Consider the following 72,089-nt stretch of genomic DNA (forward strand, 5'->3'; position numbering starts at 1 on the left):
GCATTCATAATCTACTCTAGACTTTGAATCTGCCCAAAACATATTCACAGCATATCCATCTTCGTCCACTTGCATTGCACTAAAGAAACCATGTTCATTGCTTGATTTATTCTGTAAGTAGCGAACCAAACAACATATTTCTCTGTTCTTCATGTTATCTGTCTTCTTCCTTCTCAAGTGGTTTCTTAGATCCAAAGGAGTGAATGGCACATTTTCGCGACCACCATCTATGCGGGTAAACAAATTGTATGTCTTCCTTGGTGCAATGCCAGCGCTATCGGCTATTTCAGCCATTGCAGCATGCGCTACAGTTACTTTACGATGTGACCTTAGCATAGCAGTCATAAATGATGCAGATAAATCATGATTATGATCACTGATTAAAGTACGCACGACAAATTTCTCATTCAGATGTCTTCTCAAAACCAATCTCGCCTGACATCCACATCTTGATTCTGGCATGCTCCTTGTTGGATTTCCCATTGATTTCTTCCAACCTTGCTTGGAACAGACATATGTCTTTCTAACCAAGACACCCAGTGCATTTTTTACCAAGAAAACCTTCTCACACTGAAGCCAACTTTTAAGGCATAATCATTGTAAAATTTATATGCATCTTCCTCGTTATTAAACTGCATTCCTTCTACAGGAAGATAGTCACGTGTAATTCCATGTACATTCCCAGTTCCTACTGTATGAAAATCTACCTCATTATTGAATTGCATTTCTTCTCCTGAAACATTCAAGTCAAGTGTACTTCCGTGTACATTCCCGGGGCCTACACTTTTATTATGTGCACTGTCATCAAAATCTACCTCATTATTGAATTGTATTTCTTCTCCTGAAACATTCAAGTCAAGTGTACTTCCGTGTACATTCCCGGGGCCTACACTTTTATTATGTGCACAGTCATCAAAATCTACCTCATTATTGAATTGCATTTCTTCTCCTGGAACATTCAAGTCAAGTGTACTTCCGTGTACATTCTCGGGGCCTACACTTTTATTATGTGCACTGTCATGGTAGTCTAACTCATTATTGAATTGCATTTCTTCCGCTGGAACATTCAAGTCAAGAGTGGGTCTAATGCCTGCACCCTTCTTTTCATGTGAATTGTTAGTGCAGATGTTCAATACTTCAGTTGCGTCATAAGTATAGATATTCAATTCTCTAGATCTTTCGATGGATTCAGCTACATCGTCTTTATTACAACCTGATGATAAGCTCAACAATGTTTTAAGCAATATATCAATTTGTGTTTTGCAGCAAAATAGCAAACAAATCGAAATTAACTAACAAAACGGGAGTCTGTTACTAATACAGCGGTTTGAGATACAATGCATACGATGAATGAATGTAGGATACCTGATGGGGTAGAGGCCCTTCCTAGCATCTGCAAACAAGCATTCTTGTCAATAGGTCCCAACGTCTTACAAATATCGATAAGTTTCCAACCTTCGTAAGAACAAGATCTACCTGCAATAACCAGACAATGCCTTAATGGCACATAAGACGACATGCCTTCTTCATCGATCGCATGATGAGATGAAAAGCTACTCACGCTGCCTTAATCGCACTAGTTGGAATGTTTGTGCATCATTGCTTTCTTCGATAATGCCTAACAACAACGTCAAATAAAATAAGACAGTGGAATGTTTTGTAAGCAATATATCAATTTGGGTTAGCAAGCGGCATAGCTTTACTACGATTTAATCAGGATGCATATAACAACGGATACCACTAGGGTTAAGCAAGTCAAAGCAACGATTTAATGCATGACAGTATCAAATCAAGTGCAGTTTGATGTTTGCTTATACTGAGCATCGACTTATCGCTTACCATGCCAATAAAATACACATGTCGTACATGTGTGTTGACGATAACGATCTCATAATATCCACGAGGCTCTAAAGTGAGTTCAATAGAAGTCGCTGAGACAGCAGCGATATGCATGCGAAAATCGCCCCGCCATTCGTGTAACGATGTGTTTCTGCATCCACATGTTTTCAAAGTCTGTGTACAAATATCTTACAAATACATATTACATGAAATATAATATCTTACACAAACGATATGTATGCATAGCGATTTGTAAGATATTGAAAATCGATGCGGCAGTTCAGCATAATAACTTACAAATCGACGATACAAAACCATACTATCTAAAAGGCTGATAAATATATCGCACAATAAATTACAAATCCATAAGGAAGAACTTGAGCATAATAGCAAACAAATCGATATTAACTAACAAAAATGTATCTCACAAAAACAGGAGTCTGTTACTAATACAGCGGTTTGAGATACAATGCATACGATGAATGAATGTAGGATACCTGATGGGGTAGAGGCCCTTCCTAGCATCTGCAAACAAGCATTCTTGTCAATAGGTCCCAGCGTCTTACAAATATCGATAAGTTTCCAACCTTCGTAAGAACAAGATCTACCTGCAATAACCAGACAATGCCTTAATGGCACATAAGACGACATGCCTTCTTCATCGATCGCATGATGAGATGAAAAGCTACTCACGCTGCCTTAATGGCACTGGAAGGAATGTTTGTGAATCTTTGCTTTCTACCATGATGCCTAACGACAGCAAAAATGAAGAGAAGACACTGGAATGTTTTGTAACGCAAGGCAGGCACGAGAAGGCGACAGTGTGTTGTACAACAGGATAAAAAACAAGGCGAAAAGCTAGACTGGAGACGAAGGCAAAGTTTTGGTTGATAATGGGAGCAACTGTTATAGCAGATGGTGCAGGGGTTTAATGAATAGGGAACATCTCCACTTTAAATGGTTAACATCAAACTTTCTGGATGGAGGACTTTTTTGTCTTTTTATCGACCGGTCGTTTCACAACTTTTGAATGGAGGATATTTTTGTCATTTCCTCGAACCGTCATTTCAGGGCAGGAAAAGCAAGTAAGGGTGATTCAGTCTTTGCAACTGCACCAGAGTCCGATGCAAAGTTATGTCAACATACACGGGAATACGAGCCCCATGTGCATGAATATGTGGCGCTCATTCGATCCCCCGAACACAGACATGGGATTCAGTGAATCATCGGGGGCGAACATACACCACCCTCTCCACTTCTATTGTAACCTGGTGTTGCCTTTGCGTGAGGGAAAAGTAATACCTTCAAAAGGACTCTGGTTTTTCAATTACATTCTTTTCTTTTCTGTTTTTTTTTTTAAGAAGTTGGGGACCCTACCAGTTTATTTGGCTAAGGAGTAGATTCTTTTGATAGCAAGAACTAGAGTCAATAGAATATGAGAACTAGAAATATGGGCATTTCCAACACGTTTTTTGCAAATCCAACCATGTGGATGTGCTTGGCATGGTGAATTTGCTAGGAATCAACCATTGAATTTGTATTTTCGATGAAAAAAATGTGAATTTTGAACGCTTGAATATTTATGAAGATTATGAGCCATCGATTTTAAAGCCTTAAAAAATCTGGTTTATGCATCAAAATAGGATGATTCAAGAGCGAGTTCTTATAAAACCAAACATGTGGATCACATCTGTACTATTAGATTTAAGAGAAAAAATAAAAAAATCATGAAAACCACTGTTCACACATTGGTTCTCATATTTTAGTGACTTGCAAGAACTAGTCCACCCGCAACAAAACTTAAAAACTGATGAAAGAAGGAAGGTGGTTTCCCAAGCGCTCAGGATTCTCTATGTAGATACGCTCAGGATTCTCTATGTAGATATGGTTTATCTCATACTTATCTTTATTGTTAAGATTGCCTTAGATTGGCAAATTGTCATGTTGATCATGAAAGAGGTTTCCTAATGTAATTAGGAAACGCTCATGTATTTAAAGTGAGGTGTAAGCAGATGTAATGTAGAGAAAAAGAGAGAGAGAGAGAGAGAGAGAGAGAGAAATAATATAGTTGGTGCTGCCTTTTGTGGATGTAGGTCATATCGATCGAACCACGTTACATTGTGTGTTAATATGCTGATGGTCACAAATCACTATAGTTATGGCAATTGCATCGTGTAAATCATCACACGATGTGTGCATCGTACCTGGTAAATCATCACATCAAGTTGTGACTTAGAAATCGCACCATCGCAAAGCACTGCCACTTGCAAATCGTAATAGGCTGTTGCTCATCGTTTTTTATTTTTAACATGGTATCAAAGCATAGGTTCAAGATCAGACTGGACCAGTTGCTACAGTAGCTGATTTTTTTGTGCCATTTCCACCTGTGTGTCAGCTTTCTCATTCTTCATGGCCGACGCTCAGGGAACATCGGGTGGGATGACTACAACCAGCAGCTCATCTGTGAAGGTTGTGGTTCAAGAGCAAAATCCTACCTTGAAAATCACCACTGTCTCTCTTAATGGCCAGAACTATCTAAGTTGGTCGAAAGCTGCAAGTATTTTTCTTAGCGGTAAGTCGAAACTTGGATATGTCACTGGCTACTGTTGAACCAAGCCAGCTCGATAAGGGCTTGAACCGAGTTAGGCTTGGTTTGAGCTCACTGATCATGCATACATTTGGCATTTTATTCATCTTTATTTATGCATGATCCGTGTTAAAATTGTTTTAAAAACCTATTTTTATCGTGAGTTTTGAGAAACTGCATTGAAATCGAATTTATCAAAAAATCACGTATTTCAAAGCTTGCCCTATATTTTTTAGTATTTTATTTAATTTAAGAATTTTTAATTAGTGTTTTAATTAGTTTAGAAGAGTTCAAGTAGAAGTCCTAGTGAGTTTAGGAAGTTTGGTTTTATGAAACACATTTTTTAAAAGACCCTTTTTGGAAATTATTGAGAAATTATCGGACTTGTTTTGAAAAAAGTGTTTTAACCTAATACTACATTATAAATATTCATGTTGAGAAGGGAAACACGTTTTTCCTACCTTGGAAAACATGATCCCCTCCATCTTGCCTCCCTCTTCTCTCTCTCCCTTGATTTCTCTCTCTGAAAGTCGATTTCTCCTTCTCCCTTCCTCTCCTCTTCTTCTTCTTCTCCCTCCTTTTCATCAAGCTTTGGATCCTCTCTTCATCGGTAGCCTCTTCTTCTTCTTCAGGATCGTGTGCACGTAGGGATGGCAGTGGACCGGAGGAAAGCGGGGCCCCGCCCCACCTCGCCCTGTTTGGACCGGGGATGGAGGGTACGAAACGGGGATGGAGGCAGGGACGAAGGTTAAAATCCATCCCCGTCCGGGGGTGGAGGCAGGGATGGACTGGCACGTTCCCCCGCCCCGCCCCATCCCCGCCCCGGCCCGCCCCCGGCCCATTCTCGTCCCGGCCCTGCCCCGCCCCATCCCCGTCCCGGCCCCACCCCATCCCCGCCCCCAACCCTTTATATTTTTCTACATGTTTACTAACCCTAACTCCCTTCCCTAATTTCCTAACCCTGGAGCCGCCGAGCCGGGTCGTCGCCTCTTCCCCTTCCCCATCCGCATTATCATTGGAGTCGGGCCGTCGCCGACCACCGTTTGCCGACACGATCTCTCCCTCCTTCCATCTCTGCCGCTGCCTTGTGCCACTGCCATGAGCCTCCTCTGTGGTGCCATCTCCTCCCTCTTTTCTTTAACCTTTCCCCGTCTGTAGCCTTGCATCGTCGGAGCAGCGTCGTCGCCGACCCCTCTCCTCACCGTCTTCCTGTTTCTTTGCTTTGCTTCTCTTAGTCTTGTGATATCGTTTCGTTCTCCATGCATTTTTTTTATTTTTGAAGAGTCGTTTGATGTGGATTTTCTGCTGGTATCGGTGTGACGGGGACGGGTACGGGGACGGGGCAGGGACGGGGACGGGGACGGAGCGGGGACAGGGACGGGGCGGGGGTGGGGATTAGAATGTTGAGACGGGGCGGGGGTGGAGCTCCAAAGTCTCCCCCGTCACGGGGGTGGACCGGGGATGAAGGTTACATTTTAGAGACGGGGCGGGGGTGGAGACCTTGTCCCCCGCCCCGCCCCGGTCCACTGCCATCCCTATGTGCACGCAACTGGAATCACCACCCTCTTCTTCTCAACCCCTCCATCGGAAGCAAATCACGGTTTGTTTGTTTCTCTATCTTTTTCAGTGTAGATTTAGGTTTTTCATTGCATTAAGCATCACATAGTATATATTTTCAGTAGATCATAACCTCTGCATATTCATTTAGGTTATTTCGTGTTTGCATTTGAAAATAAACAAAAAAATATATGTTGATTTAATAGTTTATCCATTTTTTATCTCAGCATTGAAAAATAGTGAGTTAGGTAGATTGTAGTTTTTCTATAGATTTTATATTTTGTCCACTTGAATCTTGATTAGTTTAGATTGAGTTTAGAAAAGCTGCAGCACAAGTTTTTATATTTGGTGTGGTCCATTTTTTTTTATCAAGTGAATCATTTTTTTTAGCCGATTAGTTTTCCTTGCTTTTTCTCGTTTTTCTGAAAGTCTGTTTTGACATTAAGTAGAGCATATTTGTTGTGTTAAAGTTGAGTCTGAGTTAGTTGACGTTTTATTGAAGACCTCCTTCTCTTGTTTGTTAGTTAGATTTCTTATTAGAAAAAAAAACTTGATTATAAAAAAATGGGTTAACCGATTTCCTTTGAGATATGGCATTACTGTTTTCTTAACATAGTTTTTATTATGATTGTTTTAATTAGATTTAGTCTTTAGTATGTCCAGCATCATTTAATTCTCATCTAGGGTGTCGTGAATAGGTTAGAAGTAATATTAACTCTTCTTTTAGAAGTTGTAGTGTGAAACATTGTTTATATTGGGTGATCCAAAGTCAAACACGATCAGCGTCATTCTTTAGCATAGGTTAACGTTTAGCTGCAGGTTGAATTTAGCGTTTTAGTGTGATAGTTGTTATGCATGTGACTATTCATTAGTTTTTGTTTAAGTCATATTGTTAAAGCCAAGTTCTTGTTGAACGGTTACAGCCGAACCGTGTGGTCTTGTGTCTCGTTATAGTGTTTTAGATCAGGTAGAGTAGGTTAAGGATCATAGTATCTCAGATATTTTAGTAATTAGTTGTAATTGATTTGAGTCAGCCAATTAGTATTAGCCGATTGTTGTGCTTAGTTCTTAGTAATAATTCTTTTTGTTTTGTTTAATTAGATGCCATGTTTAGTTGATTGTGTTCTTGCTCATTTAATTTAATTGATTAGTTAGTTTCTTGATTTCTTGTATTAGGCATTAGTTTGTTACATTAATTCTTGAATTCTAGTTAGTTAAATCTGTTTTGCTATTTTGTCTTTTAGTGTTAGGTTGTTAGATTAGTTTGTTCATAGTTCAGTTCATGTTTAGTTTAGTTAGTTAATGCAAATCTTGGTTTTGCTGAATATTTTTAGTCATTAGCTATTAATTTCTTGTTTAGTTTTGTTGTGCTGCTTTGTTTTTGTGTTTTTATGTTGCAAGGAAGTGTTGGAAAGTGTGGTAGAGCCCTTTTCGTGCCCTAAAAGTACCCTCTGAGGTCCCTTCAGACTCTCAAAAGTGCCCTCAGGAAGCCCTCAGAAAAGCAAAAGTTCAAGAAAATATACATTACCTCAAGAAGGGACAAGAAGACTCGAAGCACTGAAGCCTTTGCTTTTATTTTTAGATTAGGTTTTTATTTTTAATTCAACTCAATTATTGGGCCTGTAATAAAACTGTTTATTATTATTTTGTTTAAGTCCTCTGCATTGGGCAGTACTCTCTTAGTTATTTTAATTAATTAAGTGATTTTTATTTTCAAGGCAATAAAGAGTAGTTTAGCTTGTGTGTTTGAATACAAGTATTTTTCGTTCCCTGAGATCGACCTAGATTCCAGCACTCGTGCGAGTTGGTTTTTATATTTTTGGTGTCTAGCTTTCACTTGATTTTCATATAAAATATTGTTTTAAAAAGCATTTTCATAAAACACACACCACTCACCAATAAGGCTCAGCTAAGGGGGCTTAACCCTAACCTAGCTAAGCTCAGCTGAACTGAGCTGATAAAGCAAACTTCCTAAAGGAAAAGCTCGACTCAGCTGGGGCTCAATCGAGTCGGGCTCGTTTGGGCTCGAGCCAAGTCTCAAAGAAAGAGGGGTAGGTGTGCTGGAGGGCTCGACTGAGTCAAGCCCGGTCCAGCAAAACTCGATGGCTGGACTCGACTAGACTAGGCTCGACTGAGTCGAGCCTGATCCAGCAAAACTTGGTGGCTGGACTGGGCTTGAGTGAGTCGAGCCCGATCCAACAATGGTCGACGGCTGGACTGGGCTCAACTGAGTCATGCCTGGTCCAACAAAGGTCGGGTTACCTCGAGTCTCAAGTAGCTAGACTGATGTCGTGCTCGGTCTAGTAGAGATTTGAGTCACCCTGGATCTCGATGGGTCAGCCTACTGCGCATGAGGCGCAATGGGGGGCAGCGCTGGATGCCGAAAGCATAAGAACGGAGGAAGAATAGGAGGCGGGGTTGGAGCCCTGTCGTAGTGGGTGTCGGACAACACAGAAGAGGGGCAGAGGAGAGTGGTGGTGCTCTGCCTCCACTTGCTGAAACAGAAGGAGAAGAGGGTCTCAGGCACCCTCTCTCCCAACGAACCAGAGCCACTGCATCTGGTGGCTCTTGTTCCCCGACGAGTTCAGTAGAGGAACCATAAGGGAGGCAGAAGCAGGTGGGGTTGGCGGAGGCAGACCAGGGAAGGGGGAGGGTGCAACGGGCAGAGCCACCATCGTCAGTGGCTCTGATCCTCCGACTGAACCATGGAGGAGAAGAAGATGGTGGCAGAGGGCGGCGGAGGCACCTAGAACCCGGGTGGCCTCCGGCCAGCCCCCCTTCGGCTAGCAATAGCACCATGAAATTGAAGAAGAAGAAGAAGAAAAGGTGGAGATGTTGGCGATTTATGTAAAACAAACACAGAAAGTGTACCTGTATTTGCCATAGAGCGTGTGCAGGGTATTCGGCATTCTCCTTAGTCGATCAACACCCACGATGAGCCCAGGCCTAAGATCGACGGTGAGCAGGACCCTGAACCCAATTGAAGCTTAATGTGGGCTAGGCTAAGGCTATGCAATGTCACTAATCATCTATTGCAGTCAGCTAACCCAATATATAGTGGAGGAGGGAGAGGGAATACAGTGAATGTGGACATCCACATTCATGTAACCTCTTCTCTAATGGCATTAAATGCCCTACACTATCATGTCCATTAGCCCACTACCTTCTTTTAATGTCAAACCGGGTCACCCAATGGGTTGGACCCGATTCATATGTCCAACATTCTCCCACTTGACCCATTGACACTAAAAGTGCACTAAATCGAGGTTTATACTGTTATCTCGATTTAATTCTTGATGTGGGTTCACATGCTACTCGTTATCACAAGGATGAATCAAATGAGTCATGGAGATGAACACTCCTTTATGAAATGTCATATTCCTATGTACTACACTACAATTCACCTTCAATGCTTAAGCATGTAGAAATTATCTTTATGAATAGGTTGGTCTCTTACATGTTCTATTAGTCCTTTAATATTGTTATTCTGCTATTCTCTTTAACCCATATGAGAGATCCTTTATGCAAAATAAAAAATTTACAAAGCCAAAGAGAATCAATTACATATACACAAAATGTGATCACAAAATATATTGTCATACATCAGAAGGAATCAAAAAGATTCATCCCCCTTACATGTTGGGAATACAATCATGGTGCTAGCCTTTTAGTAAGGGGGTCTGTAGTCATTTCCTTCATCCCAATTGTATCAATACATACTATATGATTCTTTGTCCTTTCTTTAACAACAAAATATTTTAACTCTATGTGTCAACACGATGTTGAGCTCTTGTTATTTGAAAAGGATATGACTGCTTCATTATCACAAAAGATCTTTAGTGGTCTCTCAATAGAGTCCACAATATCAAGACCTATAATGAAGTTTATTATCCAAATAGCATGTGATGAAGTCTCGTATAGAGCAATAAATTTTGCCTTCATGGTATAAGCCGTAGTGGTAGACTGTTTTTCACTTCTTCATGAGACAACACCACCCGCTAGTAGGAAAATGTATCCAGTAGTGGATTTTCTACTGTCAATACACCTTCCTAAGTCCGCATCAGAGTATCCAACGACCTCTAGGTGGTCAGCTTTCCTGTAGGTCAACATATAGTCTTTTGTTCCTTGTAAATAGTGCATGACCTTCTTTGCTGCCTTCCAGTGCGCAATGCTTAGATTTGACTAATATCTATCAAGTATTCCCACAGCAAATGTTATATCAGGTCGAGTGCAGGTCTGCGCGTACTGCAAACTCTCAATTGTCGAAGCATATGGAATAGCATCCATCTGAGTCTTCGCAATATCATCTTGAGGACAGTCTTTTAAGCTCAATTTATCCCCTTTCACTATAGGTGCCGAACCAAGAGAACAATTCTCTATCCCATATGTAACCTCACCCATGTCCTTCATATCGAAATGAGAGGAAAGAAAAATTTTTATTTCATGTAATAGACTCAAATCATTAGTTGCAAGAAGAATATCGTCAACATATAAAACCAAAATTATGAACTTACTCCCACTAGTCTTAATGTAAATACACTACTCAATAATGTTTTTTGTGAATCCAAAGTTCATAATTACCTTATTGAACTTCTTATACCACTGGCGGGAGGCCTGTTTAAGTCCATAAATTGACTTATTCAATTTGCAAACTAAGTTATTTGAGTCATCTATACTGAAACCAGGAGGTTGTTACATGTATACCTCATCATCCAAATCCTCATTCAGGAAGGCAGTTTTCGCATTCATCTGATATAGCTCTAAATCAAAATGAGCTATAAGGGTCATAATTATCCTCAACGATTCCTTAGTTGAGGCAGAAGAAAAAGTCTTATTATAATCAATACCCTTTATCTGTGTGAAACCTTTTGCAACAATCCTAGCCTTGTACCTCTCCACATGACCTTTAGAGTCTGTTTTGGTCTTATAGACCCATTTACAACCAATAGGTCTAATTTCATCAGGTCAAGGAACAAGATTCCTTACTTGGTTCTTTACCATAGAGTCAAGCACTTTTTTCATGGCATTGATCCAATGTGTTGATCTTTCACTTTCAATGTCTTCTGCAAATATGAAGGAATCTTCATCGATGTCTATGCAATCATTCGACTCTTGTAAATACACCACATAGTCTGAACGGATAGCAGATTTCTTAATTCTGGTGGACTTTCATATAGGTGCTATAAGTGGTTCAAAATGAGCCAATGTATCATATTGTTGTTGTATATTCTCATCAACAACCGGATCTAGTTGGGATTGATATTTATTGGCTGAACTTTTTCTTATATTATCCGAAGAGACAATGATAAGAAAAATTGGGTCTTTATCCTTAGCAGGTGTGAAACCTGAATCCTGTATTTTCTCATAATCAATATTTTGAGATGCATTTATCCCAACAGAACCATTTTCAAGAAATATTGTTTTATCTGTTTTCATTATCTGTGGTGTATGAGATGGACAATAAAACCTAAAGCCATTTGATCTTTCTGGATAACCAATGAAGAAATCACTAGTTGTCCTAGAATCAAAAGCTTTTATATGTGAGTTATACAATTTAGCTTCTGTCGGACATCCCCATATGTGCATATATGACAAAGAAGATTTTCTACCGGTCCATAACTCGTAAGGAGTCTTTTGAATAGCCTTCGTAGAAACCTTATTCAAAATATGCATTGTTGTCCTAGGAGCTTTACTCCACAAGGTCAAAGGAAGGTTTGAGTGATTCAACATCGCTCAAACCATTTCTTTAAGTGTACGATTTTTTCTTTCAGCTACATCATTCTGGTAAGCACTATCAGGCATAGTATACTGAGGTACAATGCCTTCCTCTTTTTGAAATTGTGCTAATGGCCCTTCCTTTTGTCCCATCTCAGTGAAACGACCATAATATTTGCTACATCTATCAGACCTGACAACCTTAATAACTTTATCGGTTTGTTTCTCTACTTCTTTCTTGACGTCCTTAAAAACCTGAAAGATTTCTGATTTTTCAAATAATAAATAGAGATATATATATCGTGAGTAATCGTCTATAAATGTGACAAAATACTTTTCACCCGTATAACACGGTAAAAAAGGGCCGCATACATCCATATGCACTATTTCTAACTTTTCATTATTGTATTTGTTATCTTTCTTATACATGTTAGACTGCTTAGCATTTATACAGTCAACACATAGCTCTATATTCATAAAATCAAGGGATCTAAGGATTCCCTCTTTCATGAGTCTTTGGACTCTCTCTTTCGAGATATATCCTAACCTCTGATGCCAAAGCAAATAGGATTGACCATCCTTTAGGCCATGTTTATTGTCAATCATTGTGTTCTCAATGGAGTGAGATTCTCAAATTTAGAATTTGGTTCTCAATCGATACAAACTGTCACACATATATGCAAAACCTATATTCATTAAATTTTTCATAATAATAAGTTTATAATTTTCAAATTGAAATACAAAGCCAAACTTATCAAGTTTTGAAATTGAAATCAGGTTCCGACTATAGAATGGAATATAGAATGTATACACTAAATCCAATATGAATCACGACTCCAACACAATTCTGCAGGTCCCAACATTCTTGACATGCAAACGCATCCTATTTCCAGAAAAGATGTTTTTTTCATGCTTTGTTGGTTCCCTCTTGTTCAAAACTGCCTGCAAAGAGTTGTCAATGTGTATCGTGGCACCAGAATAAATGCACCAACTATGCAATGAAATATGAATTAAATTGCACTCATGAGAAACGAATGACTTATTACCTTTATTTTTGAGTTGTTTCTTATACTTCAAACAGTCCACCTTCTTATGTCCATTTCTTTTGCAGAAGAAACACTTTATAAAAGAGTCTCCTGACTGGGATTTAGCTTTTGCCTAAGAGTTTGAACTCTCCTCAGTGGCTTTCTTCTGATTCTTCTTCTTGAAGGAGTTTTTCTTTGACCATGACCTCTGTTTATTCTTATGAGAGGTCATATGTGCACTTGGCACCCTCTCACCCTTCAATCTCTCATCTTCTTTGACATACTTGGCCAAGAGGTCATTAAAAGACCACTCATCATTATGTGTGTTGTAGAAGATTTTGAAGGGTCCATACTCAGTAGGTAATGAGGTTAAGATCAGATGGACCAAGAAGGAGTCAGAGATGGTGAACTTCATGTCATTCAATTGAGTTGTAATATTTCTCATTTCCAAAATGTGATGTCGGATGTGATTGTCACCAACATATTTCATAGACACGAATTTGGATATAAGTGTACTGGCCGTTGCCTTATTAGAAGTGATGAATTGAGCCTTAATGGCTCCCAAAAATTCCTTCATTGTCTTGTAGTGAGGAATGACACCTCGAATATTCTTAGCCACCCAAGATTGTAAAAGAAGTAGTCTAAGTCTATTCGAGTGCTCCCACTTCTTAGAGGCAGCCTTCTGATCGGTTGTACTCTGCTCTGTAAGAGCAGGAGGTTCGTCAATTCTAAGGGCCAGATCTAAATTCATATAGCCCAAAGTGAATAACATGATTTTTTTACAATAAAAAAAATTAGATCCATCTAAAAGGAGGATATTACTAGAACCGTCGACAAAGAAGGAACCTGATACAACAAGGAACAAAAATAGAAAGATATTACTATTATTGCTCAGACGAGACTCGTGTTGAAAAGGTAAAAATGAGACCCTTTATTTTCATCTTTTCTGAGACAAGCATAGTTGAGCCATTATCGTTCCACTTTGGTGAAAACAACAATATTCATAATTGCTCTGTCTCTTCAATTCTTAAGGAATTGACTTCAGTTGGCGAAACTAGCAAATCATGTAACCATAGGCAATTCAGCACTGTACCTTTGGGTACGAACATGTTTCATGGGCTGGAATACACATCTACTATCACACCATGTGTAATTTTGGAACACAACGACCTATATCTTTGGGTAGAATCGATGTTTCATAAATTCACACACAGTCATAATAACGAATCTTAATATGGTCCAAAGAATCCTTAATCAACATGACTCAGATCACTTTGGTGATTACATGAATCGGTCAATCAAGATCTTTTACCGAAAACCTATTTGTATTATTGCGCACACCCATGCACTCATTTTAATGCATGTATATTCATGACATAATACAAGTTCATGCTTCAACTAATATACATAAACTAACTCTCATGAATTTAGTCATAATTCATACTTAAAACCATCATGCACAACTTAACCAACACAAAACACAAGAATTAACATGCATAAGTCATGCATTATTTAGAATCAACACTTTATAAAAGCATGAAAAATGACAAAAACATGCTCATATAGGTAAAACACGGGGTTCTCAAGTAGGAACCGGTCTGAAAACACCTCGAACCGGTCTGAAACAACTCTGAACCCGTCCTGTAAAGGGCCAAATCAGTTTCTAATCCGGTTCGGGCCAAATAGTGCTTGGATCCTGCAGTAGCATGGATCCAATCTGGTCCAAATAGGACCCAGTCCGAACTGGACCTGGGTCTGACTCGGTCTGAAAAATGACCCAGTTGTACCCAATCCAAAATAGAACTGGGTCTGACCTGGTCCAAAAAAAGACTCGGGATGTACCCAATTCGAAAAGGACCCAGGTCTGACCCAGTCCAACAAAAAGACTCGGGTTGCACTCGGTCTGAAATGGACCTAGGTTTGACCCATGCCAAACTATACCCGGGGACGACCCGGTTCGAAATGGACTCGGATCAGACCCGAAATGGACTCAGGTGTTTTCGAATCTGACCCAGAACCATTATGGGTCTGGGTCTGATCCAATGGAAACAACAAACCCAATCCACCCGAAATGGGTTTGTATCGGGCATGTCACCGGGTTGAAACGCCAGACCTAGATCCGATTATCACTATTAAAATGAAACAGAAACCCAAGGGTTTCTGTTTGCATTTTTCTGAGAAACCAAAAGGGTTTCTCCTCTTCGTCGCCCCACGATGACCCACGTCGTTGTACAACAATCGACGCCGGTGACAAGCCGACGACGGTCACCTCCCTCAGCGACGTTCCTTTGATGACAACCCTGGTACCGGCAAATCCAGATGGCGACGGCAGCCGGTGCATCAGAGGAGCTCTAACGCCCCCAGTGACACCCCAACGACGTCGGCAAAGTCGTCGACAACCGACGGTCACCCCTGCTGACATATCGCCCCACGGCGATCAGCTCGATTCACCGGCGATGGCAGACTTCACTGCAGCCCCACGACTAAAAAAAAAGAAAGGGGTTTTTTTTAATCCCCGGATTCCATGCATCGCAGACAGATGCCCCCCCCCCCCCCCCCCGTCTGCGTCAACCCCAGTGATGGCAAACCCGGGTGCAGCCTGATGACTAAAGGTAATCTTTGATTTTTTTAAAACTGATATGTCGTCGGGATGTTCGGTGCCTTATGGTGACCATCGTCGCCTCCAGTTGACTGTCGCCCCACGGTGACTTCGTCGCCGTCATTCACCGACGACGAAGAACCCCTTTGCCCAACGACAGAAGTAAACATAGAAGAGGAGGTTCGGCCGGGTCATTCTGGCGACTGGAGAAAAAACAGGGAAGGGTTTCGCCACACGTCGACGGCAATCCCGTGATTGAGAGAAACAACTCCCCCCCCCCCCCCCCCCCCCTTTGTCAAATCCATGATAGATCCCAGCGACAACAAAAACCCCTGCAGACCGACGGCCACAGGGGCAAAAAGATGATCCACTTTTTTTGTGGATGTGATGCCGGGAAACATTGTCTCCCCATGGCTACAATCGTTTGACCATCATCGACCTGCGACTTAAGTCACCCCATGATGACAGTCACAGTCGACTGTCGGCGCAACTGAATTCAGAAAATGCTGAAAAGGCCCTACGCGTGCAGGGTATTCAGCATTCTCTTCAACCGATCGACGCCCATGATGAGCCGAGGCCTAAGATCAGCGATGAGCAGGACCCTGAACCCAATTGAAGTTTAACGTGGGCTAGGCTAAGGCTATGCAATGTCACTCATCATCCATTGCAGCCAGCCAACCCAATATATAGTGGAGGAGGGAGAGGGAATACAGTTAGTGTGGACATCCACATTCACGTAACCGCCTCTCTAATGGCATTAACTGCCCTCCACTATCATTCCCATTAGCCCACTACCTTTTTTTAATGTCAAACCTGGTCATCCAATAGGTTGGACCCGATCCATATGTCCAACAAGGGAGGGCCTCACCTTGGCGGTGGTTGTGGGTCAGCTTCATTGTGGAGGGGTGGCAGCATACGGAGAGAGAGAGAGAGAGAGAGGACTGAAAGAGTGGTGAGGAGACGGAGAGTCAATTTTTGAAAATCGACAGAGAGAGGGAGAGGGTTTTATAACCCCCTCACGATGGTGGTGGAGGTGTTTGGGTTTGGGTTGGATCCGATTGGATCTAACCCCAAACCCAAAACACTAAAAGAGTGTTGGGAGGGGGTTTTGGGTTGTTGGATTGGTTTGGTTTCATTTAGACCCAACTCAATCCACTACCTAATATATATTTACTAACAATATAATAGATTTTGTTGGATTGGGGGTCCATTTGGACCCAACTCAATCCACTAATATATTTAAAGTGGTTGTATTAGGTTTTGAATTTGGGTTGGGTCCATTTGGATCCAAATCAATTCATGTAATATATATATATATATATATATATATATATATATATATATATATATATATATATAATATGTTGTGTGGTTTGGATTTTAAATCCAAATCCAATCTGAACCATATTCTCAAGTCTAAATCCAAGACATATGGATTTGGATTGAGATTGGATTGGGTCCATTTTGGATCCAGATCCAACTTTAATGTGTTTAAAATATTGTGGTATTTAGGTTTTGTCGGGTTGGGTCCGAATGAAACCAATCCCTATGTTATATTAAAATAAGTCCTACCTTAGGTCTTATTTGGATCTTTTTTCCAAATAGATATTCTTCCTTAAATATCTTACGGATATAGAGAGAGAGATAGAGAGAGCTGAACATATTCGGCCCTATTTCTCGTTCTGCCCCATAGATTTTAAGTGCTTTATGATAGATCTAAACTATTAGATGTGTTTAGCATGCTCGAATTCTTGGATCATGTTTTTTCAATAAAAAATATATTTTTATGAGCTTGAAAAAACTGATACCTTCATAGCCATCGATTTTGGCTCACTGGAAAAACCTGTAGGAGTCGGTTCTCATTATACAAAACCTATAGTTCACATCTACGGTATTAGATGTGAAAAAAAAATAATTAAAACTATTATTTTTGCAGGGGCCTAACAAGACCAACAAAAAATGGGGCCTAAGGAAGTAAGGAACACACACACACACACACATATATATATATATATATATATATATATATATATATATATATATATATATATATATATATATATATATATTAGTTTGTTTGTTTTTAAAGTTGGTTTCTCTATTTAGATCTGATTCTAAACCCATTTAGTACAACCATTTGGATCCCTCTTGGACCCAACTTGTTTTGAGATTGGATCCATCTAATAGATCCAACCTAAGTCTTTAAGGTTTTGAGAAGTTTGGATCTCTTCCGAGATCTAACTCGAAAGTATTTTAAACTTGGATTGGGTCCAGTGAATGGATTTGAGTTCTTCTTACAGTGTTTGACAATTTTGGATCACTCTCTGGAATCAAACTCATTCAACTAGCAGATCCAGTGGATCCTAAGCATCTCAATTGCATATTTCAAACTGGGTTTCATGGGGGTCGATCCTCTTGGATCCTCCATCGAGATCCAAATCCAAAGATGTTTTAAAAAGCTCGCAACTATTAAATAATTTGATAGAAAATCCAAATATCTTATCAATATTTAAGTGTTGATAAATTACTCATAAAAATAATAGGATAATCCTTATTATTTTATGAAAAAATCAGAAAATTTGCCAACTTTACAGTGTTCACGAGGATAATCATTGTTCTAGTACAAAGCAACTTGGGCTATACCTACATCAATGACAAAGAAATTGAATATGTATCAAATATGATGCCACTGCTTGCAATAGCAACCTTCATGGATACAATCCAACCTGTGCTTACCAGGTAAGTTCAAACATCAATAAGCTTTTAAACACTCTTGTATTATATACCAATTTCCTTATAAATGATTAATACACCACAATAATCAACAATATTCTTTGAACTATGTCACACAGATGCTCCAGTTTGACTCCTGTTTTGTATCCCCTTCTATAAAAGTCATATCAAAAACTTTATAAAAATGGTTGTAGCCCACAGTGTTGTGAGAGGCGTACGCCTCAGAGGCGAGGCGAGGCGCACGCTCAAGGTTATGAGGCGTTGTTGTGATGCGCAAATTGCCCCTCATCAACCTTCAGAATCCCCTCCTTCATCCCCAAGTCTTCCTCCGCCCGATTCGTCGGTTGTGCTAACCCCAAGTGTCAGTGGATCCACCGCCACGTGATGGCCAACTGCTCCTCCGCCGCTCCCTGTCCCCCATACATCCTCCTGTCCAGCTTCGGCATCACCGGCGGAGGCCTCCTCCTCTCTAATACGCTGTCGCTGCCGGGGAAGCTCCTGATGGCGAACTTCGCCGTTGGCTGCTCAATCTTCTCCGACCACCGGACGATCGACATAGCTGGTTTCGGACGCGCCCCCCCCCCCTTGCTTCCGTACCAGCTGGGCACGTGGTTCTTCTCCTACTGCCTTCCCTCCCACCGCTTCTCTTTTGTACCAGTTGTGAGAGGCGTATGCCTCAGAGGCGAAGCGCAGGCTCAACGCCTCGCTTCGCCTCATCGCATTTAACAACCTTGGTAGCCCAGTATCTACAGTCCTATCCAGTGACTGTAGACACCCAAAATTTTCTCAAAATGCCCAAAACCCTGAAGTCTTGTCCAAAAATGGCATATTGTGTCTTTCTTCTGTCTAGACCGTCATTTCCTCACCTTTTGGTCATGTCTCACCATCTTGGGCTTGTCTCGAAAAGCGACATACTTGCCGCCATCCGGCACCTTTGCTTTCTTATATTCGAGACCCGGACCCCCATCTGACCTATCTTTCTTGTCCAGTTAGGCCCCGACCCATCCTCCTTGTCCAATCAAGCTCCAGCCTGACCTCCTTGTTTAGTCAAGTCATGGACGGTGGCCCAGCCATCATCCATCCCCTTGCTCTCCGTCATTCGAGCCCAGAATGACGGGTACCCCTCCGCCCCATCCTCTTTTCCCCTTTGACTGGGCCCTGGATGGTGGACACCCCCGCAATCCCACCCTCTCTTCTCTTTTAGCTTAGCCTAGACAACGGATACCCCCGCTGTCCCATCCTCTTTTCCCCCTTAGCTAGACCTTGGAAGTGGGTTCCCCCGCCATCTATCCCTCTCTCTCTCTCCATTTTGGATCCGAGCGGTGGCCCATTCAACCGCCTGGCTCCTTCCCTATCTCCATTTGAGACCCGAACGGTGGGGTTGCCGCAGTCTGGCCCGTCTTCTTGGTTCGGTTTAGCCCAGGGATGGCGACACCTATCACCGTCTCATCTTGGGATGGTTGTTTGTTTTGTGGTCCCAGTCTGGGACGGTCTAACAGCTTTGCTATCCTGTCCCATTTGGCTTATCCTCATCTTATCAATTCTAACATCTCATCTTTCTACGCGATTTTCAGGAGGGGATCACTCTTTTAGATGAGTCTTATTCTCGTTTAGGATAGATTCTGATTCTTTTGGATTGGATCTGAACCAAAAAAAACAATCATGATTTGTATCTCATTCAAAAACCTGTAAATAAGGAGTTCTCCTTAAAATCAAAAAAACTCGTACTTAAGTGTTGGCCCTACAAAACAAGCATACTCAAGCCCTACCTACACACTATCCTGATGCCATTGAGGAACCCTCAAACCTACGTGAAGGTGCTGATAGATACCTGAGTTTGAAAAAAGTATCTTCCATATCCTTATTTCCTTTATTTCAATTTCATTTAATCTTTTAATTGATGCTTATAAATATTTTTTTATATTTGTTTGCATACTCCAAAGTTTTCAAAGAGAACACTTGTTTTTAAGCTCATATTTTTTCCTTCCAATCTCCTACTTTTAGTTTTTCCATTTTTTGTGTTGTTTTTTTTAATAATATATGCTTCAAATTTCTTTATTTTTAGTTCGCAGTTGCAAAGGGTAACAAGGTATGTTGGATATTTATGATTTTAGACAGAAAGAATATAAAAAATTATAAAGTTTTTAAGGAATTGGGTAAAATTAGCCATACAGTTCAGTCATTTTTAGAATTTTGATGTCTTCCCATGAGATTCTCCCATCATCATAGCGTGCATCCACTGCAGGTCACCCAACCTGTTGTAATCCCTGCTGAATTGTAGGATCTTGCTTGGATCTGAAATTGGTTTCGGATCTATTGCTTAAAAATTGTATCTGTATTTGATCAAGCATGACCCCTTATAGCACGTTTGGCATTTTCCTGTGCTATCTTTCTCTGCCCGAACATATATTAAGTACCTCCCCAGTGTTTCACAAGAAAGAACTATGGAGATATTTATGATTTTGGACATAGGAAGAATATTGAAAATTGTAGAATTTTTAAGGAATCAGGTCAAATTAGTAGTCATTTTTTGAATTTTAATGTCTTTCCGTGAGATTTCCCCATTATCATAGTGTGGATCAACTGCAGGTCAGGGTTGGGTCACACCCAACCTGTTGTAACGCCTGCTACATTGTAAGATCTTGCTTGGATCTGAAATTGGTTTAGGACCTATTGCTAAAAAATCGCATCTGTATTTGATCAAGCATGACCCCTTATAGCACGTTTGGCATTTTCCAGTGCTATCTTGCTCTGCCCCGAACATATATTAAATCAAGTACCTCCCGAGTGTCTCACAAGAAAGAACCATGTAGATACCTAAGTATGCTCTAGCCATGTTGACAGGTTATACAATGCTAACATACACTTCAAGCGGGCACATGTTATGAGTCTTTGTGACTTTGGCATATACACGCGCCATGAATTACATGTAGGATTCCGCATCAAATCCCAGCCTAGAAAGGCCAAGACCTTGGATGGACCTTCTACTCCTTGCACTCAACCAACCGTCCCTCACTGAACTCACAAGCAACAATGTCGACTCCGAGTTGCCGCTGCAGCTTCTTCACCACAAACACCTCTGGCTCCTCGCACACAGTCACCACGTTACCCTTCCGGCCAAGACGCCCAGTCCGTCCAGCCCGATGCGCATAATGAACAGCATCTGTTGGTAGATCCAAATTCACCACAAGGTCACATTCAGGCACATCCAGTCCCCTCGCACATAGCTCATTTGTCACCAAAACTCTCAGGTTGCCATTTTTAAAATCTTTCAGTATTGTTGATCTTGCCAGCTTTCCTAGGTCACCATGCAGTTCTGCTGCCTTTACCCCACGAGCCTCCAGCTTGAAGACGGCATCCCTCAACTGCTTCGTGTTGTTCATGAAGCAGATGACAGCCTTTGCGTCGAGCGCATGGATGCATCTCCTCATGGTGTCCACCTTGTGCTGACCTTTTGTCACAGAGTAATAGTGCTTCAGTGAAGGTGGCAGGCTCTCCACTGCCTTTACCTGGGCGCCAGAGCTTGTGGTCTGGATGCCAGATGCACACTCTGCCTCCAGAGAGACAATGCTGTTCGCACGAACTAGAAGTGGGTCCCGAGCCCAGCTCCTTGCAGCTCGTAGAACTGAAAATGGAATTGTTGCCGATACCATCACTGTCTGCCGCTCCTTGCTTGCTTCACTGATGCTCTTCCTCTTGCCGACATGCTCCAAGATGCGGTGCATGTCCTCCCGAAAGTTGAAGGACAGGAGCTGATCTACCTCATCCAGGACAAGGAAACGACATTCATGTGTATGCAGCTTCCCTGTAATGCTGATCTCAGCTATCCGACCGGGAGTCCCAACAACAATAAGTGGTTTGTTCTTCCTCAAAGCTTCTTCCTGCCTAGACCTATTGGCTCCACCCACAAGCTGCTGTACTATTCTCTTGTTCTCGGGTCCCAGAAACTTCTCTGCTTCTCTCACAATCTGCATCCCAAGCTCTCTCGAAGGTGCAACAATGACGGCTTCAATGCATGATTTAGTCTTGGATTCATCTCCATCATAGCTTCCTTTCATAGGCCCAACAAGTTCAAGTATCGGGAGGAGATAAGCCAGAGTTTTTCCTGAACCAGTATAAGATTGAATAACCACATCATGACTCTTGAGAATGGTAGGAACAGCCGAGGACTGAACATCAGTGGGTGTGGTCAGCCCTTCTTTATCCAGCCGGTTGAGCAATGGAGGTGAGAGACCCAGCTCAGCAAATGTTTTTGCAGCGAAGGGGGCTGCTTCTATGTCAGGAACATGCTTAACGCCTTTCTCCTTTGTCTTGTTTTTTGATAGCCTTGGTTTGCTAGAAGGAAGCACCACAGGTGAATCAAGGGCGTCAGGACCTCTGGACTTCTTATTCTCAGTCTCAACTTCATATCTAAATCCAAGGCTTGAGAGAGTTAGCGGACCAGTATCTGTTCTGGTTTGGCTCTGTATTCCATGATTAGCATGAAATCTAGCAACTTTATAGATCAACGAGCTTCGTAAATGTGGAGAGTATCCAATGAAGAGGCACAAGCGCATGCTGCGGAATGCAAGCATGTTACAAAGGGTTGGTGCACCTAGTAATCTCAGAATTAAGCTCCTCAAGACGCACAAAGTACCAGATCAGCCTTCCGGCTGCAAAATCAATGGCCAGAAACATCCAAAAAGTTCACATAAATCAGTACAAAATTTTGTAAAAGCAACAACAAACAAGGCTTTGATTTGGAAATAGATGCCTAGAACAGTATGCTCGTGTTGCTCATAATTGTCTCAGCCCAATATGCAATACTTGTTCTCATGAATTACAGGGTAGCAATCATACGCTCGTGTTTTCAATGTAAGGAATACTACATATAAAGCAAACCGGTACCCACCAGTTAGCAATATGGTTCATTAAGTGGAGTAACCTAGCTATGTCTCCCAATATGACTACCAAAAGCTTTAGAAAGATCACATTCAAGCAGAAACTCAAGTCCCCAAAGCTCTTAAAGCAATTCAAGTCCTATAGCACTCCAACAGCATGTAACTAATCGATCACATATTCTGGTTGCAAAAGAAAATAAAAAATTATAGAAAATTACACAGTGAATGTGATTGCTAGGACATTTGGATAACTGAGGCAGTTAGGGGTGGCCATTGAGTCGGCCCGAATAGGGACTGACAGTCCTGAGACCGGCCTGACTCAATTATACTAAGGCTCAGGTTGGGCTTGGGCCAGACCTGTTGGGCTTGGGCTGGGCGGTTCAGGCCGACCCAGTTAATGTGCCAGGCCTCTCGATCCTGTGTAAATTACACATAAGCCCAGCCTGATTAGGGTCCGATTATCTAATTGGGCCTGGCCCAGCTCAACTTGATTCTGGCCTGGGCAGAAAAATGCAGCCTGTGAAAAAGGTGGAAAGGATTCGACCTGATCCAGGTTGATCCATGGATTGTGTACAGCCATGTAACATATCCATAGTTATGTATTATAACCCACTTAGACTATCGGGTCTGTATACACCAGACCCAGATCCATATCACAGGTGTTGTAACATTATAAAAACATCTTTTAGGTCACGATTTTAGGAATGAGAAAACAAAAAAGCGTAACAGCTGAAAAGGGCCTTGTGTTTCTTCTTCGTCTCTCTCTCTCTCTCTTCCTCTCTCTCTCTTCCTCTCTCTCTCTTTTCTCTACAGGTGAAAAACTTTCATGGTATCAAAGCGTAGATCCGACTAAGGCTGAGAAGGATTCCGGCAAGAGCGAAGTTCGGAAAATCGAGGTTCTTCTTTCCCCTTCTCCCTTTTTTTTTTGTTCCTCCTTTCCCCTTTTCTTCTGTTCCTCCCTATTTCCTCCCCTCTTTCTGAAATCTAGTGTGTACCCACACCTCACGTGGGTTTCTTCTCTTGGTGAAACCGTGATCCACGTGACCTCTATTCACGTGGGTTTCATTTTTGGTGAATCTGCGATTCACGTTTACGTGAACACAGACTGTGGGTGACTGTGTTTCACGTGAATTGATTCATGTGAAACACCGAATCTCTCCTTAATTTCTTTTCTTGATCTGCCTTACCTAATCTCCTCTAAGTTTGTCTTTGCACATTCGATTTTTTTTATGATTCTTTATTGCTATACTGTGAAACTTATCCTTTGATTATCTATTTCTATTCTTATCAAAAAAAAAGGGTTCTTTTAACGTGTGAAGGCATCCTTCATCTCATCAATCTCAGTTTCTGGACTGCATAGAAAAGGTTCAGAAACTGAGTTCCCTGCATCCGACTGCCTGCGATTCAAAAAAAAAAAGGCTGCATTTTTTGTGAACACTCTGGTCGACATTCTCGTTGTTTCTTTTCAAATGGACCCTTATCACTCTCAATCAAATCTTTCTTCAAGCTTCCTCAACCAACTCGTCTCTGAAAAGTTGAATACCTCAAATTTCTTGATTTGGAAGAGACAAATTATTCCTTTTATAAGGAGTCAAGGTCTTTTAGGTCACCTGGATGGAACCACTCTTGTTCCACCAGAATTTGTCCCGAGAGAAGAGAAAGATGATCAAGGGGCGAGTTCGATCGTGTATGTCAAAAAAGTAGAATTTCTCAATTGGGAAAGGAAAGATCAATCAGTTGTTGCATACATCACCTCAACCCTGTCTCAAGAAGTTCTAGTTGTCATTCCCGACAATTGTACAGCGCTACAACTCTGGGAGCGACTGGTTCAGACGTATTCGCAGGTTTCTCAAGCAAGAATGGTTTTCCTTAAAAGGGAATTTCAGTTGTTAAGAAAAGAATCCATGACCATCATGGAATATTTGAACAAGATAAATACCATCACAGATCAGCTTGCAGTTATAGGATGTGTCGTAAGCGACAACGACATGGTGCAGCAAACTCTGAGTGGATTGGGATCTGACTACAATATGATAGTCACTTCACTATTGTGCCTTCTTGCTCTTCCTTCCTTCGATGCGTTACGGGCAAAATTGATTCAGTATGAAATGACTCTGAAGGGATTCTCTGAAGAAACTCACATCCACACAAATTCTCAAGAAGTTTTTGCCACAGGAATGACTTATGGTAGAGGACGAGGATTAGGAGGACAAGGAAGAAACGGATACGGAGGGCGTGGTCTGCTTCCCACTCCAAATATGTCTGCCCATGCGCACGGATCAAGATTCGTCCCCACTTGCTTCTTTTGTAACAAAAAGGGGCACATCAAGGCGAATTGTTGCCACAATCCAGAGAATAAAGGAAAGGGCCCACAGACAGAAACGAAAAGAAAGTTCACAAATACCAGAGATAGTGGAGAGATCAAAGATCTACTAATATCTGCCTTGTCAGAGTTGAAATTGAAACAGAGTGATGAAGGCACTTGGTTTGTTGACTCAGGAGCAGCGACTCATGTGACAGGTGATGCAGGTAAGATTTCTAATCTTATTCCTTATTTTGGAAAAAGTAAGATTGTTACTGGAGATGGATCCCACCATCCTGTTACTCATGTTGGAAAAACTATCATTCCCATGTCACATTCCACTCTTACTCTTTCTGACGTTCTTCATGCTCCTGACATTAAGAAAAACATTGTCTCTGTCTCCAAGCTTATTGATGATAATAATGCTTCAGTTGAATTTACTCCCTTCTCTGTGCAGGTCAAGGACCTACGCACGAGAGAAACATTCGCTGAAGGAAAAAGACGAGGCAATATGTATGTCTTTGAAGAAGCTCCATGTCATGTTGTCCGCCCTGCTCATCTGAATTCGAAGTCTTCGTTAGAGTCGTGTTCATCTTCTTCTGCCAGTGTTTTTAGTATTTCTGAATGTAATAAGCCGTTCTTATGGCATAGTCGGTTAGGACATTGTGGGAGTCATTTCATTAAAAAACTTGTTTCTAATCATCTCATTCCAAAAGAAAGTCTTAATGGGAATGAGAGCAGTCATAAGTGTTCCAGTTGTCTTTCATGTAAGAGTCATGTATTGCCTTTCCATTCCATTAATAAAAGAGCTTCAAAACCTTTTGAGATTATTTGTTCTGATGTATGGGGACCCGCCCCAATTGTCTCTGGATCTGGGAGCAGATACTATCTAATCTTTGTTGATAGTTATTCTCAATACACTTGGATATATTTCATAAAGAATAAGTCGGAAGTCTTCTCTTTGTTTCAAAATTTTCTTTCCTTGGTCAAAAAACAATTTTCTGAGTCCATTCAATTTTTCCAATGTGATGGAGGTGGGGAATTCTCATCCCGTGATTTTGTTTCTTTTCTTCGAAATAATGGAATAGGAAGAAGGGTGTCCTGCCCCCACACCCCTCAACAAAATGAGATTGTTGAACGAAAACATAGACATATTGTTGAAAGTGACATGAGTATGCTTCATGAGAGTCATCTCCCTATCAACCTATGGACAGAAGTCTTTCATTCTGCCGTGCATGTGATAAATAGGTTGTCCATGGTTGTTATGGAAAATAAGTCTCCTTATCACTGTCTTTTTGGAGTTCATCCTAGTTATCATGATTTGTGTGTCTTTGGTTGTGTTTGCTATGTGCATATTGATCCGTCTCTGAGAAACAAGTTTCAGGACAAAGCCCAGAAATGTAGGTGTGTGGGATATGCAGATGACTACAAAGGATATAGGTGTTATGATCCCATCAACAAACATATCAGAATCTCAAGAAATGTTGTCTTTGATGAACAAAATTTTGATGACAGAGCTGATGCAACGAATATGCCAACTGAAGTTTACTATCCGTGGTTGAGTTCAAAACTTTTTGTTGACTCCAATAAAGCATGCTCCTCAGATTGTGTGCAGCAATAAGAGAGTTTTGAAGACACTGGGACGCCGGGATCAGAGAATACAGAAGAAGTACCAGGCAGATACAAAGGCATTGTCTATTCTAGACAGAGACCGACAGCATCAAGTCATTCAGATCATGTCTCAGACGGCAATCTGACTCATTCTCGTACTCTTGAGGTCAGAAAATCAAACCGCATACGACATCCCATTGACAGGTGGGTCAGCTATAACAACTTATCATTGGATTTTCAACTCTTCTTAACTGCTCTCAATAAGGAAGAAGAGCCCACTATGTACTACCAGGCAGCCACTTCTACCAAGTGGGTAGAAGCCATGAATGATGAAATGCAAGCCTTGCATGAATGTGGAACCTGGGAAGTTGTTCCCAGACCACCTGACAAAAATGTTGTTGGATGTAAATGGGTCTACAAAATAAAGTACAAGCCAGATGAAACTATTGAACGGTACAAGGCAAAGCTTGTGGCAAAAGGATTTACTCAAGAAGCAGGGCAAGACTATGATGAGACCTTCAGTCCGGTTGTAAGAATGGGAACAATCCGAATTATTATTTCCCTGGCTGTTGAACATAGATGGAAGTTGAGTCAGCTTGATGTAAAAAATGCATTCTTACATGGGGACTTAAAGGAGGAAGTATACATGGAGCAACCCCCTGGGTATCAAGAACAAAATTGTAAAACTCATGTGTGCAGGTTAAAAAGAGTTATCTATGGTCTGAAGCAAGCATCTCGCTCTATGTCACACGGACTCGGCTAAGGAGGTGCCGCACCCGAGTCGACACGCCCCGACACGGGTGCGGACTCGGGTGCGGCTTCGGACTCGGCCCGGACTCGGTCAACGCCGAGTCGGACTCGGTCAACGAGTCCAGGCCGAGTCCGTCCACATTTTGGACTCGGTCAACTTTGACCGAGTCCAAAAAATATAAAAAACTAATTTTTTATATTTTTTATTTAAAAAAATATATATTAAAAAAGGCACAGTGCAGACTGTGACTGTGTTGCGTAACTGTGCACAGTGCACAGTCTGTGACTGTGCACAGTGCTGTGCCTGTGACAGTCACAGTCACAGTCACAGTCTGTGACTGTGCACAAACACACAGACTGTGTTGTCAACTGTGGCATTTTAAAAATAAAATAAATTTATATATATATATATTTTTTTTTTTTTTTGCCGAGTCCCCGTGTCCAAAAATTTTAAAATTGTGCCACACCCGTGTCGCACCCGCACCCGCACCCGCACCCATGTGACATAGATCTCGCTCATGGTTTGATAGCTTCTCGCTAGAGATTCAGAAACATGAATTTTTCACGTTTCATGCTGGACCACTTTATCTTTAGAAGTCAGACTGTGAGCACTCAGTTATTAATTTATGTTGATGATATTGTCATCACAGGAAACTCTGCGACCCACATCCAAGAAGTAAAAGACTTACTAGGTCAGAGGTTCAAAATGAAGGATCTTGGAGTTCTACGTTATTTTCTTGGCGTAGAAGTTGATAACAGGCTCATGGCTTGACGCTCACTCAGCACAAGTACACCGTAGACGTTCTCAGCAAGGCAGGCATGCAAGACTACAAACCTCTGGGAACTCCGAGTGTGCTTCATCAAAAACTTAGCGCTCAGGATGGAGATCTGTGTGATGACCCCACCAGGTATCGAAGCATAATAGGAATGTTACAGTACCTCACATTCACCAGACCTGATATTGTTTATTCAGTCAATCAAGTGTCTAAATTTATGCGTGTGCCACGTACTGGACATATGGAAGCGGTCAAAAGGATCCTTAGATATCTGAAAGGGACTATTGGGGATGGATTGATATATTCACCACAGTCATATGGCAAAGATGAACACGGACTCACTGTATATTGTGATGCAGACTGGGCAGGAGATCCTGATGAACGAAGATCTACATCAGGATATCCATGGATTGTGTACAGCCATGTAACATATCCATAGTTATGTATTATAACCCACTTAGACTATCGGGTCTGGATACACCAGACCCAGATCCATATCACATGTGTTGTAACATTATAAAAACATCTTTTAGGTCACGATTTTAGGAATGAGAAAACAAAAAAGCGTAACAGCTGAAAAGGGCCTTGCGTTTCTTCTTTGTCTCTCTCTCTCTCTCTTCCTCTCTCTCTTTTCTCTACAGGTGAAAAACTTTCAGCCTGAGCCCGACCTGATACAGGCCGGGTACCGAACAGCCCATCGGGCACCCAGCCCGATGGCCCCTAGGTGCAGTTGGCTATTGCTGGCAGTTCTTTTGGCATCCATGAATAGTTAGATAATATCCACACAGACAAAACCTGCATCCATTTTGTTTTATACATGCACAAGTTAAAAAAGTCAAGCATACAAGACACTTCAATAAGCTTAAAAGTTGACTGACCACCTTCACATTTCAATGATGCAGGCCATTCTTTCGGCATCAATGCATGGTTTACATAATACAGATACACACAAAACCAGCTTATTTTTTACCTAAAAGTTAACTTGCAAAGCATACAAGAAAACTCAAGAAGCTAGCTGTCACAGTAATCACATGGAAAATTCCAAACTTTGTCTTTGTTGCCTTTTCCTAATACCACCAATACAATATTGAATCCTTATCACTACCTTGCAAAAATACCCACTCAATCAAGGAGACATGTCAATAGCCCACTAGTGGCCATATCACATATATTACATCAATCTTAGCACCAAAAGCCTCCTTAACCTAACTGTTTATTTTTCCTTTTTTCTGTGTGCTTGCACGCACAGAATTTAGCAAGGCTGTAAAGCTTAGAATCATAATACTTTGTTTTACTCAACAAAATTCGCGTTATGCAAATTTATGTAGGGAAGGTGATTGTCAAGACATTTCAATAGGCTTAAAAGTTGACTGTCCACCTTCCCATTTCAATGTTGCAGGCCATTCTTTTGGCGTCAATGCATTGTTTACATAACACTGATACACACAAAACCTGCCTAATTTTGTAATTTAAAAGCCCTATAAAGCTGCACGTTGTACAAGAAAACTCAGAAAACTTAACTGCCATACTAATCACATAATAATTTTGAACTCTGTCTTTGTTTTCTTTTTCCTAATTGGCTATTATCACACAATACATCACTCCAAGCATTATCACCATCTTCATAAAATGCCCTTTCAATCAAAGAGCCATGTGTGTGAGACAAGAAGACGCTAGTTGACAGATTACCTATAGTACACTAATGTTAGTACCAATTTTCTCTTTCCTTTTTTCTATGGTTTACATAATATCAATATACACTTTATTATCTACATGGACACCTTACAAAGTAAAGATGCTAAGCATACAGTAAAAATGAGGCAGATCTCAGTCATGTCAATCATATGGCAAATTTTGAACAGCAAGCTAATGGCATTAACAGTGAAACACATAGAGAGCAAAAAAACAGCATACAAGGACACTGAGTTGCACATAGGCAATTTCTACTACCGTCAAAAATGGTATCAAATTAAGTCATTCTATTCTTGCAAAACACTGGAGAAAAGGTAATAATAGGTTAATTGTTTCAACATTGCTGCAAGTATTGATCAAACCTCATAGATGAATGGAGATTTAGAAGCTAAGTCATAGGGATTCGGCCAACCAGGTGCCGCACCCTCGTCGATGCGACGCAATGCGGGTGCGGCACCCGATGCGGTCAACCCGACCCTGGGTGCGGTCAACGCACCCAGGGTCATTTCTGTCCAATTTTTGGACCTTAAAAAATATATGCCCGATGAAATGGGCTGCGGAGAGGAGGATTAGGGCAAATTTTTTTTGCCCTAATCCTCCCTTCCTCTCCTCCAGACCTCTCCTCCTGAAGCCGAAGCCGGCGACGACCTCTCCGTCGGACCCCGACGACGACCTCTCTGTCGAACCTCTCCTCCTCACTCTCTCTCACTCGCTTTGTCTCTCTTCTCTCTGTCTCTCACTGTCTCTGTCTCTCTCACTATCTCTCTTCTCTCGCTCTGTCCATCTCTCACTCTCACTCACTCTCTCTATCTCTCCATCTCTCTTCTCCTTCTGTCTCTGTCTCTGTCTCTCGCTCCATCTCTATCTCTTCTCTCACTCTCAATCTCTCTGTCTCTCGTTGCCGGCCTGAGTGGCAGTCGGCCTGGGGAGAAGGTGTTGACCCCTTCGTTCCAGCCTGGGTTTTTTGAAGTTAGGGAGATGAACGTCGGGTTTTAGGAGAGAGGTGAGCAAGCACGTGAAGGAACGAGAGTTGACGTGGTTTTTCTATCATTGTGTATATTTTTTTTTATTTTGCTGTTAGTTTTCACTGTTTTTCAGGTGTGTTTGTGAAGTTGAAGTAGGGAGGACTCGCTCGTGGTGGAAGATGAGAACCGGAAGAGCTCTGTCGAGATTTTTACTAGTTTAGCGAGAAATCCTTGTTTTGCATCGCTGGTTTCAATATAATTTTGTGTTTCATTGCAAGTTTTCTCTCTGTATATTTTTTTTTAAAATGGGCCTCATTTTTTAATTCTCGGGATTGAACGGTGCAGGATTTGCCCAAGTGCGTTAGTTTTGGATTTTTTTTTCTTTAATCTTTTTTGCTTTTCTACGAGTTCTGGTTTCCTTTTCGCATTCTTCTTTACCTGTTTGAGTATTTTCTGATTTTTGTTTTTTGTTTTTTGTTTTTTGTTTTTTGTTTTTTGTTTTTTGTTTTTTGTTTTTTGTTTTTTGTTTTTTGTTTTTTGTTTTTTCGCGAGTTCTGGCTTCCTTTTCACTTCTTAACTTGTTTGAGTATTTTCTGTCGTTTTGCTTTTGTTTTTGGTAGTTTAACTACTGGTTTTTCATCTTTTTCTAATGAGTTTTTCATTTTGTAGATGTATTTCTCGTCGTTTTCTAGTGAATGTATGCAAATTTTCGTTAAAGATCTAAATCGTGAAATTGAACTTCTCTTCTTTCAATTTCAAAGAAAACTCAAAAGTTTTTGTGGATTCCTGAGTCATTATTTTCATGTTTTTCTCATCGTTCTTTGGATTTGTCTGTGTCTGTGTTTTGCAGGAAGTCATCAGGCACAAAAAACTGAGTGAAGGTAAGAGATAGGTATAAGCCTTGCAACTTTCATGCATTTTTTTATTTTGATTTATGTTGTTCACTATTGGATGCTTTCTTCATACGTATTTAATTTTTAACAGGGTTCTCTATATTTTTGAAATCGTGGTGATAAATCTTGACATCAGAAAATTTGATTTGTGATGGAAATTTTTGGAATATCGTGCAATTTGCTTTCAATTTATAAGTTTGCCATTAGTTCATGAAATCTGATTTAATCGTGTAAGGTGAATTTATTTTCTCCTCCATGGTTCTCTAGAAAATTGGTGTGAGTGTATATATAGAAAATAAATAAATACAAATATAAATATTAATTTATATATTTGTATTGAGCACAAAAGCTCAAAAGTTTTCCTTTCGCTTTCCTCCAGGGATATGATATGGTTTGTAGTTTTTGAAAAGTTCAAACAGTTGTGAGTGTGAAAAGTCCATGCTGAAGAAAAAAAAAACTAAACTTGTTATTTTCTTTTGCACCTATTTGGTGCACTAACTTATCGTCATATACGTTGTGTAGGATATACTTTTGGTATATAATTATGCATTTTTTGCTTCTTCTGTTAATATACTATATAATTTACTTATTTTCTGTTTTACTTATTTAATTGTTTTTATAATTGTGGTATTGGTTTTTAACTTTTTATGATGCAGAATAGAATTGTAGATTGTTAATTTGATTTATTGCATGCATGATGATGAATTGATTTGATGATATTGTGATAATTGTTTTTTATTTCATTAGTGTTACTGTTGTTAACTGTTAAAACTTAAAAATTATATATATATATATATATATATATAATTTTTATATTTTTGCCGCACCCCCGCAACCAAGTTTTTTTAAAGTGCCGCACCCGCACCCATGTGACATAGCTGAGCATCTTTGACCCTTGGAATAGAAGCTATAAATGCTGATCAGTGAGGTTTAACGTGTTTCCCTGATCTGCATAAATTTTGGTATTGTTCAGTTGAATCGAATATCAATTTGACTTGTGTTTCCCTGTTTAGGCGCTACACAATTAGCTAAATCTTTCACTTCTGAAATTCTGTTGAATTTGTCAGTGATTGTGTGTAAATTTTAGATCTAATAATTTCTGAATTATCATTTGATTGCTGCATGTTAAATCTGCATTGTGACGCCTTTACGTGTGCTTAATTATTCAAAAAAAAAATTAAGAAGTGCGCGAATTTCAGAATCACAAACTGTGTTTTTCTACAAACACACACACACACAGATATATATATATATATATATATATATATATATAGTTCATTTTCAGAAATTACAAAATCTAATTTTTTCTTGTGTACCTAAATCTGAAACTGTTTTCACAGTTACATCTAGTTTTGAGACCTAGTCGCTTCCGCATCGTAAACTAGTAGTGTGTTCACGAACCAACCCCGTAGTCGATTGCACCAAAAACTGGTTGCAGAAAAAGAGAGACAGAGATAGAGAGAAGAAGAAGAAGAGGAGGAGAAGGAGGAAGGGAGAGAAAAGAAGAAGAGGAGGCGGAGGAAGGGGGAGAGAGAAAGAGAGTCAGAGACAAGAAGAAGAAGTGGAGAAAAGGGAGAGAAAGATAGATTGAGAGAGAGAAGAAGAAGAGGCAGAGGAAAGAGAGAGAGAGAGAGAAAAGAAGAGGCAGAGACAAACTGATTGAGAGAGAAGAAGAAGAGGCGGAGGAAGGGGGAGAGAGAAAGAGACACTGATACAGAAGAAGAAGAGGCGGACCAAGGGAGAGAGAAAGATAGACAGAGACAAAGAGAAGAAGAAGAGGCGGACGAAGGGAGAGAGAGAGAGAGAGAAGAAGAAGAAGAAGAAGATGCAGGGGAAGAGGAGAGAGAAAGAGAGACAGAAAGAAGAAGAGGCCGAGGAAGGGAGAGAAAGAAGAGGCGGAGGGAGGGTGCTAGAGACTAAGAGCACGACAAAGAGAGAGAGAAAGAAAAGGGTTTATAACCCCCCGCCCTTTTATCGTAAAAAAAAAAACATTAAAGGTTACTGCCCTCGCGCCTAGGCAAGGGCAGTTTAAGCGATTAGGCGCCTACTCGCGCAGGAAAGTTGGTACCCCTTATTGGGGTAAACTAAGAATCATACCTATTCCTAATTTTTGTTTTACTAGTCGATGCCTTTGACTACATAGGTCACATCTACCTCATAAAATACCAACAAGTACTTTCAATACAATATTTAGTTTTTCCAATTTATGTACGAGGGCAAGTGAAGTCAAATGAGATAGCTGGATGGCCAGGTCGCACTATGATAACCAAGGGTCTCGTGTTTGAATCCCCCACAGGGGTTATCGCCCAACCTGTCTATCAAAAACAATGTATGAGGTAAAAGCAAAATGCAGCATTTGCCTGTTGAAGACCCAACAAGGATGAAATATTTTACACTTTTAGATTTTTTTATTTAATGTTTCAAGACGCACTTTACGATGTAATCAATGTTAGAAAACTATAATATTGATGAGATTGTACTATATTGGTGGTTTAAAAATATGAGAAATACCTTTAAAAAATGGTGAGAAATGTTTAGATTTCTCATGAAGAGCCGAACAAACCACAATCATAATCGGAAAGCATGGGGCTTGAAGCCAAGGTCCATGGAAAGATGTGAAAATTCCACCATTAGGCCATCCATTGAACGCATTTCTTCAGTTAAGTATTTAATCAAACACTTGGTGCACATGTAATTCTCCAAAGGTGCAGTGTATAATTCTCCAAAGCTACAATACACACTCCTTTAAATCTAAATTACCAAGATGGGAGTAAAATGCTAACCAAACGAACCATAAACTAACATAAATTGACCCAGATCATTTGAAAGGCATTTCATCAAATACGTTAAGAACAACATGAAGATTGCAACAAAAGAGGAGATAACACCAAGAAAAACAAAGACCTTAACAGCTAGCTCAAAACCTCTCTGCAAGTGAAAAAATTCCCAAAAATAACTCCAGCGAATGAGAGTATTGCGAGAGTTCAGCAGTTTCATGAGGAAACCATGATTTCTTTTCCACATTTATTCACCTCCTTATCTTCAGTTTAACGAACTGATCTCTCAAACAGAAAAAAAAAAGGTGAAAGGAGAAACACCAACAAATTTTCTATGCACATTTTTTTTGTGGGTCAGAAGGGAAACGGATTATTTCAAACTGAAGAAACTCTATGGCACTGGGAAGGATTAAGAACACGATAGATTCAGGGAAGAAATACCGATACCTTGTAAAAGGAAAAGGATTTTTCTTGGCTTCTCCACTTTATTTTTCCTTCTTCTCCATCGTTTGTGGTTTTCACTCGGTACAGAAGAGTGCAAAATGGACAAAACAATGGAGAGCGTGAACTATTGGGACGCACAAATCCACGAAGGGTTTTATAGCCAAATGATGACGGTGTAGTGGAAAACGAGTCGGACATGGGTCGGGTCAAGATTCATCCGATCTGATCCGAATATTAATGAGCAGGTCCGTATCCAAGATGGAATGGATCTCACAGCATAATTTTGGATCCTGCTATGGCTTCTAACTAGGACCGCCAACTGATGGGGTATGATAGGACCGGATTTGGGCATAATGAAATAGGTATAATTAGGTAGATGTGTGCCTGGGTATGGTTCATGAAATGTTATACCAGACCTGAGTCTAACCCAAGTTTCCAATGGGATCTGCTATTATTCAATGTAAAAGTTATAAAAATTAAAAATTTCATCAGGATCTTTTTCGTTATCTATACCCTGCCGGGCCCCTGGTCCGATTATGCCTATGCTGAACAAGGTTGGATATAAAACCGGTGTGATATCACAAAGCTGACCTGGGTCTGAACCCCTGGGTCCAGTGCAAGTCCGACCCATTGATGGCCCAGATGCCGATGGTACTGTAAGGTCGGGACTTGGTTCGGGCCTATGACTGATTTGCCAGGTTCATGTAAGGTAATCTCTAGCTCCAACTTAGGTTGGCATGAGAGCAGACCAGGTCCAAGGAACCATGGAGTCCGTCCATCATGATGATGAACCACACCAAAAGCCACCAGCATGTTTCATGTTTAGAACTAATTTCAGCCGTTCATTTCCAAACCACTGATGCCGTTTATCCAAAAGGCCAATGACATCAAAAAAATCCTTGTGTGTGTGTGGGGGGGGGGGGGGGGCATTTTTGTTGGGATTTGGGTGCCGATTATCTGCATGATGGACGGCATGGCCTCTCTCGGTTGGCATGACAATTTTAAGGCTTCGATCTGATTTGGTGTGGGCTTCAATCGCCCCAAATTGAGAATGCCCCGAACTCGGGTGTGATAGGCACTTCACTTGCAAGGATGAGTAGGTCTTGTGAGTTGCTTCAGTTTTCTTTGAGTGCATTCACTAAGAAGAGTCGATTGGCAAGAATCCTCGTGATTGAATGGCCTTAGATTTGGTTTTTCTGTATTTCTAGTTGTCTCTTGACTCCCTTATCCCAAACAACTTTAAATTCTTAAAAAAACTTGTTTCACTCACTCTAATTGTCTCCTCTCCAATGCTCATTTCATAAAACAAAACAAAAAAAATATTTAAAAGGAAAAGAGATTTGGACAGAACAGACTAATTTTTGCTGTTATAGAGACATTCAATAATTGACGTGATTATAAAGTAGCTAATAATTGAACATTCTTCGATGGTATAACTTATTTTCATATAAGATAACATTAGTATCTTATTATATTTATCCTTTGGATAATGACATAATTGGCTAACTTAAATTATATTATAATTGCAAAATTATCTTTATAATTTAATGGGACGGCATGTGCGTGTGAGTAGGAACCCAAATCATCCTATGAATTGAGGATGACATATGTGGAATTAAGTCCACTCATACCTTAACATAAATATTCGCTTTCAAATGGATTGTTCAGCTAGGGAAGTCAGTATCACAATGACGACCATCAGCATGGCAGGTTGGTAAGCGTCATCAGCATGGCAGGTTGAGCCAGAGTGACCAGGTCTTCATGTCGGGTGCGGTTTCTTCAACTAAGGAGAAAAAGGATGATATAGACCAAGACTGAGATGATTTACCCAAAGTTTCTTCGGGCACAGCACGGCGAGCGCGGGTGTGTGGTGGTCAACCCACTTCCTTGTTCTCAGGAACAAGTGTATGAGTTCACTAGTTGCTTATAAAGCCCTCAGAAAACTCAATCAAAAGCAATATGGGACTATTCCACCTCATCAAGACCACTATCTCTAAACAACCCATTTTCTTCTTTGAATTTTCTCTTCCTTCCTTCTTACACCTAACAGTATGTCCTAAAACTATGAGATAATTGGCAAGGAAGGAACTAGCGTAGCACAATAAGAAAGAGATGTGGGGGCTTTAGAAAAAATATGGCATCGCACCAGACTACTTTGATGTGAGAGAATCGATTACTTTGATGTCAGCAAATTAATCTCATTGTAAAAATATATATAGATGAGAGAAAATATACAGCAACCCAACTTGTCAGGGTCTCACCTAAAATGCACTCTCATATTTTTGTTTCTTTAAGGCCCTATTAAAAGATAGTTGGACCAAATTATCCCCAAAAATGGCGTTCAGTGCAGACATGCCAAAAACCTTATATAACCAACATACAAGAATGGTGTTTTTTATTGGACTCAAATCCAGCCCATGATCTTCCCATGCTTGAACTGCCATCATGTTTTGCCATTCAAAGATGATATGGCACCACCACTGTGAGTCACAGGTGAGTAATGGGGTGCAAACTGATTGAGTACGGTATGGATCATGATAGATCCAAATCCAAATATATATTGCATTTTATGCACTCGCGCACACACTATGTCTGGACACAATGTGTCAGTCAGACTCAGATCTGATATTACCCTAAACTCGATTCATTTGCACCCCTAGTTCGCTTCCATTTAAGATGCATGAGCGATGTTCCGTGATTGAAGGGGGCACTTGCGACCCACAAATGGTCCACACAAGATATCACCTAGGGGTGGCAATCGGGTCGGGTTGGCGGGTCAACATACCTCAACACGAACCCAACTCGTTTATTAAACGGGTCGACTGTGGCAAACAGAAACCCGACCCATTTATTAAACGAGTAACCCGACACGATCCGGTTAACCCGTTTAATAAACGGGTCAAGTCAGCACGACCCGTTTACACAACACGGGGACCCGTTTATTAAACGGGTCGAGCCGATAACATAGACACGATAACCAACCCGAGTAACTCGAATAACCTGTCTAATCATACTAGCATTCAGACTGATGAGTTAAACTATAATTGCCAATTGATGAAGCAGAATGAAAAGAGCTGATAGAGTGAATGCATCAGGGTTTAGCTCTTCAAGCTGCATCTTTCTGAACAATTCAAATGTTGTCTCTGACTGGCCATGTTCTGCAAATCTAGCAATCATGGAAGTCTAGGAAACAGCATCTCTTTCAACCATTCGTTCAAACAATTGGAAAGCTTCATTGAGGCTTCCGCATTTGGAGTACATTGTGAAAATTGAACTAGCGACAGAAACATCAAGAGTTAATCCAGCCTTAACAGAAACAGAATGCATTTGTTTCCCCAGTTCTTCACAGTCTATGACACTCAAAACACTTGAAGTTGCATATTTTTTTGGTTTCATTCCTTCTTGAGATATTTGCTGGAACAACTCAATACATCTTCCTGTATTCCGATTTTGAGCATAACCAGCAACCATGGTTGACCATATGGAGACAGCAATCTTGTGACCACTATCCCTTTCTTCATGAAACACTCTCTCAAACAACTCAATATTTCGGCATTTCATATATGCATTGATGAGGGCTTCATAAACCACATCACCTGATAGAAACCATCCCTTTAAAATCCAACAGTGGAACTGCAAGACTTGTTCTAGTTTGGCCATTTTAGCACAGGCACTAAGTCTGCTTATGACAGTGTATATGTTTGCATCAACTCCAGAAGTTCTCATGCTTAGGAAGAACTCCAAAGCAGAAACAGCATCCTCCTGCCTAACATGACCCGAAATTATTGTTGTCCAGGACACAACATTCCTATCTGGCATTCTGTGAAACTCCATGAGTGCATCCTCAATCTTTTCACATTTTGCATACATGTCAACCAATGCAGTTGGAATGAAGACATCATCTTCCAGATTGCATTTGATTACCCAACCATGAATTCCCTGACCCAAGTCCAATTCTTCCAATCCAGCACAAGTTGTTAAGGCACTTGAAAACATAATGGAATTTGGCATACAGTGAGAATCATATAGCATACTATTGAAGAGATCAACAACAATCCAATTCTCTTTATGCCTCACACTACCAGCAATAATAGCATTCCACATAACCACATTTCTTTAAGGAACATCGTAAAAAACCCGAAGGACGTCATCAAATATTGTATTTTTTCAAAACCTCATACCAGTAAGCAATAACCGAGAAGATCTAGGCAATTTTGTGCAGGAAATGGAGTAACAAGAAACAAGCTAATGTGTAATTACGGACCATGAAAAGCAAGAGTTTTATCATTTATGATGGTTGAGAAATCGACATCCAAGCACAATAAGCACACAATCGGATGGGAGATGTAGATATAGACAACAAAAGAGAAGCTCATGAACATTGCATCCCTCCAATCCCCTCAATGTTTTGGGGGCATGCATCTCTGCAAAGCAATCTTCATATTCTCAATTGAACTCACTGCAAGCCTTAGCATGGAGAATGGTGATCTACCTTCTTTCTTCCCTTTCCTCTCTCTTCAGAACGATGATGAGTTGGGTGAGTTAGTGCCTTTCTGGTGATGACAATGGAGAGAACTGGATGCAATGCCTTCGATATATTACATTATCCATGATAATTGTAAAAATCAGCTCCATAAACAATTTAAAACCCATAAAAACTAAGAACAAAATTCAAAGTTAGTTTGCATAAATATAACTGCTCACAATCAGTAAAAATTGCAATCCAACATTAGCTGAAAACGCAACTAATCAGCAACAGAGGTTAGGAAACCTAAGGCGCCAATAAACAACAAACTTATTCCAGATGCATGGAGGCAAAAAATGCACTTGATCAAAATGATTTGTACTTACACTATTGAAAAGAAAAAAAAACACTCACTATTAGCCAGAACTATATCTTTTAATTGTGTGTTCATCATATACAATAACTCAATACATGCACAAAAATGCATTTTGAATAGCAAAAAGTTTGATAACTGAGAATTAGAAAAAAAGAAAAACACACACCTCATTAACTGCAAGTGTTTGCCCATTACTCTTCACTTTCTTCAGCTTCCTCAAGCCTAACCAAAATGCAGTCTCCAAACCAATTAACGAAACAAATAAAAATAAGAAAACAGAAAAGACTAAGGGAATATTCTCTCAAAAAGCTCACTGAATGTCCCAGCATTGCATATTCTCTCAACATTAGCTCACTGCCAGAAGCATATTCCATTACTATGGCTCACTGGGTTGGTGTAAGGCTAAGCAGCACCTGGAACAGTCAAGTTGGTATTCCACTAAGAATACCAAGCTACCAACGGAGAGATAAAATGTTGGACTAAAAATCAATCATCCATGTGAATTAATTGATGACACTGGACCAAGCAAGGCACATCCTTACTCAACATAAACACAATGTCTTACAAGTTACAACCATACTACAAACATATCCACCAAGTTGTCTTACAGTCATCAAGATAAACATAAATAATTAAACTTCCACATCACAATAACAATTAAACATTAATCATCAAATACATTGTGTCAACAATCAACATTAAGATCAATTTATCAATTGTTTCAATCCTCCAAAGATCATGACCCTACACAAAAAAATTAAAAGAGTAAGTTAAATTATTAAGATACAACATATGAAACAAAAACAAAACATAAGTATCAAGATTTTTACAAGTACCTTACAAAATATTGGTTTTTAATTTGAACATTCAACATATTCTATAACTTCACTCACGGTCACAGTTGGGTTCAAATCAATAATATCCTCCGCCAGCTCCTCCAATAATGCTAAATTTTCTGTTATACCATAAAATAGTTAGTAACATATCATAAAATAGTTAGTAACATAGAACTCACTAATCAAACTCCACAAATTATTTGATACTTTGTATAAGGAAAAAAACATAAGATTATGGATTACCATTAGCATGAAATAACCAATCTCAAGTGCAAATTAATGCTTCTACTGTATCAGGTTTCAAAGAGCTTCTATATTGATCAACTACTCTACCACCAATGCTAAAAGTAGATTCTGAAGCAATTGTGGAGATAGGAATACTCAATACATCACACGCCATGAGAGCAAGATCTGGATATCGAAATTTATTTGTTCTCCAATAATCAAGAACATTCAATTGTGAATTCCAATCAATTCGAGGCTCTTCTAGATATAATTCTAATTGTGACTTTTGTGCTTTATTCACACTCCTAGAGTTCTCAAATAAAGTAAACTCCTACACAAAAAAAGAAATTTTATTAAAAAAAAACATTGACCAATATAGTAATGAAAATATATGTATTAGAAGTAATTACCATAAAAAGTGAGTTATCATTTGAACCACATTCTAAACCATTTTCCAGAGGAATTGAAGATTCAACATTTAAAGCTTTAGGATTGTTCTGTATATAAATATCAAAAAGAGCAAATATCTTCTCACGAACTTGTATCCCCTCACAAGAGACTCCTCTTTATTATATAAGAACTCCACAAACTGTAGCTTGTATTGTGGGTCCAAAACAGTAGCCATAGCTAAGATCAGACTGTGATGTTTCCAACACTTCTCAAATTTGAGATTCATCTGTGTTGCCATGCATTTAATAAAACTATTTGAGCTTCACATACCCTTGACTATGCTTAAGTGGATTAGAAACACTTCTTGAAAATATAAATTTGATGTAGAATATGTAGATTCAGAAAATAAGCATGTCACACGATAAAACAACTTCAAGAAGTCACAAATCTTTTCAACTTTGTCCCATTCTTCTATCGACGGACAATGCTTGTAATTTGAATCACTTAATTGTAAATGAAGAAATGCAGGACAATATATAATAGCACCTTCAAGCATTAAATAAGTTGAATTCCATCTTGTAGGGACATCTTGTCTCAATCCTTTACTATTATTCAAAGAAAATTGCTTAACACACTCCAAAAACTTTTGTTTTCTACCTTGTGACCCTTTCACATATTTTATGCTCTCTCAGACTTTTTTAACAGAATCATCCATCTCTTTCAGTCCTTCTTGAACTATCAAATTCAGGATATGAGCACAACAACGAATATGGAAGAATTCACCATCACATAATAATACATCCTTCAGTGTAAGCCGACTCCTCAACAACTCAACAGATACATCATTTGCAAAAGCATTGTCTAGTGTAATCGAAAATATTTTTTTCTCTATACCCACATTCAGTCAACAATGTATAAATTTTCTTAGATATAGCTATTCCAGTGTGTGGAGTTGGCATTGCAGAAAAAATTCGAATTTTCTTGTGCATTATTGAATTTTCATCAACAAAGTGTGCACTGAGACATATATACCCATCAATAGTTATAGATGTCCACAAATCAGATGTTAAACATATCCTTCCTGGAATAGATTGCAACAAATCTTTGAGTTTGTCTTTCACTTTTTTATACATCTTTAAAACATCTGCCTTAGTTGTGTTTCTGCTAATGTGTTTGGCCTCATCACATACATATGTAATCAATGAACGAAATCCATCATAATCAACAAATTGAAAAGGCAATTCATGCTTAAGAATCATCGTTGTTACCAATTCTCGATACTTTTGTTGATCAAACTTAGAAACTTGTAAAGACATAGTTCCCTCTGATTTCGCAAGGAATAATTGACCTATGTCTTTAGTTTTCAATTTTGGAAATGCAAGCATATGACGCTTTAAATTTTTGGTCTCATTCATGCTATCTGCTAGGTAGGGTTTGTTACATAATTTACATACAACTCTCTTTATCCCATCTTCTTCAATTGAAAGTTGCTTAAATACTTTCCAAACATTAGAGGTTAGTTTTCTTTTCCGCCTAGTACTAGAACTCTCTCCACCTAATACTGTAGATGGCATAATACGAACATCCTCAAAATTAATTTCTTCTGGACCTTCAGCAGATGTATCCACAATATTGTACATTACTAATTAAAAGTAATATTTAATACTGCCTGAATAGAGTAAAAGAACATAGGGAAAATTAACAGTTGTGAGTTAGAGGTATCATACATAATAAATGTGTGATCAAGACCATAAAGCTTAAGAGGCTAACCCAGATCTTAGAGAAGTTGTATTCCCTAGATAAGAAGCAGACCAAATGCATATTCCACCCCTGAAATGAGAAAAATATATTGTAGGAAACCATAAGATAGTATGATTCAGAACTAACCCAGAAATAGTAAGTAGGATCATAACAAATGATCACGTGGAAGGAGATATTCTATATTGCACTCACTTGCATGCTACAGCAAGTGTCTTGCCACCATTTGGCCTCCAGTCAAGCATTTGAACTCCCCTCTGGGATTCACTAATCAAAATACAGGGATCTCTGCAATCTGATGATGTATGTTAAAGCCTAACTACTAATGATCAGAATAAAGAAAAAAAGAGAAGCACATGAAAGATACTTTTCATATGCCACTGACCTAATTCTTCAAAATCGTGCACAGATATTTGATTAGGACCAAATGTAAATGCTAATATGTGCTTATGTTTGTGCCAACTTATAGCTTGAACACCAATTTTTTATGGTAACTCCACCTAAAAAGCATGAAGTGATACCAAAAAATCAGTAGATGTGTATATTCTTGTCTATCAACCTGACCATATGCCTAGGATATGTTTTTTTTGAATTATCAACGAAAACACAGTTGAACTAGCACAACAAGGAATCAATTCAAGTGGCCAGGCAAGAAATTTTAGGAAATGAAGATGGACATGTATAAGATGACAAAATATTGCATAAAAAAAGATGAGAAAAATCAAACCATTAGCAGCTTTTTATAATGTTTTGGAATCTATTTAGCTCATAATGTAAATTTATTGTCAACACAGCGTGCACAGGAATCATAGTATGCAGAGCACATGATTAAAATCGCTAAAAAAATGGCTCCTATATGCAACAGAAATTGATAAGTCTTAGCAACCAGAACCTCATCCTAGCACCTTTAGTTTCCAATATGTGCTTGCCTTCTAACATTTTCCGCCTACAGTGTCAAATATAAATATTACAAATTTTACTTATCACTACTTCTCAAGAAACAAAATACACAATGCACCTTCACTAGAAATGGAGAAACAAAAATAGTTTATGTTTATCAAATTTTAAGAGGCCTAATTCCTCTCTTTGGCATAAAAAAACAAAAGAGAAACAAAAACAGGAAAAAATTGGGTGTCCGTGAAGTTTCTTTTGCAATTTGGCAGTCGTTTGGGGGGACAATGAGAGCTTTTCATAAGCTTTGAGGAATGCAAGGCACCCATGAAAAAGCCAAAATGTAGGCAGAGAGGGAATGCATGTTGCCACCAGTCGTGCCTCAGATCAGACCCTTGGTGATCCTGGTGGCCTATTATAAAGAAAAATAAAAAGTCCCAAGCATTACCGTCACATGGTTTCAACCAACACTAGAGAGAGAGCAGTAATATACCAGTGTGACAGTGTTGCCAAACGATAGGAATGGGAAGACCTTTAAAAAAAGCGAATAACAAACCATATACTTATTCCAGCCTCTTCTTCAAGATAAAAAAATGAGGTGCCTTCAGCGGGAGAGACGAAACGTTGGATTGGACTTGCTTTGCTTGGGTGCTATTGCCAAACCAAGAGGAAGGAGAGAAGAGGGTGGTGGTGTGCGTCTGTGCGGTGAATCCTGATGGCAACGAGTTGGAGAGGACTCAGAGGAGAGGTCTTCGACTCTTTAGCTCTCAGTTGTGGCTGGGTAGGAAGGATTCAAGGAAGCACTGTAGTCTTTACACTTTAGGAAATTAGGGTTAGATAATTAAATACATACGAGTTGCGGGTGGTCGGGTTCGGGTAAACGGGTTGACCCGCCCGCCTAACCCATTTATTAAACGGGTCAGTCGGGTTGGCGGGTTGGCATACCCCTAACACGAACCCGACCCGTTTAATAAACGGGTTAGGCAGGTCGACCCGTTTACGACATGAACCCATTTAAGCCAAACCCAAACCTGGCTAAGAGGCGGGTTGGCAGGTCGGGTCAGGTTTTGCCACCCCTAATATCACCATGCCACTTCTCATGTTCAACTGGACCGAACTTTCTTGAATCTCAATTGTTTATACATGGTCTACCTTCCAGTGGGTCGACACTATGTATGTCAAATGGCCAATCCTACTCTAATCCATACAACTGGAAATGGTGGATAAAAAATTAAAGATCAAAATAATAGTTGGGTTAGATTAGGGCCAACACAAATGTTATTTCGTTCAGGTTTGGGCTATGTTTTTTTTGTGCAATATCCGACAGTAGCTAACCAAAGCTGAATCAAGTATTTCTATGTAATTTTTTCAATTAATTAAAATATTCAGTATCCTGATGTTACCCAAGTGGGTGGGCCGGATACTGGGCCCGTTTTGAGCTAACCAACTATATATATGTTATAAATGGATGTGGCACAAGAAGAGCATTATGTACGGTAAGTCAGGTCCATGTATGTTCAGCAAGGAGCCTCATCTATGAATTGGAGAAAATGGAGCAGATTAAATTTAGACCTGGTCCAGCATATTGATTGGAAGTTGGACCTATATATGTTTGGTAGGATCTGAGAAGCATTCCCTAGACTAGAACAGTAATCAATGTGTTCCCATCCCTTAGAATAACAATGTTTGGGGACTGCAAAGTGGTTCTTTGTTTGAAAAAACTCGATTTTAAACAAGTTCAGTTCTACTCATCCCCCATATTCATACCCTCTTAAATCTTATGATGCAAGTTGTTTTGATTAAATCCATCTAAGGCTGCTTCTTTTAAAAAAAAGTGAATAGTGAACGAAAAAATAAATGGGAGGTTATTTAGGAAAATGCCACTTCAACCCACTTTAAAATCCTTTTGAAAATAATGTTTATTTTTGTTTTGGCAAATTTCTTATTTTCAAGTGGGGCGCCACCCATGTGTGGGCGCACTGATTATTTTATAAAATAACACTGAAAAATTAAAAAGAGGAATTTGCAAAATTGGTGCCATCTCCGGGTGGACCCCGCTTGAAAGTAAAAAACATACCTGAGAGTCTGAGTGTGATGCTAGTTCAAGGCGGGTCCCACACCATTTATTTGAAAATAAAAAGCATAAGAAATGACTTCTTTTTGAAATTTTTATAATACGAGATAAAACTTTGTTTGTTTTCAAAAATTTGGAAGAAAAAAATGGTTTTTCAGGGCTAAAATATGTATATAAGAAAGTACATAAATTTTATAAAGAGATTTAAAGTCTTTTTGCAAAAAGTTTTGAGATAAAATCTTTAAAATTGTGTCATCTTCTTTCTAACTGTCGAAATTTTAAAAATCAATATCAAAACTATCCAGATTGTTTTCTTGAGAAAACTTTTGTAATTCGGAGTCCTAGGGGTAAAATAGAAAGAATTGGTAATTTTGAAGACCCAGGGTTCTGAAAATCAATTTTGAAAAGTTTAAAACTCAAATCTGGATTGACAATTTTGAAAATCAGGAGTTCTGGATCTCAAAATGACATGCTGTGCAGTGAAATGGTGTGAAGTGTTCATGCAATGCTATGCAAAGACATGTTTCCTGAAATGCCCCTCTGAATTAGGAATTGGAAATTCTAGTTTCTTGTCAAGAGTACAACAACAACTACGCCTTCATCCCAAAACAATTGGGGTCGGTGATATGAACCAACAAAGAAAATCATTATGGGTCTTCCACATGAATCCTTCTCCTTCATTCATTTCTATCCAATGCCATGTCTTCGGTGAGGTTCAAAGCAGTCATATCCTTTATTATAACCTTCATCCATGTCTTCCTAGGCCTACCCCGACCTCTTTTAACTAATATATTTTCCCATTTCTCCATCCTTCTAACTGGAGCATCATTAGGCCTTCGTCGAATATGTCCAAACCATCGTAAATGATTCTCTCTCATCTTATTTTCAATGGGTGCAACGCCTACCTTCTTACGTATCTCCTCGTTCTGAATCTTATCTTTTATTGTATTTCCACACATCCATCTCAGCATAAGCATCTCAGCTACACTCATTTTTTGAATATGATGTCTCTTGGCAGCCCAACATTCCGTACTATATAGTAAAGCAGGCCTAATAGTCGTCCTATAAAACTTTCCCTTCAACCGCAATGGCATTCTGCGATCTCACAACACTCCAGTTGCACTCTTCCATTTCATCCACCCAACCTTTATCCTATGATTTACATCTCCATCAATTTCTCCATACTTTTGAATGATAGATCCCAAATATTTGAAAGAATCATCCACCGGTATTTCGTGCTTGCTAAGCTTCACTACACTCCCATCACTACTTCGTTTCTTACTAAATCGACATTCCATGTATTCTGTCTTACTCTTACTCAACTTAAAACCTCTTGCTTCCAATGTCTGTCTCCATAATTCTAACTTAGCATTAACCTCAGCTCTAGACTCATCAATCAAAACAATATCATCAGCAAACAACATACACCACGACACATTTTCTTGAATTGATCTCGTAAGCTCATCCATCACAATAGCAAATAGGAAAGGGCTTAAAGCAGATCCTTGATGTAACCCAACCGTTATAGGAAAATTGGTTGTCACCCCTCCACAAGTGCGGACATTGGTTACTACTCCTTCATACATATCTTTAATTATACTAATGTATTTGAGAGAAACACCTTTCTTCATCATTGTCCACCAGAGAACGTCCCTAGGTACTCTATCGTATGCCTTCTCTAAATCAATAAAAACCATATGCAAATCTTTGTTCCTCTCTTTATATCTTTCAATAAGTTGTCTAAGAAGATGTATAGCTTCCATAGTTGATCTTCCAGGCATAAAACCAAATTGATTCTCCGATATCATAACAACCTTCCTCAACCTAGACTCAATCACCCTCTCCCAAAGTTTCATAGTATGACTCATGAGTTTTATACCACGATAGTTTGTGCAATCTTGTATATCACCCTTATTCTTATATAAAGGCACCAAAGTACTCTTCCTCCACTCATTAGGCATCTTATTTGTTTGCCAAATCAAGTTAAAAAGATTTGTCAACCATTCTAAACCTTTCTCTCACAAGCATTTCCAAGCCTCGATAGGTATACCATCTGGGCCAACTGCCCTTCTTGATTTCATTTTCTTCAAAGCCTCTGCAATTTCTTTCTTTTGAATCTTGCGCATGAAGTCACGATTCATCTCATGAAAAGGAATTAAAAAATCTCCAAGATCCTGAGCATGACTTTCATTAAATAGCTTATCAAAATAATCTTTCCATCTCTCCTTAATCTCCTCATCTTTGACTAAAACCCTTTGTGTTTCATCTTTGATACATCTAACCATACCCAGATCCCTCGATATCCTATCTCTCATCTTTGCAAGCCTATAAATATCCTTCTCACCCTCTTTGGTATCCAACTTGTCATAAACCTTCTTATATACCTTATCCCTCGCGTTCCGAACTACTTTTTTAGCTTAGTTCTTTGTTATCATATACTTCTCCAAATTCTCATTATCACGATTTTTACTTAGATTTCTATAACACTCTCTTTTAACCTTAATAGCTAATTTGACATCCTCGTTCCACCACGATGTATCTTTACCTAGCGGTGCACCGTCTTTAGACTCACCCAATACCTCCTTTGCCACCTTTCTCATGCCACCCGCTATCTTATTCCACATAGATTCTGAATCCTCCTCGAGACACCAATCAACTTCCTTAACTACCCGCTCTACAAACATTCCTTGTTTAGCTTCTTTCAGTGCCCACCACTTAATTCTAGGATCTATCATATGTCTATCCCTTTTGCGGTATTGTCTAATTCTAAGATCTAAAATTAAGACTCTATGTTGTGTAGCTACACTTTCTCCCGGTATAACCTTACAATCGATGCAACAACCCTTATCTCTCTTTCTAAGTAGGAAAAAATCTATCTGACTCGTATTAACCCTACTTTTAAATGTTACTAGGTGAGACTCCCTCTTCCTAAACCAAGTGTTTGCTAAGATCATATCATAGGACAAACCAAAATCTAAAATCCTTTCTCCACTTTCGTTTATTTCTCCTATACCATAGCCTTCATGGATACTCTCAAATCCATCCCTACTAATGCCTACATGCCCATTAAGGTCACCGCCGATGAAAAGCCTTTCTCCATAAGATATCCCTTGTACTACTCCATCTAAATCTTCCCAAAATTGACGCTTAATGGAATCATCTAAACCTACTTGAGGTACATAAACACTAATAATATTAATAATATTCGTACCTAATACTAATTTAATAAGTAAAATCCTATCACCCTTCCTACGGACCTCAACTACATTATCTATAAACTCACGACTCATAACAATCCCTACTCCATTCCTATTCCTATTTATTCTTGTATACCAAATCTTATATCCCCAAGGTTCTATCACTTTTGCTTTCTCACCTACCCATTTGGTCTCTTGTAGACATAAAATATTAATCTTTCTCCTACACATAACATCTACTAACTCTACCAACTTACCAGTTAAAGATCATATGTTCCAAGTGGCTAACCTAATTTTATGGTCTTGGACTAACTTCTTTACCCCCACCTGTCCAACAAAGTGAGGGAACCCTTGCCTATTTGACACTACACCCGGGCGTCGATGTGACGCGTCGCTTCCGGGCGCCGACCTAGCAACCCTTGCCCATTTATCACTGCCTCCGGGCCTATAGAGTACAGTGCGTCGCTCAGTAGGGAAATTTTATCACTTGCCCTTGCCCATATATCCCCAAGGTTCTATCTTTACCGGGCGACGACCTAGCAACCCTTGCCCATATATCCCCAAGGTTCTATCACTTTTGCTTTCTCACCTACCCATTTGGTTTCTTTTCAAGAGTAGGATTTTGAAATTTTGCAGTTTAAAGATATTTCTGAGTCTAAATAGAGAAATTTTGAGACTCGAGGATGGAATTTCGGACTTTCTGCAAGGTTCCATCTCAGAAAATGACCATTTTGCTCTTCATTATTTTCAAAGAACTGAAATGTGCTTATTAAGGGAGATGTCAGGGAGGTGAGTGAAAATTTGGGGTGTTTACACTAGCTCATAGTGTATCATGGCACTCCTTAAGCAGTTCTCGGCGGAGGTTTCCCCACCGCGGCACGAAGATGCGTCACCCTTTTGTCACGAGGAGGCCATTCTGTAGCCAAAATCATTGAGTCTTCCCTGCCTACGCTAGAGAAACAAGGTGTCATGCTCTCGAATCCTGCTGCATCCCTTCGCGTATGCGGCTCAACAATGTGCCCTCCAAATGCACTTCAGAAGGCTCCGCGTGCGCAGCTGCCAGTTCAGTCCTGCGGCTCAAGGCATCCGCAACAACATTGGTCTTTCCAACCTTGTACTACAAGGCAAAGCCGAACTCAACCAAAAATATCTGCCACCGAGCTTATTTAGGTGTCAGCTTTTTATGTGTTTGAAAGTAGCTCGTAGCCACATTGTCTGTCTTGATGACGAACTTGGCACCCAGAAGGTAGTGCTGTCAGGTCTTGAGGCAATACACGATGGTTGTCATCTCACGTTCATGTATCGTGTAACGCTTCTTTGCATCCTTCAACTTCTGAGTCTCATATGCAAATACAATCGGATGACCCTCCTGCATAATAACTCCGCAAATGGCAAAGTTTAAGGCTTCTGTGTGGACCTTAAAGGGTTTTGAGTAATCAGGCAGTCGCAACACTGGCTCCCTCACTAAGGATTTTTTCAAGCCATCAAAGGCATCTTGGCACACTTCTGTCCAAAGCCATACCCGATTCTTCTTTAACAAATCTGTGAGGGGCGCAACAATGAGGGAATAACCTTCGATGAAACACCGATAATAATTTGTCAAACCAAGGAATAACCACAATTCTAGTACTTTGCTTGGCCGAACTCATTCCTGGATGGCCCTTATCTTCTGCTCATCCATACGCATCACACCATGCCTCACAACGTGGCCAAGAAAGTTGATCTTCTCCTGCCCGAAGAGACATTTCTCTTATTTGACACAGAGGTCATTCTTTTTCAGCACCTGAAACACTGTTTGCTAGTGCCTGCCATGTTCCTTCATGTTGTTGTTGTAGATCATAATATCATCCAGGTAGACTACCACGAACTTGTCTAAGTAAGAGTAAAAGATCTAGTTCATTAAAGTCGTGAACGTGGCTGGAGCATTTGTCAACCCGAATGGCATTACTAAGAATTCTTAGGAACCATAGCGAGTGACGCAAGTTGTCTTCAGCTCATCACCTTCAGTAATCCTCACCTGCCAGTAACCCAATCACAGATCTAACTTGGAAAAGATACGGGCACTACCTAGCTGATCGAATAAGTCTGCTATCAATGGCAATGAGTATTTGTTCTTCACTGTAACCTTGTTTAAAGCACGGTAATCCACACATAACTGTTTGGAGCAGTCATGTTTCATCTAAAAAAGAACCGGGGTGCCAAATGGGGCTTTTGATGGACGAACGATGCCTGCATCCAATATCTTGTCTAACTGCCTGCGCAACTCAGTTGACCCCATATGGTATGAAACCATTGCGGGAGGCTTCACTCCCGGAGTCAACTTAATCTTATGGTCAACCTCACGTCTTGGTGGAAGACGCTTTGGTAATTTCGAAGGCATTACCCTCTGAAACTCCTCCAACAATGGGGCTAGGGTCGGCGTCACTGCTGCTTCTACCTTTCCTTTTCCTGTACGCACAACAACTAAGAATGTCTGTTGCTTGACACCCTTTTTCAACTACATCGTCGATAACACTGAAGACTTGCCTTTTTGCGTAAGGCACTACACTGTGTGGGACAAGTTTGGCCACATAATCTTCAACGTGTTAAACTTTGGCAACATCATAACATTTTGGCTTCGCAGAAACTCCATACCCAGAATCATCTTAAAATCGTCCAGGGGCACCACAGAGAAGTTGGCTTTGCTGGCCCAACTCCCCACTTGGATAGCCACATCTCTTGCTTCACCAAGAATGGGCTTAGCCTCAAAGTTTACCATTTTGATGGTCCTTTGTTTTGGCCCAGGCTTCAAGCCCAACCACTTTGCCTCTTCCCGCGAGACAAAGTTGTGTGTGGCCTCGGAGTCTACCATAGCTGAAGTAGACTTTCCATTCGTAATGACTTCGAGATACATCAGTTTTTTGCTAACATGTTTGTTCTCAACTGCGTAACTTTTAGCTACGTTGATCGACCACATGGCTCCAATCTGCGGTTGCATGACCTCAGTGTCACTGTATTTAGTACCACTGCATTCTTCCTGCATTGCATTGGTTTGCCTGTTGTCCTTTACGAGGTGCTTGGGGCACTGTCTAGCGATATGCCTATTGTCATAGAACCAGCATGTTATAATTGTACCCTTGTTGTTGTTATGCTTTGTGTAGTTCTGTTTCTTGTCGGATTGATGGCGTGTTGACGACTCACCTTTGTTGTCACACCGCTCATCCTTCTTTCCTCCATGGTCAGGCTTCTTCCTGACTTTGGTTGATGGGGTGAAAGGCTTGCGCTGAGTGTTAACTAAGCACTCGACTGCCACATATGCATCTTCCAAAATATGGGGGTTGCTCATTTCCACTTCAGACTGTGTCCATGGCTAAAGTCCCACAATGAACCAGTTGAGCTTATCCTCTTCTGGCATATTAGGCAACTTCAGCATAAGCTTCTAGAACGTTTTGACATAGTCTTGTAATTAACCAGTATGTTTAAGCTCACGAACCATCTGGTACGCCTGCCTTTGCATATTTCTTGATATAAAGTAGTTGCGCAACTTTATTTTAAAGTGGTCAAAGGTGTTTATTACGCATTGACCCCTCTCAATGTTGCTGCACTTCCATCTCCACTAAGTGATAGCATCCCCATCCAATAACACTGTTGCAGCCTTAATTTGGAGATCTTCAAGCGTCACATTTTGAATATTCAAGTAGTCTTCTACTTGGAATAAAAAGTTTTCAATGGCCTTGCCGTCTCGAGAACCATTGTACTTTGCGGGTCTTGGCACATCAATCCTTGATGGCCTCTCACCATTTCCGCCATTTAGGGTCACTGACCATTGCAATATGTGGTTTTTCAACTGAATCTCCCCTACTTCAGTCTGCAAGTCAGCCACAGTTGTCGTCAACGAAGTGATTTGCCCCATCTGTATGTTCACCTACTCTTGCAGGCTCACCACCATATCATTCAGTCCACTGAATGATTCAACTATGCGTGAAATCGCTTCCTCGTACGAAGTCACATCTTCCACTAGCTTGTTGATAGCTGCAGCCATCTCTTCTTGACCATGAGGTGAACCCATCTGCTCAGCTTTGGCAACTGCCTTGCCTTTGATGTTGCACAAATTTTGATAAGGCGCCATGATGTCGTACTCACAAATCGCAGTCTTTCGACGTGTCTGTCGACACCAACTCAATAGTCCCTTCCCCAGCACGAGAACGGGCTCTGGTATCACTTGTCACAGGCCTATTTCCTTTAATAGACTTGCGCTGCGTGACGATCCATCCTTACCATCGCAAGCCTACTTGTCAACTCACTTGCCAATCGCAAAAGCTTGTAATCAGAGTGCAAGAGAGCAAGAGAGAATAGAGGAAGAAGAATTGCAATCACAACGAGGGTGAACAAAAGAAAGCTCAACGCATTTAATTCATTCACAATTTTGCCCAAGGGCTATTACAGTTCAAGCATACGGGTTGCCCCTTCGGGGTATTTATTCACCTGAATCGGGCAGCTTACATTAGACTCAACAAAAGCAAAATAGACTCTAAGCACAACTTTACAATGTAAGTCGCAAGGGAACAATATGATTGGGCTTCTTTAATGATCTTAGACTCGCTTTACAAATTTGTAAGCAAATGTTTATCTGTCATTGAACATCACCAATTTCATGAACTTGAAAGGTGCACATTTGGAGATCATGAACTCCCATGTGATGCCAGAAACAACAAAACATAACTAGATCTTTACGTGCACATTTTTGCTCAGTTGCAATTACGTACTTTTGAAAATGATACAAACTCAGCACTGCGGGGGTGGCCCGTGTGACGTGGTTGTGAAGGTGTTGAGTTGAAGACCCCGAATATTATAAGAGCATTGCAATGTAGGCAGACTTCAATATTCAACATGTTTACCTATAGAACAAACTTTCATACAATTATTTTATATCAGTAAACTAAAGATTCTTTATAGTAAAAAATTGCTATCACATTCAATAAGACTTTTTCGTTTATGAGTTTTGAGGAATCGTTGTTACAAGTAACATCAAATGAGTGTTGTTTCTTTGAAGGGGTAGAAATAAAAAACAGATCATGGCAATGTTGATTGTCGAGTATGGTTTTGTAACACCTGACCAAGCTGGTTATTTGGGCTCGAACCCACCTAGGCCAACTGGGTCAAGGGGAGTGGAGGGAGGCTCCCCCCACTTGAATACAGTAAATGAGGGGAGTTTTTCCTCTACCCCACCAATGAAATCATGGGAGAAGGGGAAGAGCTTTCGTTAATGATGGTTGAGTGGGGGGATGTAACCCCACTCACTCATGGGTTATATAAACCCATGAGCAACTTTCTCCTCTCCTCTATTGGTACGGGAAAGAGAGGGAGAGAGAACTTTGAGAAAGAGAGGGAGATCGTGAAAGTTGAGCATGATCTGACAAGCAGCAAGTCATCCACAAAAAAAGGTAAACCCCTTTTTCCTTTCATGCTTTAGTGAGAAGAGAAAAAATGACGACATCATCCACCATGGTGGTTGTCGGTGCCATTATTCACGATAGAAAGGACCGACAACTGCAATGGTTGTCAGTATCAATGGATAAAAAAAAATGGTGGCACCGCCAACCACTGGGTTGCGAGCATCGCATGACAAGGAAGAGGGGCAAGTGGAAGAGAGGGTGACCCTTTGTTCTCACTGACACCACAAAAGGGAGAAAGGGCGGGATACAGAGGGCAACCCTCTGTCTCTGCCTGTCGCCACCCTCATGTAAAAGCAGGGGACCAACTCGGTCTGGGCATGCCTAGACAGAGTCTGATATGGCTGAGGAGAGAGATAGAGAGATGAAACTCTCTATCTCAGCCTAAATATAAGACCGATTAGGTCCGGGCATGCCAGACCGAGTCAAGTCTGGAATTTGATTTTGAAATAGAATTCAAAGTTTGAATTTTGAAAATGGCAAAATGAAATTAGAGATTTTGAAATTGAATTCAAAGTTAAGAAATTTGAAATCTGAATTGATTAAAATCAAACTTGGAGTTGATTTTTGAATTGAGAATTGAACTTAGAAATTGAATTTTGAAATTAAATTTAGAATTTAAAATAGAAATTGAAAATCAGAATTAGATCTAAATTGGAATTTGAACTTTGATTTGAAATTGAGGAATTAGAAATCTGAAATTGAAAATGTAATTGAATTTTGAAATTTAAACTAAAAATTAAAATTGAAATTTAGGAAATGAAATTAGAATTAGAAATTCAAAATGAAATTTGATTTGGAATTAAAATTAAGAGATGAAATGAAATTTAGAATTAAGAATTAAAATTTTAGAATGGAAATTTTGAAATTGAATTTGAAATGAAAATAGAATTCGAAATTTAGAATTTGAAAGAAATAAAGAATTGAATTTGATATTTGAAATTAAAATAAAATTCAAAGTTGAAATTTAAAATTCAAAAATAAAAAAAAAAAGAATTGAAAATTGGAAATTTAAAATAGATATTTGAAATAGGATTTGAATGAAATTGAAAATGAAATTAAAAATAACCTTGAATTTGATAATGGAAATAAAAAATGACTTCAAAATTTTAAATGAAAATTGTTTTTGAAAATCATTTCAAAAATCACTTAAAATTTTGAAAATGAATTGAAATAATTTGAAAAAATGATGCAATTCTATCTTAAATGATGAATATGCTATTTATTTGAAAAATCATTTGAATTTTAAAGAGAATTTCATGCTTTATAGCATTAAAACAAGATTAATTTCTATATATTCAAGACTAGGGCCACAAATATATTTTAAATTAATCTTTATTTAAAATTCTAATAAAGAAAAGGATTTTGTGCCCTTATAGAATTAAAATAAAATTAATTTGTAACATATTCATGACTAGGGCCACAAATACATTTTGAATTAATCTTTATTTTAATTCAAATAAAGGAATAAAAATGTATTAGTTTTGAAAGAATTGATGATTTTCAAAAAATGACCTAATAGTGTAGGTCAAATTTTTATTTAATAAAGAATAATAACTCTAAGTATTATTTGTATTCCGACTAGGGCTGAAAATACAAACTTGACTTAGTTTTATTTATCCTTTATTAAATAGTGCACATGTGATTCATATTTTCTATAATGTATTAAAATAAAAGAAAAATAGAATGCAAGAAATTAACATAGAATTGATTTATAAGCTCATTCATTCTAAACTAAGCATAAAATGAAAATTCTCATTAATAGATTATTACAACCCTTGAATAAATTACAATAATTAAAAAATAAAGAAAGAGAAATATGACAAAATGAGCAAACATGTTAGAAATAAATATAGTCATTTATGAATTTTCTTCAATTATTGAAAAAATGAAGGAAATCCATAATTTAGCCTTTTTATACCCAAAAAATAAAGGGAAATCAAAATAAAATACAAATGATGCATGGCCTTTGCAAAAGCATTTCAAAATATATTTTTCGAGTTTTATATTTTCGAAATTGTGGTTTAAAATATATAAATCCATTTTAAAACTTGAATTCAAAATTAATTTAACCTTGAAATTAAGGTTTTAATGAAAATACATTGAAAATAATTGAAATAAAAAGAAAATAAACTCCAAAATTTGTTTAAAATGAAGTTGAGGCATTCTAAGTTGATAAAAAGTATTTATAATTCATGAAATTCAGGAATTATACTTGAGAGTTGAAATTAAAATTGTTAAAATACCTAATTTAACTTCATTTTAACAAAATAATGTCTTTTGTGAAATCAGTTTTGAAAAATGCAATGAATGAAAAGTTAAATGACCATAGAAATTTACAAAATTTTATATGGACTAACTAGAATTAAAATGGAAGAAAATCTTTTTTATAGATTTTGAAAATGAATTTTCATTAGAGAGGACACATCTAAACAAGTTAAAATAAAATTTAAGAAATGCTTAATGAACCAAAATAACATGGTTCTGATTTTCGATCAGAATCAGATATTAAAACTTCATAGAAATTGTTGAAAATTTACAGAGATAAAGTAGGCAGGAAAAAAAAAATCCAATTTATAGATCTAAAAAATGATCTCCCATTTGGGAGATCCAATCTAAATAATTCGGGTCAAAACTTGTAAAAAAACTGAGAAAGAAAATCAAGAGGGTTTTGGTTTTTTATTCAAATTAAAGATGAAACGTTGATGAAAGTTTATGAAAACTGACATGCATAAACTAGACATTCTAAGGAAGAATTCTTTTTTTACATATTTAGAAAATAATTGCCCATTAGGAAGATATGAATGCAACAAGTCGATCTTGAGTCTGAAGAATGCCTGGGATTGCAAACAGACAGTGTCTCAACTTAAAATACAAAAAAAATAAAATTGCTCCATAGAAATAGATGGTATTTTACTGAAATGAACTAGACATTCAGATGAAGAAAAGCTTTCTTACAGATCTCAAAAATAATCTCTTATTAGGGAGATATGACTCTGACAAAATGGGCTAAAAACCAAACCCTAAAAGTGATACAATATAATAGGCTTACAATTTTTATCCAAAATTGGGCATGAAAACATCATAGAAATTGATAAAATTGACATGAACAAACTAGACTCAATACTGAAGACATTTTTTTTTACAGATTTGATAAATCATCCTTGGTTAGGGAGAAATCACTCCAACCAGTTGGTCTAATTTCTGGTCAAATTTGGACAAGGCCAAATGGCAGGATCTAAATTCTGGTTTTTTTGAGGGATCAAACCAACTTAGATTGATCTGATTTTTGGTAAAAATCTTGAAAGCATATGCATAAATATGCAGTAAAAAAATAGGTCAAAATAACATCTAATTATATGCAAATTGATGAGATAAAAAATAGACCAAAATTAAAAATATCATCTAAACATGATTGAGTAGAATAGCATCTCATTAATGAATTGATCCAATAATCAAACATGAGATCTATCATTTCAAATCATGGAAGATGATGAAAATGATGTAAAAATAAAATTAAAATATCTAAAAATCAAATTGAAAGCATTGGGGCATAAATTGAAATTGATTTAGCCCATTGAATGTGAGATTTGATCTATTGAAGATCAAATCTCAATTCTAAATGGCTAGAATGGAAATGTATAAAGTAAATAGCAAATTGAATGAATCAAAACATAAAAATAGAAATTTACATGGAACTAAGATAGATCAACGTTGAAATTAGAAAGAAATTAAAAAAAAATCTAATTAAGAAAATCAAAAATGGCAAAAAGAAAAGAAAGGAAAAGAAATAAAAAAATCAAAAAATGGGGGAAGAAGGACTTACCTTTATGCTGAAGAGGGGTCTTCTTCTCCCTATTTGGCAACAATTCCAAGGAGGGAGGGAGGAGAGAGAGAGGAGAAGAGGGGAGAAAGAGAGAATTCTTTTGATTCTCTCAATTTCTCAAAATTTCAACTTATGAAAGGCGAGCCCCCAAGGGGTCTATTTATAACTTGAAATTAAAGTATTTTGGGCAACAAAATTTAAGATATTTTTTCAAAATTGGTGTCAACCTCATGAGGGTATTTTTTTTTGTAAATGGGAAAAAAGGTAAATTGTTAAAAAATGCACATGTGGCACCCCATTTACAAGTGGGTGTGTAAACACCCCAAATTTTCCTCATCCATTCTTAGACACATCCCTTGTGTGAAGGTCAACCCTGGTAGGTTAGTGTAGGAGTCCAACCCTGAGTCTGTCTTAGGAAATTACCATTTTACCCACTTTCATCAGGAAAATTACCATTTTACGCCTAGGTCATCCTAAGACCCCAATCAGTCAAAGTCAACCAAGCTCATTCTCAAGATTAGAACAGTTAGAATATCAGTCATTTCAAGCTCATCTGAGCTCACAATGAACAGACCATTTCTATTTCTGACCATTTCTATTTCTGACCATTCCTGCCAAAATGGGATCATTTCTCCAGAAATGAGTTCATTTCTCACTTAAATTCAAGAAAATTATCTCCTAGTCAGTCATATTCCTCTTAGTCTAGTTTGAGCTCACCAGGAGTTCAAGTGCTCCAGTTTCAGTTCAAATCCACTTCCAAGTATCTAGGAACCCATTTTAGCCCATTTCAGATCATTTAGCTTAAATTGAGCTGAGTTTAGTCAATTGAGCTAATGTTCGAGCTTCAAATTTAGTTCATCTCAGTATTACTGATCTTTGTTTCAGCTCAAACCCAGCTCTGGCCTGTAATTCACTTCACTCCAATGACCATTTCTCTAAAAATGACAGCTTTTCTTGACAAGTCAGTCCAGGAGTTCAGTTGAGTCAGTGTCTTGTCAGTCCAGTTGAGTTCTGAAACCCTAAAACCTAGCTCAATCTAATTTATTTTAGTTCAAACTCTAATTTTCAGTGTCACTCTTGCTCTGCAGAGACAAAAATCATTTCTTGAACCATTTTGCCCATTTTTGTCAAAATTATCATTTTCTGAACTGGTACAACTGTCAATCGGGGTCTAATATCCAAATTTCTTCATCCAGGATTATCATTTTGCATGGCATTTCATATCATTTCTCATCATTTCATAACATGTCATCACATTTCATTTCATTTTCGAGATCCAGAACTCCAGTTTTAAAAATTCCAATCCAGATTTGAATTTTAAAGTCTTCAAAAATCAATTTCAACCCCTGGGTTTCCAAAATTGACATTTTTACCCCTGAGATTCTAAATTTGAAAATATTTTCCTAAGAAAATAATCTAGATTCTTTTCGAACTTGGTTTTTCAAATTCTAAACTGGATTTGCTTCACAACGGGGTATAGAACTTCAAATTTCGAGCTTGTTTCAAAAACTACCAAAAATAGCTCATTTCATTTGGAAATTTTTTGAAAAGACCATTTTATCCTTTGGCCTTCAAAATGAATTTCAAAATTGAAAGTGGGACTCACTCTAAGTGGCGTCACACTGAAACCTTTTCGGGTTTTAAAATTTCCTTTTTTAGAAATCGTGTGGGCCCACTCCAAAGTGGCACCCACTTTGAAACCCTTTTTGAAAAAGCACGTGGGCCCACTCCAAGGTGGCACCACATGTAAAAAACAATAATAATAAAATAAAAAAACTAAAAAAATTCCAGATTTTTTTCTCTCTTTCTTTCCTTTCTTCCTTTCTTCTTTTTTTCCTCTCTTTTTCATTTCCTTTTCCCTTTTTCTTCTTTCGTTTCTTCTTTTCTCTCTTCTTTCCTTCTTCTTTCCCTTCCTTCCTTTTCCCTCCTTGGTCCAGCCCATTCACGCATCTTTTTCCCCTTTTTCATTAAACCTTCTAAAACCTAATGCTACCTCTCAATTAAAACCTAAGTTTTGGTTTTAATTGAGAGGGGATTACACGACTGCCACTTTAGAGCCTCTCATTCATTCTCCTTTCCTCTCTTTCTAACTTTTATCTCTCTTCTCTAACCAATCTATATCCCACGGTGGACTCTCCCTAAGCCTCCCATTCAGCAACCCTAACTCCTCTTCTCCTCTATCTTACCTCTTCTCTCCCATTCCCTCTCACGATTGTGCATCTCTAACTCTTCCTTGGCAGCACCTTTGCTCCAACCACAACAGCTTCAGCTTTCACTACAGTCACCTTCAACTTTCTTTGGTGACCACCATCTCCAGCACCACTGCACCTCCAACACTTCTAGCACCTTCGGAGCCACCTCCAACACCTTCTTCCTTCAGCTGGTGCTTCAACCCCCCCAACCAAAATACCTTCAAGCATCACCACGGCTCTAGCCACCTTGTTCCCCTTGGTAGCAGCCTACATCTTCACTCGTGATAGCCGAATTCTTAAGGTAATGAATCTCTTCCCCTTTTGTGTTTTGCATTGATTTAAAGTTATTCGGATGGAATTGTTCATCCATTCAATGGATGAAACCTCTCATCCCGAATAGCAAAAATGAGTCTCAAGTATATCTCCCTGATTGTTTTCCATTTTCCCACTATTTTTCATATAGTTTTTCATGTTTTAGACAGTATATTTTGCTTTCTTGTATTGTTTTCATATTCATTACATTCTTATAATTTAGTTTCATTAAAGTGTCATTAATAGCATATATTTTTTATTTTAAGCATATAGTCTAATCATCATTTCATGTTTAAATTCTCTTCAATAAATCTTGATTTTTTTATATTAAATGCATGTATGTGTTCATAAGTTCTGAAAAAAAATCTAGATTCATTTGGGTTCTTGAACCAAATTTTAAAAATCAAATCCCAAATTGGGATTTTAACCCTCTGGAAGTTTTAGATTTTGTTTTAGCAGACTTGAGGACCCAAGATCTCCCCCATGGAAGATTCAAATCTTCTTCTAAAACATACTATAGATTCCTTTTATAACCTACTATTTTTCAGTATTTTTCTGGATTTTTTCACAATGATTTAGTCTCTGTAAAAAATCAGATTTCCCAGACCCTTGTGAAAATCTCGATTCCTGTCTGTCAGGGTCTAGACCGACCCTAATCGGCTGTAGTGATTCAATCCGTAGGTCGGATGTCAAAACTTTCAACAGTAGAGTTGTTTTTAGTGAACTCCTCTATCATTTTCCAGAATTTCAGAATTTTTAGGGTTCGTATTTCTAGTTTTCTAGATTTTACAACTTCATTAGCTAAATCTTTGTTAGTTAGATTTTATTAGAATTAGAGGTCTGATAACCCTATGTGTCTGTCCAATCCGTAGGTTCAATGTAGAAACTGTCAAAAGAAGATTTGTGTCACTATGTGTCAGGGATCTTCGCTTCAAAATGTCAGAGGTTTTGGCCTTCGTTTATCATTTTCCTTGGTTTTTTATGAAAACCTATCAGTCTGCTTTAAGTTTTAGAGTCATCGGATTCTGATCCAACTTGTCGGAGCTATCAAGCTCCGACCATAGGTCAAAACCAAAGTCTGTAAAAGGAAAAAATATTTTTCTAACTGTCCTTTGTCACTCCATAAAATTTGGAGAATTTTTATGGTAGGTTAGTGCCCGAAATTCAGTTTTCATTAGGTTAGATTTAGAATTTTAGGCAAAAATCTTGATGTTTAGGGTTTTTAATTATTTCTATATTAAAAAAATGTCAAAAAAATTTATTTTCAAGTTCAATTCTGTTTTTAAGATTAGTCTAGGTGTTCATAAAAAATTTGAGCCAATTCCAAGCTCATTTGCCTTTTGAGTTAGTTCATTTTTAAAATCAAAGATGAAACTCAGGCGAAATTCAGTGTTTTGTGATATTTTTGCAATTTTAGGGTTTTAATATGCATATCATCATTTAATATCATGTTATAGTTGATTTTCATGTTATTTGCATGCATTTGAATTTTAAAGTTTACATTTTTACAAAAATTATTTCAGAAAACCCTGATTTCAAGGCCATAGTCTTGCTATTAGGGGCATTTTGGTCATTTGACCTCAATTTCGAAATCCCAAACTTTGATTTTTATATTTTCAATCATATCATATCATATTGTGTTTGATTTATTTTCATTTATATTTCAAAATCCCATTTTTACAAAATATCTTTCTGAAAAACCTTGATTTCAAGGTCATAGTCTTCCTATCAGGGGCATTTAGGTTATTCTTACCCCAATTTCGAATTTTCAAACCTCATTTTCAGAATTTTCATTCATTTTATCATATATTTCTTATGTTTATATCAGGGAGGTATGAATTGGGTTTATATTTGGATAATATCAAATAATTTCTAATATTTTCGGATAAATCCAGATAAACCAACATTTCTGTGCTAACATATTTTCTAGTTTTGCAGGAATATTCAAGAAGAAGACTTTCATTTATTTATTTTATTCAATTCAATGTAATATCAAACTTGTAATATTTGGAATAAGATTTACAGTTTCTGCTTAGAATAGGACTGCATTGCATATAGTTTAATTCTGCAAATCTCAATATCTGATGTATCATTTATACACATTTTTCTAAATCCACTATGGTTGACACGAATGGCACGTGCACAAGCTCTTAGGGTATTCACAAATTTGGTGGAATTCGTATTTATGGTCATAGTCAGAATACGAATGAAACTCAGATTTGTGATCTTCGTATTAGCCACATTCAACCTACACTCTTAGGCTAACTTCCAAGATGCACTGCATTTCTCAAAAATTCAAAAGGATTTTCCCAATTCTTTAATGAATTATCTTTCAAATTCATTCATTCATTCAATATGAATCATTTTCAAACTCATTTCCCAATTCCATTTCAGAGAAATCGATTTTCTCGGAACTTTCCAAGTCTTTCTTAGAAATTGATTTTCTTAAAAACTCTGAGATTTCCAATGATATTTTAAAGTATTTCCCAAGTTCAAATCATGATTTTCCAATATTTTAATATTCTCAATTTCATTTTCAAAGTTCACAAATCGGTTTTTCTTAAAACCCTTGAATTATTTATGAAATCGATTTTTCTCAGAATTCTCAAATCAATTTTCTCAGAAAAGTAGTCCAAATCTCAAAATCGATTTTCTCAAAGTTCAAGTTTTCCTAAGAATCAATTTTCCCTTCAAGAGTCATTTTCCAATGCAAATTTCTAATTTCCAAAGAAATTCAATGATTTTCCCAAAAATTCCCTTTTCCAAGCATATTTCAAATTTTCAAGCACACATCATATTTCTCAAACTTGCATCTTTTCAAAATTCCATAGCATATGCCTGATTCTTTGTGCATTTTAGGAAAATAGAACATAATTTAGATAATTGCACTTAGTCAAATCACATGTTTGATCCTTGGTTCAATTACCTCTGGTAAAGGTGCCAAGAACAGTTGAACCTCGTACCGACAGACGGATCCCATTTCATGGATTTTTTCCGTAAATTTTCAAAACGGAGGCAAGTAATTTTCAAAACCAATTTTCAAAAACATTGGTCGAGTTTGACTCGTAGAATCGTTTCTCTCTCTTATAGAGGGAGGAAAAAAATTTTGTGATGATAATAGGTTTGACGACCGTGATGGGACCTATCTTCATCTGATCAATTGTGTGTTGGACTTGGCTCAATTATCAAAATCGTGTTCTATGAACTGTCAACTTTTATTTTCTGATATCATGTGAACCTAGGAGCCTAGACTCGAACCCAGTTGACATGGACTTGCATGTAAGGCATGGTTTGGTAGGACTATATTGAGGAGAATTATTCATGCTCACAAAGACTTAGGTCTGAAATACAACACTCCTCAATCCAGGATTTATATGAAAACAGTGTTTGCTTCTTCAAGATTTTCAAAAATCTCTATTTCTTTAGGTTTTAGAGCCCTATGTTTATTTGCATGCGCTCATATTTCAGAAACCACCCCACCAATGTCTACCCGGTCTTCACGTTGCTGGGCTTTCTTCCAAAACCATAGTTCGAGACAAAGTCTCACAATTGGGCTACTTATTTGGGCTAACACCCTCTTGTCACGTACCAAGGGCCATAGTCCAACGTATATCGGCAGGCGCTCAAGGATGTTGGGAAAACATAAGCCTAGAACCGGAGATGAATTTTTATGCCACGTACATCGAGCATCGGCTCGAGTATATCGGCATAGCATGATTGGACACAGTTGATCTGAGCCTAGAGTCAGGATTAGGGTCCTACAACTCTTTCAAAATTGATGCATTTTAGAGTCATCTTCTTAGGGAGTGTTGTATGTGCATAATTGTTTGTGCAGGATGTGATTGAATACATTCTCCTTTATTTTTCATTTCACTTTTATTTGCCTTTTACATCATTTCTCATTTATTTTTCCAACAGTTTTATCAAAACCCTCGACGATTTTTAAAACCTCATATTTTTTCTCAAAATCTCCAGGCGATTTCCTACCTTTCCTCTGGATCTTGAATTTTCAGCTTTATCCTGTCTGCAATTTTCCAAATTTTCAAATCTTGTCAAACTTTTTTTCTTCATATATGTCTTCAAAATTCTATTCAAAATTTCCATCTCTTTCCAAGTTCTTAGACATCTCCTTCATCATCTCTATTTCTTCTAAAAATTCTTCAGTCTAAACCATTCCTTTATTCTGTAGAGAAATATTAGCATTTTCACCATGGTTCAAACAAGGTCGGGAAAGAGAACAACACCAAGCAGTGTCGAAGAGATGAGTTCCTTGAAACTAGTCAAGAAGTAGGACCAGACAAGTGAAGATGACATTGATCCAGTCATGTACAGGATGTTTCAAAAGATGTTATTGGAGCTACCCGAGTCAAGCATCAGAAAGGAGTCAGTCGAGGAGATGGCACCAGACACATTCTCTGTGAACATCGAGGGCAACACCAATGGCAAAAGCAAAAGGGGTGGTAGAAAAAATCATACTGGCAAATCAGGAAACCCAAATCCAGGCAGAGAGGATCATGCAGGTCAAAAGGATAAAATGGGCAAGCAGGATGCCCGACCTCTCTAGTCCAGCCCTCAGCCAAAAAGGAATAGTCAGGAAAAACCAAAACACAAATATTGGAGCACTGATCGAAAGTTCACCCCTCTAGATCAGAAGCTCGAGACTGTTCTAGAGAATTTGCTCGTAAAAGGCATGGTTCATTTACCAAAAGTCGTTGATCCCCTAGCAATTATGGGAAAATTCAAAGAACGATTTTGCAAGTTTCATCGTGCAATAAGACACGACACAGAAAATTGTTTCATCTTCAAGAACACCGTGCAGAATTGCATCGACAAAGGATTGCTTGTAAGAGTTGAGTCAGAAGATCAATCAACTATCTTACCTGAACACAAAGAAGAATGATGATACTAATGCTCTCATCCTTTCCATCTTACTTTTGTCATTTTGAAAAGAAGATGTAGCCCTAATTCTCCTATCAATTTATTTTTCCAGTACATCAATAAATCATCAATTTACCTTGTTTCTCTTGCAAGATATTTTTCATAAGGAATGACCACTTCAGAGTCCCTCCAGAATCAATCAAAAGTTAGAGAGCGTTCTTTAAATATCAATTACTTATCCTTTCATCCAACCTCTCACTCTCCAGTTACACTGAGGCATTATTTTAAAAATTATCTTCAAAACATCATGTATGCAGGCAGGATCAAACAAATCTCTCATTTTGCACACATGTGCACCCATTTACATCATTTTGCATTTATTTGCATGCATTCATTTGCATCTATTTGCATCAAATTCATTCCCCATTCAGAATAAGGGGTTAATTCTGAAAACCAGGCCACATACAATTAACTATAATGGTCTATTGAAATTCAAAACTTTCATCAAATTTCTATAAATCTTTTATCAATTTTTATCCATTTTATCAATTCCTCTCAATTTTTATTCATTTCCCCTTCAGGTTAAGGGATAAACCTAAGCTACTCATTCAGGATAAGGGATAATCCTGAGACCCCGACAATCATTCCCATCATAATTCCCAAATATTTTTAGAGTGTTGATCTCTTTCCAAAAATTCAAGTCTCGATTGAAAAACAATGTTGATTTTTAAAATTTAGTTTTTACACCAGTTCATTTCCAAAATTCAGTGTTCATGCTAATGCATTTTCAAAATCCAATGCTTATATTGATACATTTTCAAAACCTGGTACTCATACTGGCATTCTTTCAAAATTTAGCACTCGTATTAGTGTCTCACTGGTTGGTCATGTCAGTCAATCTCTTAGGTTCAATCTTAGTGCTGATCATTCATCAAAATTCAAGCTCTATACCAATTTTGGTCGTTGGGCCACCCATTTTCCAATTTCAGCCCTCGAGCCACCCAATTTCCAAATTTCCAATTTCCAATTTCCAATTTCCAATTTCCAATTTCCAATTTCCAATTTCCAATTTCCAATTTCCAATTTCACAATCTCTGAAATTCTAATTTCCAATTTCCAATTTCCAATTTCCAATTTCCAATTTCCAATTTCCAATTTCCAATTTCCAATTTCCAATTTCCAATTTCCAATTTCCAATTTCCAATTTCCAATTTCCAATTTTCAATTTTCAATTTTCAATTTCTAATTTCCAAATTCTCAATTTCGACCTTCAGGTCATCCAATTTCCAATTTCTAATTTCCAATTTCCAATTTCCAATTTCCAATTTCCAATTTCCAATTTCCAATTTCCAATTTCCAATTTCCAATTTCCAATTTCAACCTTCGGGTCACCCGATTCTCAATTTCGACCTTCGGGTCATCCAATTTCCAATTTCACACAAGGAACCCTAATTTCAGGGAGAGCTTCGACGGAGGCTCGCTTTCCTTATGCCCCCCCCCCCCCCAATTTCTATACCAGGCCATTTCATCATGGAGAACCCTTTTTCAGTGAGAGTGTGATGGACTCGTTCTTTCATGACCAATTCACTGATCTCACCATTACCGGCCCCTTTTCCATAAGAGAAGCCTAATGTTTGGAAGTTTTAACGAAAAACTTAATTTCTCTTCAAAAGTTTGTTTTGCAAACACCTCCTCTTCAAGGAAGAGAGGAGTATTTTCTATTTCATGTTTCTGAATCTTCTTCTTTAGAGAAAGGAGAAGAGAATTTTTGCCATGGATGCGTTGAGTCGTGCTTCAAATGCTCGCTTTTACAAAGGATTTCAAGAACATTTTGTCAATTTATCGTCAAATGCTTGTTGATTTCAAAATCTTTATTGCACAAAAGAATTACCTCAGAATACCTTCAGTATTACTTCTGAAAGGACAGAACTTTCGCGAAGAAGGATTCAAAATTCAAAATCTTTTATTGGCCAACCAAAAGGATGAAGAATAAATTCTCGATATGGCCAGCAAAGAAAATTCAATGTTGTTGCAAAGCCATAAGTGATCGATATTGATCATAGTTAATGACATATTTTTAAAGATCATTCTTGTGGAAATATGGCAATCGAAATATCCTGGGTAATACAAAAAAATCCACTCAATTTTCATATATTCTCAATCATTTAAGCTGCAATTAAATATCTGCAAAAGGGATCTCTCAATCATCATCAAGTTGAAGGCTGGTGGATGAGTTAGACCTCCGGGGCCAAAGAAGATTTGGATCATCTCCAAGATGAAAAAGTTTGCAATGGATCCTTCTAGGGAAAGTTCAGATCACCATCAAGTTGAAGGCGAATGCGACGAACCTCCCGACAAACCCTAAAAGATATTTAATTTCTGCTATCAAGAGATTTTCAGCCAATGAGCCAATACCGTCAAGATAATCTCTGAGGCAAAGAAGGATCAGAACATCTCCAAGTTGAAGGAGTTTGTGACGTACCCTTTCAAAAAAAAGAGAGAGAAAAGTCAGGACATGTCCAAAATGAAGGATGATGTAATCCCCAAAAACCCAAGAGAGCTCCAATTCTGTCAAAAAAAAAGAGTGCAAAAAGAAAGATCATCATGAGAAAAGAATCTCAGGATATCAAACTGCCAAGAATCTTCTTTAATTTTGTTAAATTCTTTTATCAATGTCCTTTCATCAATCGCTTTTACAATATCAAGAATACTCTCCTTTCTGTTCATATCAAGGAAATTGATAGCCTCCTTGAAAGAAAGTCAATTGCAAGCAATTTGAGTTTGAATCTCGATTCTACGAAGTAAGCCCAATTGGAGGTAATACTTTAAGTAGAAAAGAGGAAATATTTTCATACTAATATACATCAGTTTCAAGTATTTTGAATCAACAAACAATTTTTAACATTTTTGCAATATTTTTTAGTTATCTCGATGAAGTAAAAAGCTCGATGCCCATCTTGACAAATTCTGGCATCACCTTTTACCTCCTTGAGAAAGTAGCATTTGTCGTCTTTCGCGTTGTTGAAAGATTAGTCTTCTCTCCTAAATGACAGCCTTTGTCATCTTTCGCGTTGTTGAAAGATTCACCTCTCTTCTCACCGAAAGGATAGCCTTTGTCATCTTTCGCGTTGTTGAAAGAATCGCCTTACTCCTTTAAATCACCTTTGTCATCTTTCGTGTTGTCGAAAGAATTCATCTTTCGCATTGTCGAAAGAATCGCCTTGCTCCTTTGGATCGCCTTTGTCATCATTTGCATTGTCGAAAGAATTCAGCTTTCGCGTTGTCGAAAGAATCACCTTGTTCCTTTGGATCACCTTTGTCATTTTCGCGTTGTTAAAAGAATTTGTCTTTCGCGTTGTCGAAAGAATCGCCCTGCTCCTTTGGATTGCCTTCTTCATCTTTCGCGTTGTTGAAAGAATTGTCTTGTTTCTTTGGATCGCCTTTGTCATCATTCGCGTTGTCGAAAGAATTCATCTTTCGCGTTGTCAAAAGAATCACCTTTGTCATCTTTCGCATTGTCGAAAAAAATCATCTTTCGCATTGTCGAAAGAATCGCCCTGCTCCTTTGGATCGCCTTGTTCATCTTTCGCGTTGTCAAAAGAATCGCCTTGTTTCTTTGGATCGCCTTTGTCATTTTTCGCGTTGTCGAAAGAATCGCCTTGTTTCTTTGGATCACCTTTGTCATCTTTCACGTTGTCGAAAGAATTCAGCTTTCGCATTGTCGAAAGAATCGCTCTACTCCATTGGATCACCTTATTCATCTTTCGTATTGTCGAAAGAATCGCTCTACTCCTTTGAATCGCTTTATTCATCTTTCGCGTTGTTGAAAGAATCGCCTTGTTCCTTTAGATCACCGTTGTCATCTTTCGCATTGTCGAAAGAATCACCCTGCTCCTTTGGATCTCCATTGTTATCTTTCACGTTGTCGAAAGAATTTATCTTTCGTGTTGTCGAAACAATCGCCTTGCTCCTTTGGATCGCCTTTGTCATCTTTGGCGTTGTCGAAAGAATTGCCTTGCTCTTTTGGATCCTCTTTGTCATCTTTCGCATTGTCGAAAGAATTCATCTTTTGCGTTGTCAAAAGAATTGTCTTGCTCCTTTGGATCGCCTTTGTCATCTTTTACGTTGTCGAAAGAATTCATCTTTTGCGTTGTCGAAAGAATCGCCTTGCTCCTTTGGATAGCCTTTATCATCTTTCGCGTTGTCGAAGGAATTCATCTTTCGCGTTGTCGAAAGAATCGCTTTGCTCCTTTGGATCACCTTTGTCATCTTTCCCGTCGTCGAAAGAATTTATCTTTCGCGTTGTCGAAAGAATCACCTTGCTTCTTTGGATCGCCTTTGTCATCTTTCGCGTTGTCGAAAGCATTCATCTTCACGTTGTCGAAAGAATCACCCTGCTCCTTTAGATCACCTTTGTCATCTTTCGCGTTGTCGAAAGAACTCATCTTTCGCGTTGTCGAAAGAATCTCCTTGCTCCTTTGGATCGCCTTTGTCATCTTTCTCATTGTCGAAAGAATTCATCTTTCTCATTGTCGAAAGAATCGCCTTACTTCTTTGGATCACCGTATTCATCTTTCGCATTGCCGAAAGAGTTGCCTTATTCATCTTCAAGAAAGTTATCTTATTCGCCATCCAACTTACCATTTTCATTTTCCGATCAGGTTAAGGGTTAAACCTGAGCCTCATTCTGATGGGGTATTTCATTTCCTGATCAGGTTAAGAGTCAAGTCTGAGCCTCGTTTCTACAGGAGGTATTTTTCGTCCCATCCAGATTAAAGGCAAAACCTGGATCTTACTTCTTTGAAGTAAATCTTTCTTCTCTATTCTAAATTTCATACCTACCATTTTTGTCACGGCTAATTTCTTCACACCAGTCAGAACCTTCTAACTGGAGCACTTTTATAGCCAAAATTTGGTGTGTTTGTCTTTGCCACTAAGCTCGGCCCTAAGCCGACTTAGCAACAAAGAGGGGCATCTGTAAACACCCCAAATTTTTCTCATCTATTCTTAGACACATCCCTCGTGTGAAGGCCAACCCTGGTAGGTCAGTGTAGGAGTCCAACCCTGAGTCTGTCTTAGGAAATTACCATTTTGCGCACTTTTATTAGGAAAAATACCATTTTACCTCTAGGTCATCCTAAGACCCCAGTCAGGCGGAGTCAACCAAGCTCATTCTCAAGCTCAGAACAGTTAAAATATCAGTCATTTCAAGCTCATCTGAGCTCATAATGAACAAACCATTTCTATTTTTGACCATTCCTGCCAAAATGGGATCATTTCTCCATAAATGAGTTCATTTCTCACTTAAATTCAAGACAATTATCTCCGAGAGAGTCATTCCTAGTCAGTCATATTCCTCTGAGTCTAGCTTAAGCTCACCAGGAGTTCAAGTGCTTCAGTTTCAGTTCAAATTCACTTCCAAGTATCTAAGAACCCATTTCAGATCATTTAGTTGAAATTGAGCTAGTGTTTGAGCTTCAATTTTCATTTATCTCAGTATTACTGATCTTTTTTCCAGCTCAAACTCAGCTCTGGTCTGTAATTCACTTCACTCCAGTGACCATTTTTCACCATTTCTCTAAAAATGGCAGTTTTTCTTGACAAGTCAGTCCAGGAGTTTAGTTGACTCAGTGTCTTGTCAGTCTAGTTGAGTTCTGAAACCCTAAAACCCAACTTAATCTAATTTATTTCAGTTCAAACTCTAATTTTCAGTGTCACTCTTGCTCGGCAGAGACAAAAATCATTTCTTGAACCATTTTGCCCATTTCTGTAAAAATTATCATTTTCTAAACTGGTACAACTGTCAATCGGCATCTAATATCCAAATTTCTTCATCGAAGATTGAAATTCCACTAGAGGGGGGGGGGTGAACAGTGAAATATAAAATAGATCGATAAAATAAAATTTAAATGCAATAAGGCACAATACATAAAACACAAGATTTATACTGGTTTGGTCAAGTAACTGACCTACATCCACTCCCTAAGCAAAACACTTGAGCCTTTCACTATAAAATCCGAGTTACCAGATAAATAGTACAACACCCTCTTCCTCAGAGGTCTACTTCTCTCAACAGAGAAGGGAAACACCAT

At 38.6% G+C, this 72,089-nt stretch overlaps 1 protein-coding gene, 1 non-coding gene and 1 pseudogene across 2 annotated transcripts; all 3 read right to left on the minus strand.

The window, feature by feature from the left end:
• Window positions 1-20,807: 20,807 nt before the first annotated feature.
• On the minus strand, window positions 20,808-35,265 carry LOC149818218 (DEAD-box ATP-dependent RNA helicase 47A-like). Its single transcript, XM_089985185.1, has 2 exons — window positions 35,149-35,265; window positions 20,808-22,707 (listed from the first exon to the last, which is right to left on the minus strand). The coding sequence occupies exon 2, from the start codon at window positions 22,627-22,629 to the stop codon at window positions 21,040-21,042; it is 1,590 nt and encodes a 529-aa protein (XP_089841311.1). The 5' UTR covers window positions 22,630-22,707; window positions 35,149-35,265; the 3' UTR covers window positions 20,808-21,039.
• On the minus strand, window positions 29,695-29,833 carry LOC149818219 (small nucleolar RNA snoR135). The gene has a single exon (XR_016427508.1). It is a non-coding gene; the product is annotated as a small nucleolar RNA snoR135 (small nucleolar RNA).
• Window positions 35,266-38,328: 3,063 nt separating the features above from the next.
• On the minus strand, window positions 38,329-39,249 carry LOC149818220 (pentatricopeptide repeat-containing protein At1g74600, chloroplastic pseudogene; annotated as a pseudogene).
• Between the last annotated feature and the right edge of the window lie 32,840 nt (window positions 39,250-72,089).

This window comes from Nuphar pumila, chromosome 13 (genome assembly GCF_984573655.1).
Source record: "Nuphar pumila chromosome 13, dmNupPumi1.hap1.1, whole genome shotgun sequence".
NCBI lineage: Eukaryota > Viridiplantae > Streptophyta > Magnoliopsida > Nymphaeales > Nymphaeaceae > Nuphar > Nuphar pumila.

What these genes read in the sequence shown, in the direction of transcription:
- LOC149818218 (XM_089985185.1), bottom strand. Translation starts at nt 22,629, where the DNA reads ATGCTTGCATTCCGCAGCATGCGCTTGTGCCTCTTCATTGGATACTCT.